General features: G+C 34.8%; 3 protein-coding genes across 3 annotated transcripts; 1 reads left to right on the top strand and 2 right to left on the bottom strand.

The window, feature by feature from the left end:
* Positions 1 to 21943: 21943 nt before the first annotated feature.
* Positions 21944 to 23630, bottom strand: LOC140860669 (equilibrative nucleotide transporter 3-like). The gene is made up of 6 exons (XM_073263675.1): positions 23613 to 23630; positions 23283 to 23388; positions 23017 to 23189; positions 22793 to 22947; positions 22152 to 22410; positions 21944 to 22042 (listed from the first exon to the last, which is right to left on the bottom strand). The coding sequence occupies exons 1-6, from the start codon at positions 23628 to 23630 to the stop codon at positions 21944 to 21946; spliced, it is 810 nt and encodes a 269-aa protein (XP_073119776.1).
* A 26548-nt stretch (positions 23631 to 50178) lies between these two features.
* LOC140860668 (F-box protein At1g80960-like) lies at positions 50179 to 51589 on the bottom strand. The gene is made up of 3 exons (XM_073263674.1): positions 51501 to 51589; positions 50446 to 51381; positions 50179 to 50334 (listed from the first exon to the last, which is right to left on the bottom strand). The coding sequence occupies exons 1-3, from the start codon at positions 51555 to 51557 to the stop codon at positions 50179 to 50181; spliced, it is 1149 nt and encodes a 382-aa protein (XP_073119775.1). The 5' UTR covers positions 51558 to 51589.
* A 15284-nt stretch (positions 51590 to 66873) lies between these two features.
* Positions 66874 to 68031, top strand: LOC140860667 (uncharacterized). Its single transcript, XM_073263673.1, has one exon. It carries the CDS (start codon positions 66874 to 66876, stop codon positions 68029 to 68031), a length of 1158 nt encoding a protein of 385 aa, XP_073119774.1.
* Positions 68032 to 72089: the final 4058 nt, after the last annotated feature.

Here is a 72089-nt window from a genome sequence, read left to right as displayed (position 1 = left end):
CTTGTAATTTGTTACTTGCTCCTTCATTTGATACAAGCTGATTCTCTTTTACTTTATAGGCCATCTTGTCTTCATCAAATGTTATATCTCTTGTCACAAAGCATCTTGGCCCTGAGGTTTCCAGGTTCCAGACTTTATAGCCCTTTTGTCCATCAGGATAGCCTATAAATATACACCTTAATGCCCTTGGATCCAGCTTTCCTTGTTTGACATGAGCATAAGCCAAGCAGCCAAACACTCTTAGTTGTTTGTAATCAGCAGGAGTCCCTCTCCACCTTTCTATAGGAGTTTTGAAATTTAAAGCAGTTGAAGGGCACTGATTGATCAGATAACAAGCAGTGGAGAGTGCTTCACCCCAAAATGACTTTGGAAGTCCAGCACTAAGTAGCAGACACCTTACTCTTTCTAATAAGGTTCGATTCATGCGCTCGGCTATTCCATTTTGCTGAGGATTCCCAGGTACAGTCCTATGTCTTGTTATCCCTTTATCCTTACAAAATCTGTTAAATTTCTCAGAAACAAACTCCAAACCATTGTCTGTTCTAAGATGTTTAATTTTCATGTTTGCCTTGTTTTCCATTGTAACTAACCAATCTCTGAATTTAAGGAGTGCCTCATCCTTTGTCTTAAGTATGTAAACCCAAGTTCTTCTTGAATAATCATCAATTATTGACATGAAGTATCTTCCACCTCCATGAGTAGGAGTTGAGGATGGCCCCCAAAGATCCGAGTGAACATAATCCAAAGGTCCTTCTGTTGTGTGCTTTGCTGTATGAAACTGAACCTTTTTAGCTTTGCCTAAGATACAATATTCACAAGATTCTAGCTCTTGAATCTTATCACCACACAATAGATTTTGTTTAGCTAATTCAACTATTCCTTTTTCACTGACATGGCCCAATCTTCTGTGCCATAGCCGAGTCAAATCAATTCCACTTTGTAATGTTGCAGATCCTCCAATTACAGTGTTTCCCATAAGGATATATAATGAATTTATCCTTTTGGCTTTCATGATTACAAGAGATCCCTTTAGTATTATCAGATTTCCATTTTCTGATTTGAATGAATAGCCCTTCGATTCCAGGGTACCAAGAGAGATTAGATTCCTTTTAAGCTCAGGCACATATTTAACTTCTTGGAGAACCTTGTCTTTACCATCATGCATTCTCAGCCTTACTGATCCAACTCCTTTAACTCTGCATGATTTGTTGTTTCCTAGAATGACTAAGCCTTGATCTGATTTGATTAAATCCTCAAACCAAGACATGTTAGGAGTCATGTGAAACGAACACCCTGATTCAAGAATCCATTCATTTGATGAGCTATGTTCAGTTACTGCTAAGGCTTCGGCAGATTCATATCCACCAAATATCATAGAAGCTTCTCCATCACTTTCATTTTTGTCATGAGGCTTCTTCTTCCTATCTGGACAATTCCTTTTATAATGACCCTCCTTATGGAAGTGAAAACATTTAAACTTTGATTGACTCTTGGACCTTGATCTTGGTTTAAAGGTTTTTTGATACCTCTTCTCAGTTCTTCCACGTATTACCAGACTTTCACCTTGTGGTTGATTATCAAGATGCAACTTTCTTTGGAGTTCCTTTGCTCGTATAGCTGATTGTACTTCATCAAGAGATATAATCTATTCTCTGCCATACAACATGACATCTCTCAGATTTTCAAAGGATTTTGGAAGAGCATTTAGCAGAATCAATGCCTTGTCCTCATCTTCCAATTTCACTTCGATGTTTTCCAAATCATCCATAATTTTTATAAAATCCTCTATTTGTTCTGATAATGACTTGTCTTCTCCAATCTTGAAAGAGTACAATCTCTGTTTCATATATAAAGATTTGCCAGTGATTTGGTCATATAGAGACTTTCGAGTTTAGACCACATAGAAGCTGGGAGACGTCTCTCTTGCTACTTCTCTCAGTGGCCTGTCTCCTAAGCACAATACGATGGCACTTAATGCCTTCTGTAGAGTCTGCGCCTTCTCTTTAGAATCTCCAGTTATCGATTCTTCTCCCAGAAGAGCATCAGCGAGCCCTTGTTGGATCAAGATAGCCCTCATCTTGACTCTCCAAAGTCCAAAGTCGTTTACCCCAGTGAATTTCTCGATGTCGAATTTCATTCCTACCATTTCCGATCACGAATTCAAAGAAGTTGTTCGATTCACACGGACGGCGCCAATTGTTGAGATTAATCACCAATGCCAATTCTTTGAATCTCAGAAACACACCCTCAAGAAATCTCACAATGGACAGAAAAATATATGAACAAGAAAGAACACTCAAAAGCAATTTACGTAGTTCGACTCACTTCGAGTCTACATCCACGGGAGAAATGATAATCACTTTATTGATCAAGACAAGTATTCAAATACAAAGCTTGCGATCCCAAAATCAATCACAGAATAAAACCAGAAGAGAACTCAGAGAGATTCCCAGCCTTTGTGATTTCTTCTTTTGGATTTCCTTTGTATTCTTGCTATTGATTGCTATCCGATGCCCCCTCAATGAACCCTTCTTATGAGTATTTATACCAGCTCTTTTACAGCTATACTTCCAAGATTAAAGTCCTCCCACTCAAGATAAGATCCAGCTGACTTTCAAGCTCAATAATAAATAACCAACTATAACTGTTAAAACTATTATCGGTTATTATTTCTCTTAGTGCTTCCAGCTAAGCCTTCTTGATTAGTCATTATCTAACTTTGAGAGACACACCCAACAGCGAGCTTGTGTGGCACAACTTGTGAGAGTTGCTTGTAAGGTCCATTGAGATTATTGTCAAGTCTGATGTTGATGTCATGATTATTGATAGAGCATTAATCGTCTCCTCACCTTGTGAACTGATGCAAGTAATTTCCTCTTGCTTTTCCATTTCTTTATTGGAGTAGTCTCGTAAATATCATTTGCTTAAGACCCCGTTTAGTTTTAAAAGTCAGACCAAACAAATACTTTTTAAAGTGCTTTTCAGTTAACAAGGTGTTTGGTTGACCAAAAAAGTGCTTAAACAAGCACTTTTTAAAGTCAAAATTAGAGATTTTTTAAAAGCCAAAAATTGTAGCTTTTAAAAGCACTTATTTAAAAAAATCACTACAAAATCCAAACGAGCTCTATATTGGATTAGGGTATATATAGATGCTAACCACTTATCATCAGCATTTTCTTCTTCTACTAAATACATTTTTACATGGTTGGGTATGCTATAAACTTGATCTCTGTGCAAGTTTGTGTTTTTTACTCTTTCTTTCTTTCTTTCTTTCTTTCTTTCTTTCTTTCTTTTTTTTTCTTCTTTTTTCTTTTTTTTAATAGGAAATGATGCGAGAAGCCATCTGCTGAAGATGAATACAAAATTTCCTAGAGCCTTCTTTTGGTATATATATATATACTACGTGGTTGACTTGGCATTCGAAAATAGCCAGGATTTGCGGCTCCAATATCTTATGGTGTTCGTTATTACATGCAAGAAGTCGAGATCATGCTCCAAAAACTCGATAAGAATATTATGTAGCTAGTAATATTTGAAACGTCATTTTGTAGTAATTATTTTGGAATAAATGGAGATCACGATAATAAAATTTTATTATTATAAATTACGTCCTTCCACTTTCAAAATTTTAAATATTTTGTATATTTTAAATTTTATACACGAAGGATATTTTTATGCACCGATTTGTTAAATGAGAAAAATGAGGGACAAATAAAAATAAAATCAGTAACAAACAAATATAAAAGGAAAAAGGGAAAAAGACCATCAACGGCAAACAAGAAAAAAAATGAAGAAAAAAAATGTGTTATAAGAATTTTAAAAAGCTATATAGTAAAAGGGTTTTATAAAATAATTATTTAAATATCTTTTTAAATGTTTTTAATTACAAAAATGGTTTTCTAAAATAGTTGTCCAAAGACATTTCAAACTACAAAAATATTTTTATAGAATACTTGTCAAAACACATATTTATTCTTAAAATAAATTATAAAACATAATCTGAAATGCTTGTAATGTATATTTAAATATACACTTTTATTATATTAATAATATACTAAACTTCGTGAGCGGTTCATACACGACTATCGAATTAAATAATTTTGACTCAAGTTTGACTCAAAAAACATTCAAATATGTTCAAGTTCGGCTCGAATTCGATACTTCAAATGCACATCAAATATTTATCGTGTCAGCGTCTGAACTGGATCTATTCGTCTACAACCCTATTCATACGTGAAGAAGATGAATAATTGAATAGGAAAAATAATTATTTGAATGAATTTTAGGCAGATATAAAAAATATCCTTCCCCGACTGCTCCTCCTTGAACATAGCTGTCAACGACTCCGAACGCAGTGACCATAATACAAATCCCTGTGTAATTCTCAATGTCACCTTTTCATGATGTACCTAAATACACCTACAAGAAATTCGATCTTCGCCGTAGTTTCCATGGGCTGATATAATTCTAATAAGATAAATGAAAATTTCACATCTTACCAAGAGTACTTGTGCATGAAAATTTGTTTTATTTTTAATAAAGACTTTGAAGTCTTAGACTTTGTTTTCTCTTTTTGAGTGCGTAAGAAGTTGGTTGAGGATCAAAGGAAGAACAATTATTCCTCTTTTTTCTATTCAATTTTGTCGATTACCATATCTCTTTTGCCTTTTGAAGTTGCTATTGCATACTTGTTTGATGAATAAAATACTATCGCTTTAATATTGGAGTACTTGGGAGGGGATCAGTCTCCAAATATTGTCTCATGAGGAAGTCCTAAACCCACTTGGTATATGGTGAGGTATCCCGAAACTTGTAATATTATTATTTCGTCCTGACCTCTTACAACGTCATAAGTTCAAATGTCCCATGGGGCTAGCCAAGCCTCTTATTGTTGAAATTTTTTTTATGATTGCTAGGGTCTATGACGTTTATGTCATAAGTAAACGTTAGTATAGGAGATGAGATATGATATGATTTCGATAAAGTAATCTGCTTGTATAACAAAATAATCAAATTAGTTGAAAACTGCATCACAAAATTGTAATATACAAATATAAAGAAAATATGTTAATAACAAAAAAAGTAAATTTAGCCTATTATTGGCGAGAGTTGCAGTTTATGCATAAAACTTCTTCAGGTTGGCCACGTTCCAAGGTCTGGGAAGTACTCTTCCACCTAAATGTTGGAGGCGATATGTTCCCATCTTCACAATCTCAATTACTTTGTACGGGTCTTTCCATTTTGGGTCCCATTTACCCACAGACTTCAAGATGTCAGATTTTCTCAAAACCAGGTCTCCTATCTATATTGTGTAAAGGGCAATTTTGAAACAAAAGTTGGTGTCTTCACTTTAAAGTGCTCAACTATTATATATATTATAGATATACAAATAGTATATTTTGTTCGTTTCTAAAATAATATAAAAGTAACTTTAAAAGTTACTATCATTTATCCTATCTATAATGATTAGTTGAAAAAAAATATGGAAATATACATAAATAAAATCAAATTTACTTATTTATATTGTGTAAGTGTAAATTTGGAACAAAAGTTGATATCTTCGCTCTAAGGTATATACACTCAACTATTATATGTATTATAGATATTATATTAATAACGTTGTGTATAGATCGGGGAAAATGAATGATCCATTGAATTGGGATACGACGCCAAAGTCACTGAAGGGGTAGCCACCTTGGTGATTAATATTTAGTTGCACATACTAATTTATTAAAATTAAATATGATTAATTTTTCTGCACCTTCTTTCGTTTCAACCTCAATCATCTTACATTTGCATGCAAATATTTTTTTTAAATTTTTTTGGCGTATAATTTTACACAAACAAACAAAAATAATAATTGGTTGTGTGGATTAACAATATACTCACCATCTATGTTTTGAAGTAGAATAAATCAACTAATTTTTTACTTTTGGGTTTTGGTCGTTGGGGAATTTTTTTCCATTTACATGGTCAGACGCGTGTACAAATATTTTAGGGTGTTTTGAACCAAAAATTTAAAATTTAGAGGGTTTATTAGCCTATTGGTCCATTCAAAGGTTTATATGTCACTTTCACCTATTATAGGGGAGTTCCGTGCAAATCTCTCTGCTCTTTCCTCCAACACATAAGAAATTTCCATTTTTCCAAAATATGCACTACACGCATAAGCTCTGATCTCCAAAAATGGTGATTTTCATCATTTATCTTTCACCTCTCCACCATCACCAACAACTAGCATCTTCATCATGTTTGTCTTCTTACTCATACTGTTTTCTTTTCAAAAGCTTTCTCTCGTTCCCGTCTGTGCAGAATGGTGCATTTTAGCACCATCTGCCCAGATTTCAGAGGCCGAAGCTTTGATGAACCAAGTTTGTAACGCCCAGACATCTTCCTCGTGTGAAGACCTCCGTTCAGGAGGATCTTGCGGATCTTTAGACTTCAGTCTCACGATGCAAGCTTCGTACTTGCTCAACGCTCTTTTTCAGAAAGAATATGGTTTATCCTGTACAACCGTTAGCCAAGGACTTGGAGTTAGAGTTGATGAGGACCCGAGTATAATTTTTAAACCTTTTCAAGGTTTATTTATTTATTTTTATGAATTTTGTATTTTTTTTAAAAAAAAAATTAGAGGCGTTTGAAGCTGCGTTTTCCCCAACTCTATGTTGCATCCTCCTCCTCCTCCGGCTCCAGCGGCCACCACTCATTTTCCCAGTTGGGCAATTGTTGTGATTATCGTAATGGGAAGCCTGTTGGCAGCGGGTGGAGTGAAATTTTGCAACCATGCCAACTTCAACCTGAACCTATTTGCAAGAGGCACTGGAGATGGTGGTGAGAGAAAATTGAAAATTATGCCTACTGGAGATGGAGATGGAACGTAGTCATGATATTTTGTGTCTGTTTGTTGGTATTAGAATTTAAAAGTCAAAATTTGTATACATGTTTCTATCATTTTTATTAGTTAGTATGATCAGATAGATTAAAGGCAATTAACTCTCAAATGCTTTGTAAATATTCGATGTTCATCAATGGAATTTTTTCTTCCAAACTCAATTTTGTATCAATTCTAATATGGTATCAGATAAATTGAATTCAACTATGAATTTATCCATGGTGAAACCAAAATGCACCGAACAATTCTCAAAATGGGAAAGATGTTCTCGAAGATTCGAGCAGTTCATATTTTCTGCAAAATGTAGCAGTGGATCTTGTCATGCAATTTTTAATGGGACTAAATGAGTCATATGTTTGGATTCAAGCTCAATTTCTGATGTTGATTCCAACTCCAACCATATCGAAGATATTTTCATTAGTAGTTCAACAAAAACAACAACTATCCATACATTTCACTTCTTCTTTTGACATACTGAGTTGAAATGGAAATTCTTATACGAGAACCCCAAAAGTGAAGTATATTTCTCATTGAAGCCAAATAGTGGTTCTAGAGGCACTTCTATTTCTTGGCATGGGTAGTGGAGGAACAAGAAATTGGAGATGACATTGCCGAAGTAGATTTAGAGAACTCTACTGATATTTTGGAAGAAGACACATCACAATTTACGCCTGAGAAATCAGAGGATGGGAACTCGCCTTCTTGTGTTGATATTGGTGGTCACAAAAAGAATGATGATTGTTGATCTGAGCATATGACTCATTCAGTTCCATTAAAAATTGCATGACACAATCCTGATTTTTGTATTTCATCCATTCTTTCATCGATCCACAACTACATTTTGCAGAAAATATGGACTGCTTGAATTTTTGGGAACAACTTTCCCATTCTGAGAATTGTTCGATGCATTAGGTTTCACCATGGATAAATTCAGAGCTACATTAAATTTCTCTGATACCATATTAGAATTGATAAAAAAATAATGAGTCCGGAAAAAGAAATTTCATCGTTGAACATTGAATATTTACAGAGGGTTTGAGAGCTAATTGCCCATAATCTATCTGTTCATATTATATTAACTAATAAAATCGATAGAAACGTGTATACATATTTTGACTTCTAAATTCTTATACCAACAAACTAACAGACACGAACTATCATCACTACGCTCCATCTCCATCTCCAGTAGGCACCATTTCCAATTTCCTCTCACCATCTCTAGTGCCTCTTGCAAATAGGTTCAAGTTGAAGTTGACATGGTTGAAAAATTTCACTACACCAGCTGCCAACAGGCTCACCACTATGATAATCACAACAGTTGCCCAAGTGGGCAAATGAGTGGTGGCCGCTGGAGCCGGAGGAGGAGGCAGCAAAAATTTGGGAAAAACGTAGCTTCCAACGCCAATAATTTTTTTAAAAAACACAAAAATTCAAAAAAATAAATAAATAAACATTGAAAGGGTTAAAAAATTATACTCGGGTTCTTATCAACTCCAACTCCAAGTCCTTGACTAACGATTGTACAGGATAAACCATTTTTTTTCTAAAAAAGAGCGTTGAGCAAGTACGAAGCTTGCATCATGAGACTGAAATATGGAGATCCGCAAGATCCTCCTGGACGGAGGTCTTCACACGAAGAAGATGTTTGGGCATTGCAAACTTGGTTGATCAAAGCTTCGACCTCTGAAATCTGGCCAAATGGTGCTAAAACGCACCATTCTGCGCTGACGGGAATGGGAGAAAGCTTTTGAAAGGAAAACAGTATGAGTAAGATGACAAACATGATGAAGATGCAATTGGTGGTGGTGGTGGTGGTGGTGGAAAGGTGAAAGATAAATGATGAAAATCATCATTTTTTGGAGATAAGAGCTTATTCGCGTAGTGCAAATTTTGAGAAGATGGAAATATCTTAAGTGTTGGAGAAAAAAACAGGGAGATTTGCACGGAACTCCCCTGTAATAGATGAAAGTGACATATAAATCTCCGGATGGACCAAATTGGCTAATAAACCCTCTAAATTTTAAATTTGTGGTTCAAAACACCCTGAAATATTTGTACACGCGTCTCACCATGTAAATGGACAGAAATTCCCCAACGACCAAACCCCAAAGTTAATACAAATTAGTTGATTTATTCTACTTCAACCCTAATGATGGTGAGTATATTGTTAATCCACACAACCAATTATTATTTTTGTTTGTTTGTTTAAAATTATACGCCAAAAAAATTAAAAAGGAAAGAAATTTTTTTGTTTAAAAAAGATTATTATCACGATAATATTTTAATTATTCTTAATTCTTAGGATCAATGTTGTAAATGGCGGGAGGCGGTGGCGGGGCGGTTTGTGAACGCCTAGCGCCTCGGCTAGGCGGTGCCTAGGCGGTTGAATTTTTTTAGTATTTTTTTATATGTGATCACATAAATTAGTCATCTTTATTATAATAAAACCCCATAATTTCAAACAATATCATTAAAATTTGGCTTAAATTATGTAAAATATATTAAATATACAAAACCTAACCTGAAGGCTTGTTGGCGGCGCGTGGGCAGCGGGCCTAGTGGTTGATTGTGAGAAGACTTGAAGCAAAAATGGAAAACAAAAGAAAGTGGGTAGGGTGGTTGATGTTTACCGCCTTGGCCGCCTCATCCACCGGAGCGCCCGCCACTGCCGCCTCGCCTTCCTTGCCCGCCGAACAGCTCGGAGCCGCTGAAGGGGCCGCCTAATGCCAAGGAGGGGCGGTCGAGGGCCGCCTACCGCCTAGGCTGCCGCCTCGACCGCTATTTAGAACGCTGCTTAGGATGCAATATCAACTATCCATGATCGCACTGCTTTTTGGTTTTTTATTTAGAAATATATAATTCGATCTACAAACTGTTTTTCTTTGGTTCAGTTTCCTACCAAACTGTTCTATTGATTCGATTTTGACAACTATTTAATTTTTAATTATAATATATTTAAAAATATATAATATTATTTTTTAGATAATTTTTTAGTACGATCTTCAAAATATAAAATCTAAATGAATTAAATAAATAAATAACCCTTGCATAACTATCATCATCTAATTTCATATCAAGATCAATTCAACCATCATATCCATCGCCTGGTCTTTGCGTGTCATGAGGATGTCATGGGCTTTAAATATGTGCGAGGGTGGAAGATCGCTTGGATTTCAAGTAAGTGTCATGGTGGTAGATCTCCTGGACTTCAAGTATGTGACAGGGTGGTAGGTCGCATGAACTTCAAGTAGATGTTAGATCGCATGGACTTCAAATAGGTGTCAGACTGGTAGATCGCCTGGACTTCAAATAGGTGTCAGGCTGGTAGATCGCCTGGACTTCAACTAGGTGTCAGGATGGTAGATCGCCTGGACTTAAAATAAGTGTCAGGGTGGTAGATCTCCTGGACTTCAAATAAGTGCCAGGGTGGTAGACTACAAATAGGTAGGGGTGAGCATTCGGTCGGTTAGGTTACCGATCGAACCGAATTTCAAATAACCGAACCGAACTGAATCGAATTTTTTTTGCATAACCAAACCGACCAAATTATTTATACTAACCGATCAAAACCGAATCGAATTAAAATCGGTTAATTCGGTCACGAACCGATTTAACCAATTTTTTTTAAAAAACACCTTGGTTCCCAAAAAAAATATGTGCATCTTTTTCCACACGGTTAAAACAAAAAACCCTTTCGAATCTCAAGAATCAAAATTTAAATTTCGATTAATAAATTCTAATCAGACCTAAATTAGTTTTTTAAGAGCCGACGATGGAAGAGAGAAGACCTATGCGTCGATGACGGCAAAGAGCGATGACGAGAGATGACGACGAAGAGCGAAAAGCGATGACAAGAGATGAAAGATGAACAAAAAAAATGAAGATAGATGAACGAGAGTCGAGAGGTGAAAGATAGAGAACAGAGATCTGTGGGTGACGAGAGTCTGAGATGCGAGAGGAAGAGATGGGCGGCTGTGGCAGCTCTAATTTGTTTAGGGTTGAATGACATATTAATTTACCTTACAAATATTATATATATATATATTAATTATTTAAAATATCGGTTAATTCGGTTAACCGATTTAAAAAATTACAAAACCAAAACCGAATCGATTTAACCTATTTGATCGAATTTTTTGAAAATCAAAACTGAATTTTCGAAATAACCGAACCAAATTTCTTAATTGGTTCGGTTTGGTCGGTTAAATCGGTTTAACCGAAGTTTTGCTCACCCCTACAAATAGGTTCCAGGATGGTAGATCTCCTGGACTTCAAATAGGTGTCAGGGTGGTAGATCGTCTGGACTTCAAGTAGGTGTCATGATGGTAGATCGCCTGGGCTTCAAATAGATGCCAGTGTTGTAGATCTTCTGGTCTTAGATGGGTGTCAGGGTGGTAGATGTCAGGGTGGTAGATCGTCTGGGCTTAGGTGTCGTGAATTACCATGGGCTTTTAATAGGTGTCAGGGTGGTAGATCGTCTGGTCTTAGATTGGTGCCAGGGTGGTAGATCATCGAGGCTTAGGTGCCGTGAATTAGAACAAGATTTTAATAGGTGCCTGCTCGTCTGGTCTTGGAAGACTAGAAGAGTTCCAGTGTGGTAGATCATCTGGGCTTAGGTGCCATGAATTACCACATGCTTTTAATAGGTGTCAGGGTGGTAGATCGCCTGGTCTTAGATGGGTGTCAGGGTGGTAGATCGCCCGGGCTTAGGTATCGTGAATTACCACGGGCTTTTAATTAGTGACAAGGTGGTAGATCGCTTGGGCTTAGGTGCCGTGAATTACCATGAGCGTTTAATAGGTTCCAGGGTGGTAGATCGTCTCGGCTTAGTTGTCGTGAATTACCACGGGCTTTTAATAGGTGCTAGGATGGTAGATCGTCTGGTCTTAAATGGGTGTTAGGGTGGTAGATCGTCTGGACTTAAGTGGGGCCACGGGTTTACCGTGGAAATGCCATGGGGTTTTCATGGGTTTTTCTGATGTGCAATGGCGGAGATATTGCCATGGGCTTTGATAGGTGCTAGGGACTCGTATCTCCCGAGATTTATAATAAAGATATCAGGGCTTTACTGCTAGATTGCATGACCGAGAAATAAATCGTGTTGGGGCTTACTGCTAGATCGCATGCCCGATAAATAAATTCTGGTGAGACTTACTGCTAAATTGCAGGCCCGAGTAATAAATCCTGATGGGGCTTATTGCTAGATCGCATGAAAATGGTGCCTGATTGGAAATGGTCTTATTCCATTTGAAGATAAAGGCCCCAGCATGCAATGGTTGTGCCAGACTCCAACTAGAGCTTGAAGAACTATGGAAACTAGCGACTGATCTACAACAACTAAAAACACCAATATATTATACTTCGGACGATAACAGTTTTTAAGTAATCAAAGTCGGATTTCGCGTAAGAGCATTTGAATATGGAGTTACCATAATTCACCTGTTTCAGCATAGAAATTTTCTGCGTCAACGAATACTTTTCCATTGTGAAATATATGTTTCAAGGTCACGATTGCGAAATAGAAGATAAAAAATTTCCAATACTCAGAGAAGGTCGTATCTATGCTATCAAAAATATGATAGTTGCGCAAAATAAAATGAAAATCAAAACAACATCTAACATTTACAAAATTAATCTAATTTATAAGACAAATGTTTGCGAAATAGAAGATAAAAATTTCAATCCAAGATGTTTGAATTCAAAAAGTTCAAAGATTTGACAACAGCAGCAGTCATCGATGAATTTGAAATTTTTGGTACGTTTAATCTTGAAATGTATTTCAATTATCTTAAAATTTCTTATTAGATTTAATGTGTTAATTTATCTTCTTTTTTTTCTAGATGTGATTGGGACTAGAGCCGTCAATTTGGGTTAGACCCGCCGGATCGGCCCGACCCGCCACACAATTTAAGTGGGTTGGGTTGAAATTTTTTCAACACAACAAAAGGTGGGCCTAGATGGGCCAACCCGCCTAGGCCCGCGACCCGCGCGGGTTGGCCCGCGGGCCTGGAGAATTAATAATTTTTTTTATTTTTATTGTGATATATATATTTTTTAATTAAATTTGTGAATTTTTTTTGTATTAATTACTTTATATAAAATTCACACACATAAAATCAATAATTAAAATTTTTATTAATATGTTTCTATTAATATTTATTTATGAAATGATATTTATAATTAATTATAATATTATTTATTTATTTTTATTTGTCGTGAGCCAACTCGCGGGCCGGCCCACCTAACCCGCAACCCACCTTGGGTTGAGTTGGGTTGAAGATTTACAGCCCGCCAAAATGATGGGTCGGGGGTTGGCCCGTTTGACAACTCTAATTGGGACAATGATTTCAAGAGACATCCTGAAAACTAAACAAATCCATGGTCGTCCTACAAAGCTAATTGATTTTACCATTGAAGATTTAGAGTAAAAAATTGTTATTTCAATATTTATTTTTGTGGTGATTATAAAGTTTAATTATGATATCTTCCATGTCTATTAATAAATTTTTAGGCACAACAAATTGACATGCACTTTGTGGGGTAATTTGTGGACGAAATGATCATGTCATTTTATGAACTTTTCGTTACAAAATTTTGAAAAGAAAAAAAGGCATAATCAATGTTAATGCCTATACTGTGGTGAAAGGGAAATTTTGGTGTGGGAATATTTTGAATGTGACTAATTAATGGGATTTTGATTATAATTAATAAAGAAAAATGATTGTGTTTAAGGAAGACTATGTATGCTGATGCCAATTAACTCTGAGAAAATTAAAGGACTCACCATGCACGCTCATTAATTTAGTGAATTATATATATCGATCGATCACCATATATAATATGACCTTTGCCATATATATTCTGAGAAAAGAACTCACCGGTCACCACACAGCACACACACACGCTCTCAAAAGTCCAAAAATGAAATAATAATTAAATGCGTGTACTTTAATACAGAACATCTTAATTAATATGCTCTACATTTCCCCCAAATATATGATTTTGAAGTGATCTTGCGATTTATTATAAGATAATTTGTTTTTGGTTGTGAGTTTTAAAAATATCACATGAAAATAAAATAAATATTATAACTAGCTTAATTGTACTAATTACAAGTCGTTGCTCATTAATTTTATTATATATATATATATATCAAGATGTATTTTAAATAAAATAAAATAAAATTATGCATTGGCAAAGCGAAAGGAGTTTGGATCCAATAAATTTACACTGAAAAGTCCATAATTTTATATTTACAAACACTACCCAACTAATTATTTCGACTACTATATATTACGTACCATATATATAATTATTTTTTATGGGTTCTGTACGTATTATTATTTGTTAAAAACTCAGCATCCTAAGTCAAAGGCTCATGCATGATTTACTGTTTGTATTGAAGTTGGTTTTTAGGAAATAAGCTTAAAAGAGTATCAAGAACCGAAAAATAAGATGGAAAAAATACTCACATTCAAACCGGACGAATCGAGTCGAATAAGGTAATCCAGAGCTCTGGATCGTTGAATGGCTTGCCCGGAACTTCATGATTTTCTCCCTCCGATCCGAAGCTGCCTAAAGAATCCATATATCAATATTATATTACTGGGACTAGTTTTGTAGTAGATAAATAAATGGGGCGTTGGTGTTCTAATTACTATTATATAATTTCCTTTGTTGTTAAAGTTATTGTAGTGATAATGGCGATGTCACTGTTTATTTCCATCTTTGTGTCCTGGGATTATTTCCAAACTCCAACCAAAATAGATCATTAGATAGGGAAGTTCACAATCACGGGTGTAGGTTTGCATTATTAATTGTCACGTTCATGTACAGAGTTTACGGGTGGAGACATTAGCTGTAAAGTTAGGATACTTAAATAATAGAGCTAGATAGACACATATACCCACCTTTTTATTCTTTCCAAAACTAAATTAATGCATACTTAAAATAAATAAAATTTATTTTTTTAATATATATATATATATATATATATATATATATATACAAAAAAACACAAATTCTCGAATTTTGCCTACGAAAATTAAAGAATTTTTCATATTTATTATTATTAGTATTTTATTAATTTAGTGGCTTTTGAGGAAAAATGACCAAAACAAAAAAAAAATCCAAATGACTGGATTAAGACTAAATTTTAAAAAGTTATATGCTTAAAACCAAAAATAGGTCAACTTACAAGATTAAAATTACAATTTTTCCTTTTATTAATTTGGATTTCAAGTCTTTATACTAATTCTATTAAATATACTGATAAATTATTAGAGTCACATCCTTAATTAGAATATTGAATTTCATGCATGTCTCATTTCGTGTGAAGTCAAAACATTTTCAATTAATGCAACTTGTGTATTGGTAAACAGATGAAACTTTTGCCAAAATAAATATAAATCATACTAAAATTAAAATTCTGTTTACAATAAAAATTTTAAGTGCAGGATATCTGTTCTAACAATAAGAACATTTATAGTTAAATAAATCCTTGAAATTTTTAAACAATAAAAAGCAACTAATCAAATAATTCGCGAATGGAGCTTCGTGGGTGATGTGGACATTACAGATTTACAGTATATATAGTTGAGTGATCACGCAATATTAATATTTTGTTTGTAATATCTAAAAATAAGATCTTATGAATTTTTTAAACAAATTTTTAAAAGGAAAAAAATATAATTAATCACTAATTTTTAAAGTTTATAAACATTACTATGATCATCTATCAATGAAATTTTTGCTGCACGGGTTTGGTTACGGTTCACATCACGAGTCTTCTCTCTCCGGGATTCTGGTAGACAATTTATTCAAAATCTATACTCAAAAGTATTAAATTTTACTATTTTATTGGTATTCAATTTTGTATTTCAGCACTTTTTATTGTTTGTCCTAATAGTAGATTTTTTACTCCTCCTAAAGAAATATATACAATACGTATCCTGTAGTAACCCAGATTCTATTTTATTATAATAATATGTTAAACATGATTAAATGTTATTAATTAAGTCAAGATAAAAAACACATGGTATGAGAATGAGCTAGGGTTTGATGGATTTGACCATGGGCTCGGGTCGGACATGGTTGAGCATCAAGGGCTTGGCCATGTGTGTGTGGCGTTGGCTAGGGCTCGGGCATGACACTAGGGCTCGGGCATGGAGCTTGGATTGAGCTCGGGTCTTTCTTTGGGGGCTCAGGTCGGTCATGATGGTAACCAAAGGAGGGTTCGGCCATAAGGGGCTCAGCCAAGGAAGGACATGGCTCGGGTCGGGACTTGGGTGCTCAAGAAAATGGTGGAGGGCTTGGACTTAAAGGCTCGGCCAAGGGAGTGTGTAACTTAGGTCGAGTCTAGGAGTTCAAGAAAGTGTTGTGCAAGGCCAATATAGTGTTCGGCCATGGGAAGAGCACATTGTGTTCAGGTCGGGAATGAACACTTAACCAAAATCAGAACATGAATAAGCCTGAACCCTCAACGACAGGCAGGCAGGTGTGTGGACGCTTGCATGAGTGACAGCTGGCGCCTAAGCATGAGCTGTCAAAAATGGTTGTGACTCAGCTCAAGTACTTGATACGTGGCGTGCATACAGGAGCTCGGACGTCTCTACATCAGCTCGAGCATCCCGAACACCCCAGATATTTGTCTATAAATAGGAGCTGGGGGTTCAGTTATTTTTACACCACTTCCATCTCACTTCATATCTCTGCCCGGAAAAGATTCGCTCGGGAGCTCGGGAAGGAGTAGCTCGGGAGCTCAAGAAGAAAGAGCTCGGGTCGGACCAAGATACCAGGTCGGGTCGGGCTTGAGACCAGGTCGGGTCGGGAGTTGACCTAGGACAGCTAGGGGTTGTCTTTTTCCAGCTTAGTCAGACTTCGGTGTTATGTACGTACATATTGACTGAGATTGTCAGCGAGTATACATGTTTATATGTTGCATTTATTTGACATTATTATATGGCATGATATATGATTTACCGTTTTCCATATTCATATGTCATGTGCATATACACGTTGAGCCTATACCTTGTTATACCTGACTATAGAGCCGCTCAGCTCTATACTCGATAGTCTATCACTGAGGGTACCGCGATGGCGGGGGCATTTATGTCTGTCTACTCTGGTGTACTAGACGAGTGTGGTTACACCCAGAGGTTGATCCGTGCGGTAGCAGCACTCATGTGGCGCCGGTACTGAGCATGACTTTTCGGATGACCATTTACCAGTCATCATGTTGCATGCATTATATACATATGTTTACTCATGTCTATATACTGGGCATTAACGCTCACGTCCTAATTGTTATCTTGGACACCCTATTCCCTGGGGCAGGTCGCAGGATGGACGGAGCTGGTAGTTCAAGGCAGGATTAGGGAGTAGGAGCCTTGAGGAGTTTTTTTATGCAGCAGGATTCGATATAGCTGTATAATGTTTACTTTTACGAATTTCGATATGGTTGTATCACTACAGATTTAAGCCTGGATTTTATTACTAAGCTGAAATGTAAATTATGGTTATGTTTCCGCACGTTTTACTCTGTTAAGTTATTTTGTTGTATTAAGTTTAATGCATGCTAGGTTCACTACATATCCACTGTCCAAAATTAAAGCACCTATCATCAGCACATGGCTCCAAAACTTTGTGCAATATTATAAAGATCGAATTCTTTGTGTGGTACATTAAAATAAAGTCTGAAGCGGAAACTCACATAATTAAACTGATCAGTGAAGGTCTCGGGATGGAGACAACCGAGCGTTATCTCTTGATAACGTTGTCCCCAAAATATTTTTTTGTTTGGTGGATCGACCCAAGACTATAAATTTTGGTGTGGGAATATTTTGAATGTGACTAATTAATGGGATTTTGATTATAATTAATAAAGAAAAATGATTGTGTTTAAGGAAGACTATGTATGCTGATGCCAACTCTGAGAAAATTAAAGGACTCACCACGCTCATTAATTTGGTGAATTATATATATCGATCAATCACTATATATAATATGACCTTTGCCATATATATTCTGAGAAAAGAACACACCAGTAACCACACAAGCGCACACACACACACTCTCTCAAAAGTCCAAAAATAAAATAATAATTAAATTCGTGTACTTTAATACAGAACATCTTAATTAATATGCTCTACATTTTCACCAAATATATGATTTTGAAGTGATCTTGCGATTTATTATAAGATAATTTGTTTTTGGTCGTGAGTTTTAAAAAATATCACATAAAAAGAAAATAAATATTATAACTAGCTAATTGTACTAATTACAAGTCGTTGCTCATTAGTTTTATTATATATCAAGAATCAAGATGTATTATTTTTTTAAAAAAATGTATGCATTGGCAATGCGAAAGGAGTTTGGATCCAATAAATTAACACTGAAAAAAAAGTCCATAATCGTATATTTACAAATACTACCCAACTAATTATTTCGACTAGTACTATATATATTACGTACCATATATATAATTATTTTTTATGGGTTCTGTATTATTATTTGTTAAAAACTCGGCATCCTAAGTCAAAGCTAGGCTCATGCATGACTTACTGTGTATTGAAGTTGGTTTTTAGGAAATTAATAAGCTTAAAAGCTAGAGTATTCAAGAACCATAAAATAAGATGGAAAAAATACTCACATTCAAACAGGACGAATCTAGTCGAATAAGGTATCCGGAGCACTGCATCGTTGTGTGGCTTGCCCGGAACTGATTTTCTCCCTCCGATCCGAAGCTGCCTAAAGAATCCATATATCATTATATTACTGGGACGTCGCGGTGATTTTTTTTTTTTTTTTTTACTGTTATATAATTTCCTTTGTTGTTAAGTTATTGTAGTGATAATGGTGATGTCGCTGTTTATTTCCATCTTTGTGTCCTGGAATTTTTCTTCCGCGTATGTCCAAAATCAACCCAAAATAGATCATTAGATAGGGAAGTTCACAATCACGGGTGTAGGTTTGCATTAATTGTCACGTTCATGTATAGAGTTAACAGGTGGAGGGTATAATAATAATAGAGCTTGAGTGCTTCACAGACACAAATTCCCACCATTTCATTCTTTCGAAAACTAAATTATGGCATACTTAAATAAATAAAATATATTTTTAAAAATATACAAAAAACACAAATTCTCGAACGAAAATAAAAGAATTTTTCATATTTCTTATTATTAATTTATTGATTTAGTGGCTTTGAAGAAAAATGACCAAAAACAAAAAAAAAAATCCACATTACTGGATTGATAGTAGTAAATATTAATGAAATTTAATTAAATTAGATGTATTAAACATGATTAATAAGCCCATACACTTGAGTCCATAAAGAAGATCCATAATCTAGAAGTCCCATGAACCATGTGAGAAAAGTCTGTAAATAGAACATTCTCTCATAATTCCAAGGTATTATCTCACTTTTTCCCCATTTTTATGCTCTAAAAAGCTCTCTAATTTTGTGATTATACATTTGGGGGTAGATCGCTGATTTGAACGTCGGAAGATTTTTCGTCGTTGGGGGATCTAATCTCGTTTCGTGATGCAGGTGACAATCCTAGCACGCAAGGAGCGCTTGACTTCTTGAAAGCTTTGGTTCACATTAACTGACTGCATCATGGATTAAGACTAAACTTTAAAAAGTTATATGACTAAAACCAAAAATAGGTCAACTTACACGATTAAAATTACAGTTTTTCCTTTTATTAATTTGGATTTCATGTCTTAATACTAACTCTATTAAATATACTGCTAAATTATTAGAGTCACATCCTTTGAATATTGAATTTCATGTCTCATTTCGTGTCAAGTCAAAACATTTTCAATGCAACTTGTATTGGTAAACAGATAAAACTTTTACCAAAATAAATATAAATTATCTTAATTAAAATAAAAATTATGTTTACAATAAAATTTTAAGTGCAGGATATCTGTTTTAACAATAAGAACATTTATAATTAAATAAATCTTTGAAATTTTTAAACAATAAAATGCAACTAATCAAATAATTCGCGCATGGAGCTTCGTGGGTGATGTGGAAATTACAAATGTACAGTAATCCTTTAGTTGAGTGACGCAATATTAATGTTGTGTTTGCAATATTTAAAAATAAAATATTATGATATTTTTTAATCAATTTTTAAAAGGAAAAAAATTTATAATTAATCACTAATTTTTCGAATTTATAAACTCTGCCATGATCATCGATGAATGAAATTTTTGCCGCCCGGGTTTGGTTACGGTTCACATAACGAGTCTTCTGTCTCCGGGATTGTGGTAGACAATTTATTCAAAAGACAATTTATTCAAAATCAAAAGTAAGTAATATTAAATTTTAAATTTGTATATCAGCATTTTTTATTGTGTCTCTTAATAGTAGATTTTTACTCCTCCTAAAGAAATACAATATTACGTATCCGCTGTCCAAAATTAAAGCACCTATCATCAGCACATGGCTCCAAAACTTTGTGCAATATTATAAAGATCGAATTCTTTGTGGTACATAAAAATAAAGTCTGAAGCGGAAACTCACATAATTAAACTGATCAGTGAAGGTCTCGGGGTGGAGACAACTGATACCATCTCCAGCACACTAAAACAGCACACTATTTTAGTGTGCTGCTGGAAATTAGTGCAAAGAATTGCTCTAACAACCAACGCCAAACAGACGTTTTTTTTAAGTTGTGAACAGTGCAACTTCAAATTTTTTTTTTTTTTGGGAGTTGCACTGTTCACAACGGCATACTTTATTTTTTTTTTTAATTTGCTTTTTGTTTTGTTATTTTAGTGTATATTTGTTGATATTATAATTATTTTTGTTTTTTTTTTTGCATTTTTTTAAATCTTTATATTATTTGTTTTTCAATAACATTAATAATATTTTACATATGATTTTTAAAATAATTCGTGAGATACATGATAAAAAAAATTAACATAGGATAATTAAAATTTTAATACAAAATTACATATTAAAACGAAATTATAAATTTAAAATACTGTGTGTTAATTGAATAAATATTATTATGCAATATTTTATTTTGTTGTTATTAATTTCACTCAACTTAAAAAATCTTAATTAATAAATAATATACGAATTCATATAATTTTTAATTAAATTTACCACATTAATTTATATATTAAAAATAAATTATAAAATATATGTAAAAGTAAAGAATATTATGGAATATTCCTTTGTGTAGAAATTTGGTGAAAACTGCTGGAGATGAAGTATGAATTGCATTATAATAGTGTAAAATGTGGCATTATTTTAATGTCAGCTGCTGGAGATGGTCTGAGCGTTATCTCTTCATGAACGTTGTCCCCAAAATATTTTTTCACAAGGTGGATCGACTCAAAACCATAAATAATATTTTTGGTATAAAAAATAATTATTATTCACGGTTCAAATTGGAGAAGAAACTCATCTTACAAAATTGACTCTAAAACAATCTCATAAAAAAATTTCTTATATCTAAATAATTATTTAACTTCTTTAAGCTGGCTGCATTTTGTATCCAAGGATTTGAAGTGAAAGATTTCGAATCAATGTCTCAGGTCATCGACACTCCGAAAATAATAATAATAATAATAATAATAATAATAATAATAATAATAAAAAACAATTAAGACATAAAAATCTAATCTATCGATCAACATAATCTTCGTTGCGGCAAATCAACATACATAAGATAATAAAACTTGAATAATGTTAGAGGTACCATAAATATTGTGTATAACGATTACAACAAATAAATCATGAGATTTTGCTATTATATCGCGATATTTTGCATTCAATTTATCATGAGATTTTGATAAATGAAATTTTTGTATTGAATTTTTGTGTTGTACAAATTGATGTACAAATTTCGTTGTATATGTAGCATTACTCTAATAACTTAGGTCATAAAAACATCAATGTATAAGCATAAAAGAAAAAAAAAAAAAAAAAGAAGTCAAACATACAAAAGAAACCAATTTATTAACTTAAGTAGATGATGAAAATCTAAGAGGCAACGAGACCAAATTAAATATAATTAAGCGTCCTATATATTACGTTATAGTCCACAGCCAGTCCAATGCAACACCAGACAATATTCCACTTAGAATGAACAACACCAACAAATTCCCCAATGCATTCTGCTCCGGTGCCTGCAAATTCATTCAAAGTTCCATCCATGTTATATATATATATATATATATATACATGGCTATAAATTTATTGATACCATGCATGCATCGATCAAGTTCTTCGACTTACTCGGAATCCTTTCGGAGCCATCGATAGTATACAAATAGTCAAATATCCATTTGTCAATCCAAGGAATGAAACTAGAAATATCATCCATCCCTGCCCTCCATACTTGGCAGTGAAGTAGAACGCAGGAATAAGGGCGAAGCGCGACAAGGTGGCCGCCATAATGCCGATTCGCGATTCTAGTTTCAGCCATCGGATGAGAGGAATATATCTCGATATGAGATTCCAAATGTTATATACTGCTACAAGAACGATTGCATACCTACACGTACCTCAAATTAGGGTTAATATTATTTGTTTACTTACATATCTCGAGGGTATGAATATATATCATGGGCCCGGGTCAGATGTTTATATGAACATCTTTAGATAATTAATGCACCAACTTTTTCGAGACACTGGAAATCATGTCACTTCACACACGATTATGTGTCTCAAAAAAGCCTTCGTGCAATGTATTAGAATTATATATATATATATATATATATATATATATATATATATATATGTGATCAACAGCTGACGTGACAATCACTCATTGGATGTATAAGGTGTCACGTCAGTTGTTGCTCGCGTAGTTGTCCATGGTGGTTGCATGCAGATACATGCATGTATGTATTAATATAATTATTATAATGACTAACCAAGATCCCAACTTGTGTGTACTACCGGTGTTCTCATACAAGAATCCAGGGAAAATAGACAGCGTGAGGGCATTTGTTAGGAAGAGTCCAACCGCGTAATCGACGTTCCTAATCAACAACTGCTTGTTGCTTAGTCGATCTTCTCTAGAATAATCCTGCGCACAAACGATACAAATTAATAGGATTCTTAAGATATATGTCCTAATTAAAGGCATGTCATGCACCTGGCTGGTAGGGGTGCTGATGCCTGCAGCAGCAAGATCAGCAAAGACAGTGCTGCATCCCTCCGATGCCGCCTTTCGCCGGAAGTATTGCACGATAGGTAGTTTCCCAAAGAGAAAAGAGTATACAATAACACATAGAAACTCTATGCATATTGAGATTGAAAGAAATAACACTACAGCAATGGTAATAATAATTAAATGAATTTGGGATTATGAAAAAGTAATAGACGAGAAAATATTGAGTTATAGATATATAAAGAACTTACTCACACCCTTGCGAAGCCCGTGATTTGTTCTATCAAAAGCAGCCTTTGTAACTAGCCGCAAACCAGAAGTTAGGACTCCTGATGCAGCCAAACCAGCAAAGAACGACTGCGATTTGCCCGAAAAATGATCTTAAGTGTAATTTGTTTTCTGGAGCATATAATTTGGTTACTTGTCAGTCTTATGTTTATTGTTTTTTTTTTGTTTTTTGAGTCCAAACTTAGCAATTTTGTGTCAAATATGCTATAAGTTATGGGCATTATGTTTAGTTTTTAATTTTAGCAATTAAATAATATATCTATGACATTAAGTAGAAATATAATTAATATTACCCCACTCTTCTTCTCCATGTCGATCGATTAATGCTCTACAAGAAGTCAACAACAGTAACAAATAACAATCCTAAAATTGATAGTGAATATTTTATATTAATATTGAGTTTTATTTATACTAGCGTCTTTGCCCACATATTAGGTGTATATATATTGTTTTTATTTTAAAATATTATATTTTGTGATATGAAAAATTAATTGTAAAAACGTGATTTTTATTTTAAAATAAAAAAAAATCGACCAAGTTATGAGAAAATTAATTAATAATATATAAAATTAATGATATTTAATAAGGATAGATTTGGATTAATAGTAGTTAATAAGTATAAATATGAAAATTCATATAAATATACCAAAATTAGTAGCAAGTGTTTTTCCCTGCTGAGATTAAAGAACAAAATCATAGAAAAAACAAAATCTATACAATTTCGATTAATCCAAAAAAAAAAAAAGAATGAAACAGAAAACCTTTGAATCATTCAGTTGATTGATGCTTTCCATGGCCAAAATATTCCTCTCCCAAATAAGAAGCCGAGTATGTTAATGTAAATGTAATTAACAACACCTAGACTATATACATACAAGAAAAGAGCAAGAGTTTTTCATGGACATAAAGAAAGCCATAAATGATTAATGACCACTGATCTATAAAAATATTTCCTCATAGTACAAAATAATAATATCTTGCAAAAATGCACAGTTTTTCGATGGATTAAAAACACAAAACCAATAATAAAAATAAAAAAAAAGAAGAAGAAGGAAAAAACGATGCAAAACAATCCATCATAAAAGTAAAAAAAAATAAAATTAATTTATCAATACCTATACCATATTATATAAATTATAAAAGGAAATTATATGATTATATCTTGTACTTATTGTACGAAATCATCCTAAACATCGGGTAAGACTATGCTGCACTTGGAGTTCTTCTTCAAGTGCAGCATAGCCCTTGAATCAATAGGGCCCACATGAAAACATGTGGGACCCATATGTTATCATGTGGGCCCTCCCTTGATCCAAGGGCTTAGCTCCACCCCTAATCATTCGATACGCACTTCTGAATGGATGGATTTTAAAAAAATCAATACAATTCTTAATTTATATTTATATAGAAATAAATATACGTAGTTAAATAGAAATTTAATTCTTTCCAAATTAAACGTGGATCCGAAGTCAATACTTGTTGACCAGGCCATCCAATTTCAGATATTAACCAGCTAGCCATTTAATCTCGCCCTCAAACTCCGCATGCAATGTATCACTTATCTTGGATTTATTTAAGTAATTAACCTCCAGTTGAGTGTCACTTAGAAAAATAACCTCTCATTTTTTATTACTTTATTTTTACTATTTCGCCCTTTTTAAACATGACTCTCGTTACTATGTATTAGATTTTTGAACTTCTCATGACAATTTAAAATATTAGATTTAATTACTTAAATCATTCTACCCAAAATTTGAAAAATATTTTATTTTAGTAACCTTCTTAATTTAATGACATATTACCTTATACTAGGGGTGTTCATTCGGGCGATTTGGACCGAACCGAACCGAAATTTCGGTTCTCCGAAAAGCCAAACCAAAAACCGAACCGAATTGGGCGGTTCGGTTCGGTTTTTAACCGAAATTATTTCGGTTTTTCGGTTTTTTTTTTGATAAAATTTTTTTTTCTCTAAAAATCGGTTTTTTGAAAAAAAAAATTAAAATAAATTTTTTTAAAAAAAAACTAAATTTTTTTAGTTATTCGAATAATTTTTTGGAAAAAATTAATGGTTAAATCAAATATTTTTGATTTAATACTTCGAAAAATATATTTGAAAATAACTACACTTAGAACAAAAAAATTGCTAACGTTTTTAATTTCAATAATAATAATTTATGAATTTATAAAAATAATGTAATATATAATGAAAATATGTGTATATATAATAAAATAACTTCATTAATTTTTAATTATTTCTATTTCAAAAATCAATATTTTTTAAAATATATAAATCAATATATTTTTCAAGTTGAATCCACAATTCAAGTATGTTTGAATAATTAGATAAGTAATTAAACCAATTATGTTTTTTTAAAAGAACGAATGATGACTTTTGTTCTTTCAGTTTTTCAATAAAATTAATTTTATGGGCACACAATATTGATGTACATATTAATTAATTGGTAAAAAAATTCAAAATCAAAAACAAAAAAAACAAAAAAAAAAAGCAAAAAAAAAAACGGTTTTTCGGTTCGGTTCGGTTAACCGCGAAAAAAAATCGAACCGAACCGAAAATCCGATCCGAAAACCAAAAATCGAACCGAATTTTCGGTTCGAATCGGGCGGTTATCCGAACCGTGAACACCTCTACCTTATACCGATTTGCCAAACACTTCACTTTTTTTCACAATTTCTTTGCATCATTAATTCCTTATTTTATTATGCTGTCGGTATTCACAAAATTATAAAAAAATTAGCCACCAAAATTAACGATTAACAAACAAAAACAAAGGAATAAAAATTAAATAAATAGAAAAAATAACAAAAATATAAAAAAACATACGTAAAATGGTTGCACCGAGTTGATGATTTGGAATGTTGTTTTTTTGTCCTGGGTGTAGAGAAGTGGAAGGTAGCAAAATTTTGAGAGTAGAAAATTAATTAAAAATAAAAAAGAAAGAAAGAAGGTCAGGAAGAAGACGATGAATAGCACGACAGCAAACAAATCTGAGGAGGGAAAATTAGGGATTTTGGGTGATTAATCTAATTAAAATTAAATAGCATAAAAGGTAGTTTGGATATATATTAAATTAAAACTCATTTAGAAGGTTACTTTACAAAATAAAATATTAAGAATGTCAAAAATCTAAATAAATAGTAACAGAGGGTTATATTTCAAATTGTCCCCACTTATCTTCTCTGCTTTATTTATTTTCCTTTTCAAATGTGTATTTTGAAATGACCTTCTAGACTACAAATCAATTTATGCATATCCCTTATCTTATACAAGATCCTCAATTCATCTGCAACTTTTCAAATTCGAAAATTGGTATTTTATATTTTCTATTACTCAAATTAATAATTCCAATATATATCTTTCGCTTCTTGTCTTTATTATAAGACAATAATGGTAAGTATTTATGGAAACATTGACATATAATAAAAATTGTTGCTTTAAATAAAATTTTTTTTGAAGTTATAAATTTTATTTTTATTAAAACCTATTTACACTAATAGTAATGTATATGATTTTAAATACATATGTTTATAACTATATAAATTCATAATAGAAAATTAAAAAGATTATTTAAAATTTAAGATATCAAAAACTAATTTAATACCTAAACTTGGAAAATAATTATAATATAATAAAATATTATAATACTATTTAATTATGGATACCAATATTTCTACTTCTTAATTTAAACGTAAAAAAATTATTTTCCATCAAATTTCAATGTCTTGTGATATCAGTGATCATGGTGCGGTTTTGCGATTTTTTCGAAGAAATTCAAACCGAATTGCCACTTGCGGTTCGAATATACTTTATTTTTTTAATTGCGATTTTGCATGTAAAATCGGTTTTGCGGTTTTGGGCGGTTTTAAGCGGTGGCGGTCGGATCGCAGTTTTTTTGGATGATAAGCAAAATGAAAAAATTGAACTAATTTTGAACAATGAATTAAAACTATAATAAACAAAATAAAACTATATAAAAAAACAATCAAGCGACAAAATAACAAGAGAGAAAAAGGGGGAAAAATGAAGGAGAGTTGAGAGAGTGGAGGTGGCATAAGTAAGAAATCTTTTGTGTATGTAATACTAGTTAATAAATATAACCCTAGCTAAATAAAATTGTACATGTCGGTGTGGGGCGGTGCGATTTTGGCCAAATATTATAACCGCACCGTGGGGGCGGGGCGGTTTTCTTTTCTTTCTAAACGCGGTTATTGTTTTTAAAAAATGAGATACAACGGTGCGATACGGTGTGGTGCGGTCAGTTCGGGTGGTTTTTTAAAAATTTTGATCACCCCTACTGATATATATGTATACATGTAGCGACAGAATTAGGATTTTTTTATATGAACGTTTCAGTAACGGAAGATCAAGAAGAATATACTAAAACAAACATATAGACCAACACTCCCCTAAAAAATAAAAGATTTTGTGTTTCATTTAAAATAATTTAATTGGTGTTGATATGCATAAAATGGGCGGTGATAATATAGAAGAAATCTGATATTACAATACTTCAAAAAGAAATTGAAATTTTATGTATGAAGATTTTTTTTTCCCCAAAACTTTTAATTGATTGAAATTTTAATAAAAAAATTGAAAAATTCAATTTCCACAATCACATGGTTCGTTTAATTTTTTTTTAATCTTTTAACCTTTTTATTATGAATGTATATACGTATAATATAATATTTATTTAAAATCATATATATTGTTATAGAATAAATATTTTTTAAGAAAATAAAATTATTTAAAGAAACCATTTTTATTATATCTCAATATTTCCACAGACCATAAATACTAGGTATTATTAATTATAATAAAGGCAAGAAGATAAAACGATATATTAGTTAATTGGAGTAGTAGAAAATACAAAATATTAATTTACTAAATTTAAATGTGCAGGAAAAAATATAGAAGAAAGTGTAGGAGATGATATAGAAGAAAGTGTAGTAGAAAATACACAGCATCGCATGTTGTACATAGCCCAACAAAAGAAGATCCAAATTGGTTTGCTAACATGGGCTAGTGCTTTTGTTTTAGCAATTTGTGGCTTGGGAAACGACTGTAACTGAATCGGTATTGATTATATGACTCCGTTTATGATATAAGATTGAACAAAGTTGTATGTGTCGAATATCAACTGGCGGCAATGTGTGCCTCGACTCCTCTAAGAATTGACAAATTTACGATCTTATATTATAAAATCGAGAGATTCTACATTGTTAAATTTGGATTGACGGATTTTATATTTTTTTTATTTGTTTGGATGAATGGATAAAATTTTAATAAATTTCAAATGCAATCTACACCGAGTTAAGCAATTTCTATATAATAGTAGTGGTTTAAAAATACAACAAAGACAAGTGTTATTAAATTCATTAATTCCTCAATTCATTTCCGCAAATAAAAAAATCTAAAATTTGTCAATCCAAATTTAACAATGTAGAATTTCCCGATTTTATACTATAAGATCGTAAATTTATAATTCATTAATTCCTCAATTCATTACCGCAAATTAAATCCATATTCCAAGCACGAATGAAAAAATTTGAATTCAAGGATTTCAAATTCATTTGGTTTTTTGGATGAATTTTTTTTTGGGTGATCATCATCTTGCTAATCCATGTAAGTCAATATAATGTTAATTATGATGAATTTGAAATACATACAAGATGGCTGGAAGTCATTTCATATTCATCCTTCTTATCTCTTTCAAAATGAAATTTTCTCTTCCAAATCAATTCACCCATCTAAACGTAACCCAAGGAACAATAGTAACATTAGTCATGTAAGTTGATCACTTTGATTCTGGTCCTTATATATATCATGTTTTTATTATGTTTGGATAGGCTTTTTATGAAACATTTTATATATCATTGGATTCGCATTTTGAAAACGATCATACCTTGAAAATTTCAAGGGAATCGGAGTTGTTTTGGGTACGGGTGTGCACGAATTCCCCGCACCCTTTTTCAACTTGGTTTTAACGAGGAAAAACTGAAATATGAAATCATAGTGGAGCAAAATCGCAAATAGACAAACATAAAGGACAAAAATTGCAGTTTTTTCTCGTTAAAACCATTTCCCTTATTTGTTAAAAAAATAAAAATCTATTTCAGCAGGAAAATATCATTGGTATGATATCAAGTGTTTGATATATGTGTGGAATCAAGTTATTTTAACAAAAAAAACATATATTCATTGTAGTCTTAATATTATTTATATTATATGTGTGAATAACAATTATTGCATGTATCAATATCATAAACAGTGAGTGCATGAAAATAGTTCTCAAAGGACCTACAAACTCTTGTAAATTCTTTTTGTATTCTTGCTGGTTCAATATAGTAAAAATTTGAATCGGTGGCAAGTGGACGACGTAACTCTAATACTGAGGGTAAACCACTATAAATCTTGTGTATTATTGTGTTAGTTAATTTTTTATATGGCCAATTTCTATTTGTTTAGATAATTAAAATTGAGACTTTATTCTAACAACTGGTATGAGAGAGTTAGGTTGCATTTGAAGTGATGATTAGAAAATAAGTTTTGACACATGAAATTGGAAAATTTGATGGAAACAATTTTTCTTTCTAGAGAATATAGATCTGTACCATAAATTTTGCATATGTGACTTGAGGGGAAGAAACCACAGGATATGTCAGATGTCGATGAAAATCTCTTACACAAGCAATTGTATTAGGGGTTATTAGAGTGACAATGCTGAAGAATGTGACCTACTCATGGACTCAAGGGTCGGGTCCAACTCTAAGTGGTAAGAATCATCCCACAAGGGTAGGTGGTGGAAGTTAGAGAGGTTGGTTAAGCAAGTGTGCGACATGGCAGAGGAGCTAGACTCTAAGGTGCTAAGAGGTGTGTCAAGAGTGAGACTGTGGATGGTGGGTGAAATAGTTGAAGTTGGAATCAGAAGCACCGAGGGATGCACTATTTTCTCGAACAATAACAGAGTCAAGATTTTAGCTCCACCCGAGCTAAAATTTTTTAGAGAAAAATTCAAAAATCATGGAAGTTGAAAACACCGATTTTTCATTTCTATGAATATTTTGAACTTTGTTTAAATCTATCACGCAGATGAACTTAGTAATATGGTAGATAGAGAAAACGTTAAGTAAGTTCTTACTGATAATAATAACTAATTTTTTCATATTTTGGTGAAATAAAAAATCGTATAGGTGACTAAAATACCTTGAATTACCGTATAAAGAAAGTTTTAAATCAGCTCAACATGGATGCACGTGAGAGGCAACATCCAAGATATTATATATAAACAACATGAAACTTACAAGTTTTTTTGGCTCCAAAAATTAAAATTGGATTTGATTCGGTATATTATTTACATCTTTATCTATCGTACATAAAAGTATATATATAACAAGTTATTGTTTACTTTCTTGCAATATAAGTTTGTGGTGACGAATAGTTATTTTGAACTATTTTTTTCTTTATTGATTTAGGATTTCATATTTAATTGTTTTTGTTAAAACCATGTAGGTTTAGATTTTTGTACTTTTAAGTATTTTCATAATTAAGTTGGTAGCAATTCCTCGGCTACTCGATCGTATTTGATGGTAGAATTTATGAGTTTGGTTAACTTTATTAAGAGGTTTAGATAATTATAGCTTTACACATGTAAGAAAAAACATGTATATTTGCATTTGGTTACATTTTTGGCATTTGGTAGACGGTCTCTCGAAATGTTAAGTGGGAAATTATATTGTGAATTTGGTGGTACATTTTTTTTCTTTTTACTCTTTTTTTGAAAGAAGTATATGTTTTCATGGCCTTCAAATTTTTTATGAAATGAAATAAAATTAATGATAATCATTTTTCAAGTCGTAGATTCTTCATTTGTCCATCAAAGAAGATTAGCTATTTAATTTTCACTTGAATTGTGCCTGAAAGTTAGAATGATTTTCTTGTTGAAGGCCATGAAAAACAAGATGAATTTTTTTCTCTCTTTATTTAGCCCGGAACAACGATTTTTCGTCTTCATTTAGCTTATAGATACAATGGTGGTTTGTTTCCCATTTGATATTGTATTCAATATATCATTTGACCCATCTATTATTTACTTTGAATATTTTTTTTATTTTACTTATGTAAATATAGGGCTGGGTACGGTACGGTATACCGTATCAAACTCTCATACCGTATACTGTACCGTACCATACCGGTATGAAGAATTTCATATCGGTACCATACCGAAAATTCGATATGGAGAATTTTTATACCGAATATCGTACCGAAAATAAAAATAAAAATTCGGTATACCGAAAAAAAACTCGGTATACCGAAATTTTTTCGGTATACTGAGTTTTTTTTGGGTATACCGTGAAAAATTTAAAAAAATAAATAAATAAATTTGGTATATTCGTACCGTACCGAAATTTTTGGTATATCGATTTTTCGGTATATTCGGTAAATTTTTCGGTATGGTATGACGGTATTTTCGACATTTCGATATTTTTTCCCAACCCTATGTAAATATGTAAATTTTATTTTTAGGTCACGAGAAATAAACATTGGATTTTTACGATAATATATGTATTGGTTGAAGATTCCCTACGATCCGTTTGTTGTATTTTGCTCTATAACACTTTGTTGTTAGTACTAAAACTAAATATTTTTTTGTGTATTTTGTTGGTGGATAGACTTAGAAGTAACGAGTTTGTAAGTTGAAAAGACCAACATGACAATCATGTATCGGTATTTTGGATTTTATGAAGATTTTTATTTATGTTTATGTTGATTTGCTATCTACGGAAATTGTTGTGCGAAAACAGTTTATTATGTTGTGATATGACATTTTTCTGGGTCTTGATATAACATTAAAACTAATATGTAACAACTACATATGTAATTGTAAAACTAATAAAATATCATTTCAAATGTTTATATATGTCACAATAGTAATTAACATGACATTTTAAACTGACATTATAAATTACGTATAGTGACACTTTTTATTGTTGTTATAAATAAATGGGATAAAACCCAAATACGTCCTCAAAGTTTTCTAACTTTTCCAAAAATATACTGACACTTTATTCGTTCCTAATTATGTTCCTTATTTAAAAAATAGTTTTCTTAATATGTACCTCAAACTAAAAATTGTCAATAATACCCTTATTATAACAATTATAATTAATATTTCCTTGGGGCTCAAAAAATGGTATCATAGCCTAGGTAATTTTATTCAGACTTTATATTATTCGTTAAATCATACCTTTCTTTGTTGAGGAGAAGAATTTTTATAAAATATGACTTCAAACGAAGGTTTGAATCAAGAAGATTTTATTTATAAAAAATCTTATAAACAAGTTAATATATTCACAATAGATTACTTACAACAGGTGGTGATTATTGTTCTCAATTCTGAAGAGATAAAGAAAGTTGATTTCTAACTCTCAATTTTTAGAAATTACCCCAGATTTCTCTAAACTCTCCGAAGATCTTAGAGAAATTCAAAAGACGGTACAATATTACAGCAATCATCTGTATGAAATACCTCGGCATATTGGAGAAATCCTTAAGAAACAAGAAGAAATTCTTGTAACTCTAAAGGATCTTCAAACCAAAATCATAAATCTAGAACACATTTCTAGTTCTAGAAAGGGAAATACGGGAGGAAGGTTACCACTCCAGTTTGAGTACCGAACCTCTGTTACATCAGAAAGGTAAAACCAAAATGGTTCAAAAACCTTTAACTGATGATGAAATGATGATTAATCTAATAAAATCAGTATCAGAGGGAAACACTATCTGATGACTACTTTAAAAAGATTAAATCTCGAGGATATACAAGATCTTGCGGATTCTTTTGCGAATCTCAAAGTAGTAGATCTAAAAATGAATTTTCCTTAGGGTGAGCAACCCATAGGGAATCCCCCTAGATGTGGTGAAAACATAAGAACCACATAGTGAGTTTCATGTTGGAGAAAATTCACATCCAGCAGGAACCAGATCTAGAAGGAGTAATATACCAATACATCAAACTCCTTATGAAAAAACTGTTTTAGACCCGATACATCCTTATGGGGTTATGTTAAACCTGGATGTTCTAGACTTCAAAAACAGAGAAGATTTCATAGATGATTGGACATCAGCTATGAGAATAGCAGCAGGAACTTTAGATCTCAATAAAGAAGGATTTATCAAACTTCTGGAAATGAGTCTAATGGGATCTGTTAAGATAGCTTGGAAAATGACCATGCCAGAAACCAAGGAATCAATATTAGCAGGAGAATCACTTAGCGAGATTGGAGGAAGAATGACCACCCTTTTTAAAGCACAATTCATAGGGGTAGACTATTTCAATAATCAAGATACAGAGAAAAATAGAAGATATACTCAAGCTCTGTATAGCCTCGAGTTACATGATATATGTTTAGTTGATGAATATATTATGTTATTCACCAAATACAGATGGAATTCGTGAGTTGAAGAAAATGTAGCCATTCAGCTATTTTTCGCAAAAATGTCAAGCCCCTGGAGAGAAATGCTGATAAAAGAATACGTTCCAGGTAATATTGATACATTGGCAAGACGCGCCTCCTTTTTTATAGGAAAATTGGCGGAATGGTGCCATATAGCAGCATTACAAAAGAATTACAAGAAAATAAGGGGTATTAATAAGCATATTTCTCTATGTTGCAGAGAAAATGATCTCCCTACAGTTATAGGGAATAAATCACAGGGATTTAAGAGGAAGAAATTTAAAAATAATCCCTACAATAAAAGAATGAAAAGTTCTTGAAAACCAAGAACATTTTGGTCTAAACAAAAGGCCAGATCCTATAGATCAGGCAGAATAAGTGGACCTACAAGAGCATCCCCAGCAACTAACTCATCACAAAGCAGGGAAAGAACACCATCTAAAAGAACTTTCAGAAGAACTCATACGAGAGCAAGTGAAAGTTTCAACGATTGCAATTGCTGGACATGTTGAGCTAGAGGACATATATCTACTGTAGTGACCCGCAATTAATCAAGGTAATTAAGGAAACTAATTACTAAATTTTGCCTAAAATTATCCGAAGTGGATCGGAAGCTCCGAAGCACAGATCGGAAGCTCCGATCGGGATCGGACGTTCCGTTGGAGGATCGGACGTTCCGATCTGGATAGGTCTGGCATCATCACCGACGTCAGCAAGATGACGTCACTGCTTACGCACGTGAGGTGACATCGGACGTTCCGATGTCACGATCGGACGCTTCGTTCTCGATCGGACGTTCTGATCGCCGTCTATAAATAAGGGGTCCGAGCCCTCATTCTGTGCACCAATTTCCCTCCTCTCCTCTGGTTTTCGAACCTTCTTACTTAGATCTACGGATTTCTAGGCATCCTATTGGGAATCCGGAAGTTGCCTAGCGATCCCGGCGTCGTAGCGGAGGTGTGCCTAAGTTTTGAGCCGATTCTACACCAGCGGGCTGACGACGGACGAAGGTATAATTTGGCTTCCTAAAAATATTTAGGAGTATAAAATAGCTTAGTTAAGGCTTTTAGAGCGTTTATAGTGATGCATGGACTTTTGCATGTGTAGACGCAGTAGAGCAGACTTGTAGGATTTGGGCCGAGACGGGTGTGCTAGGAGTTGACCTGCAGTGTTAGAGGTACGTAAGTACTGACCGAGATAGCCGGCATGATATTTATACATATGTGTGTGATGCATGATGTATGTGCTGTATTGGCTATGTTTTACTGTTTTTAGCACATGCATATGTTTTTACGGAGACTGCATCGGGTATGATGTGAGTCATGACAGTTTTCATCAGTCGAGGCGATTTTTCCTGAGGATTCGTGTCTTGGGAATATACGAGTACCACGCGGAGTCGCTCTCTTGCCCGGTACTGTGTATTTTAGGCACCATGAGAAAGTGATTTAACCCTGATTTTTAAAGTCATGTGCATGCTCATATTTGTATTTATATCATTGCTTCTGTATTGAGCGTAGTCGCTCACTCCCTTTATGTTTCGTATTTTGGGACACCTTGTGGCGAGTCAGGTCTGAGGCTGGATGGTCCCGGTGGTTCCCAGCAGGGTTGAGGTTGCTACCGTGCAGAGGTAGTTTGTTAGGGATTCTGATACCTTAATTTTGATTTGGTTGTATAAAGAATTATACACTGTTTCTATCGTCGGTTGTATTCTGTCGATTGGATTTGTTACTTTGGAATTATCCGCTATTTAACTATTTAATTATTGTTGCTTGCGCTAATCACTCTGATTAGGTAGTGGATCCGGGTAGGGTCGCTACATTTATTGGTATCAGAAAGCATTGCAACTGGGAATTAGTAAAGCGGATTTTAAGAGTTGTCTGTTGTTATTGACAGATGACAGATGATGATTACGAGAGTCAGGCTAGTGGTGGTCGTTGGGGTGATCCACCAAGGAGACATCACCATAGACATCATCATGAAGATCATAGGCGTTTTAGTATGAACCTTTTTCTTCAGATGACTCCTAAGCCATTGGTAGGTGGCGAGGCTCCTGCAGTTGCTGAGGACTGGTTGGAGCGTATGGAGAGTTGTTTTTGGGAGTATCAGTGTACTGAAGCCCAGAAGATGGAGACTTTAGCTTTTGTTCTAGAGGGAAATGCGAAGAGGTGGTGGAGAGCTACTTCTACTCCGTTTATTGCCGCCAGGGGTACCGCTACTTGGGCTGAGTTTAAGTCTTCCTTCGAGAAGCATTACTTTCCTCCAGCTTTGCGTCAGACGAAGGCGAGCGAGTTGCTGAGTTTGTGACAGGGTACTATGACCATTGATGAGTACCAGCAGAAATTCTTTGAGCTTCTTTCTTTCAATCCCCATATTGCGAGTAGCTCAGAGACGATGCACGATCTATTTCTTCAGGGCCTTAACCCTGACATTCATCAGTTGGTTGTCGTGGGCAGAGAGAGGAACTTCGAGAATTTGGTGAACAATTGTCACCAGGCAGAGGACAGTCTACAGAGGAACAGGACTTTCGGATCTTCTGCATCCAGATCATCTAGCTCTTTGGGTCCAAGGGCCCAGTCTTTTAAGAGACAGGGTGGTACTTCTTCTTCTTCTTCTTCTTCCGGATCTGGCGGTGTTCATCGTTTTGGTGATTCCCGACGTTGTCATCAGTGCAAACGGAAGCATCACCCAGGACCGTGTCCTCATATCACTGGTGTTTGTTTTCAGTGCGGCCAGGAGGGTCACATGAAGAGAGATTGTCCCACTTTGGCCGGTACAGTGAGTGGTTCGGGGAGTGTTGGTGGTTCTCAGACCACTATCTATCAGCCACCGCGGTATCAGCAGCAGCCTTCGCCGCAGCAGCGTCAGCAGTCACAGCCATCGCAGCGACATCATTCTCAGTCTTCTTCGAGAGGACAGTCATCGCGCCCGCGTGCTCAGGGGCAGGTGTTTGCGCTGAACCAGGAGCAGGCTCAGGCAGACAGTGAGAACATGATTGCAGGTACTTTTAGTTTGTGCGGTTTTCCTGCTTATCTTTTGATCGATACCGGTGCTTCGCATTCATTCATATCAGCCCGGTTTGTTAAGAGGCATAAATTACCTTTTGTTTCCTTTGACATCTTGTTAGCGGTTTCGACTCCGATGGGTCAAGAAGTCTTAGCTAAGCGTCTTGTTTTAGGTTGTATTTTGGGATTTGAGGGACATCTGTTGAGCGCTAACCTGATGGTTTTAGCGATGGATGACTTTGATGGTATCATCGGGATTGATCTTCTGACTTCGTATCGAGCGGTAGTGGATTGCTACCAGAGATTTGTCCAGTTTCGCCCCGAGGCTAAGGATGCTTGGTATTTCTATGGTGAGGGAGCGCGACTCCCGATGCCAGTGGTTTCTGCTCTGAAAGCCCGACGTGCTTTAGAGTCTGGCGGGGAAGGCTACCTGATCTATGTGATTGATGCATCCTTAGAGGGTCCGGACATGGAGGAGATACCAGTAGTCAGTGAGTTCCCGGATGTGTTTCCCGACGAGATTCCAGGGTTACCACCTGTGCGAGAGATCGAGTTTGGCATTGATTTGTTGCCAGGGACAGCGCCGATTTCCCGAGCACCGTACCGATTAGCTCCATCTGAGATGCGAGAGTTGCAGCAGCAGTTGCAGGACCTTTTTGATAAGGGCTACATTCGACCCAGTGTTTCACCTTGGGGAGCCCCGGTTCTATTCGTCAAGAAGAAGGATGGTTCGATGCGTTTTTGCATTGACTATCGTCAGTTGAACAAAGTGACAATAAAGAACAAGTATCCTCTCCCGCGGATTGACGATCTGTTTGATCAATTGCAGGGTATTTCTGTCTATTCCAAGATCGACTTGCGTTCTGGGTATCATCAGTTGCGAGTTAGAGACGAGGATGTTTCGAAGACAGCATTTCGTACTCGATATGGGCACTATGAGTTCTTAGTGATGCCATTTGGTCTGACGAATGCTCCAGCTGTTTTCATGGATTTGATGAACAGGGTTTTCCGAGAGCTCTTGGATAAGTTCGTTGTAGTGTTCATCGATGACATCCTTGGGTATTCTCGTAGCATGGATGAGCATGCCTTTCATCTTCGTACTATTTTACAGACCTTGCGAGAGCATCAGTTGTATGCTAAGCTCAGCAAGTGTGACTTCTGGATTGACCGAGTTGTGTTCCTTGGTCATGTCATTTCTAGAGATGGAGTATCAGTGGATCCTAGTAAGACAGAGGCTATTCTTAATTGGTCGCGCCCGACGACAGCATCTGAGATTCGTATTTTCTTGGGTTTGGCGATACTACCGTCGATTCGTGGAGAATTTCTCTCAGATAGCCAGGCCTTTGACACAGTTGACGCAAAAGGATGCTTCTTTTGAGTGGTCTTCCGCGTGCGAAGATAGTTTTCGTGAGTTGAGACGTCGATTGACGACTGCTCCAGTACTATCCTTGCCGACTGGATCTGGTGGTTTCGTAGTCCACACCGATGCTTCTCTTCAGGGTTTGGGGTGTGTGTTGACTCAAAATGGGCATGTGATTGCCTATGCCTCTAGGCAACTAAAGACTCACGAGGAGAATTATCCCGTACATGATCTATAGCTTGCAGCCATTGTCTTTGCTCTGAAGATATGACGTCATTATTTGTACGGTGAAAGATTCCAGATTTTTACTGATCATAAGAGTTTGAAGTACCTATTCACTCAGGCAGAGTTGAACATGCGACAACGTCGTTGGATGGACTTGCTGAAGGACTATGATTGCGAAATCAATTACCATCCAGGATCTTCTAATCCGATTGCTGATGCGCTTAGTCGCAAGATTTATTTGAGTTCCCTTCGTACCAGTGCAGTGTCATGAATGGTCGAAGAGTGTTGTTCCTCGGGTTTCACTTTTCGTCATAAGAAGGAACAACAGGGAGTTCGTGTTGCGTCTGTGCTTGCCGAGCCAGCCTTGTATAGACGTATTTGTGAGGCACAGGGTGTTGATCCCAAGATGCAGAGATTAGCCCGATTCACTGAGGGTGAGAATTCAGCTGGTTTCCATTTTCAGGCGGATGGTTTGTTGTGTCTTTCTGGCCGTGTGGTTGTGCCTGATGATTCCACACTTAGAGACGAGATCTTATCGCAATCTCATCATAGTAGGTTCTCAGTACATCCTGGCAGCATGAAGATGTACAAGGATCTACGTACTCGATTTTGGTGGAAAGGAATGAAGCGCAGCGTTTATCAGTTCGTGTCCCGATGCCTTGTGTGTCAGCAGGTCAAGGCAGAGTATCGTCGACCCGGAGGTCTACTTTACAATCTCGATATTCCTGAGTGGAAGTGGGAGCATGTGACTATGGACTTTGTCACCCACTTGCCTATGTCTTCCAGGAATTGCAACGCGATTTGGGTTGTTGTTGACCGATTGTCGAAATTCGCGCATTTCTTACCATATAATCGGGATTTCACCTTCGACAGGATGGCACGGTTGTATGTGCAAGAAATTGTTCGTTTGCATGGTATTCCACTGAGTATTGTGAGTGACAGAGATCCTCGTTTCACCTCAAGATTTTGGGGGAGTTTTCAGCGTGCTCTTGGTACCACTTTGAGTTTGAGAACAGCGTATCATCCAGAGACTGATGGACAATTGGAGAGGACTATCCGTACTCTCGAGGACATGCTTCCAGCATGGCACGATCATTTGCCATTGGTGGAGTTTGCTTATAACAATAGCTACCATAGCAACATTGGCATGGCACCATTTGAGGCTCTTTATGGACGTCGTTGTCGTACACCTTTGTTTTGGGACGAGGTTGGTGAGCGGCAGGTGGAGGGTCCTCAGATGATTCAGCAGATGACTGATGCAGTAGAATTGATCCGACGCAGGATTAAGGCATCCCAGGATCGACAGGCTAGCTATGCGAACACTCACCGCAGGCCACTTCATTTTGAAGAAGGAGAGTATGTATTCTTGCGTGTATCACCTTTCCGGAAGGTGATGAGGTTCGGTCTCAAGGGTAAGTTGTCACCAAGATTTATTGGTCCTTTCGAGATTCTCGAGAAAGTTGGAGACGTGGCTTATCATCTAGCCTTGCCACCAAATCTTTCGGAGATCCACGATGTGTTCCACGTGTCCTTGTTGAGGCAGTATGTGGCGGACGAGTCACATATTTTGCATCCGACCGAGGTAAAGGTAGATCGGGATCTATCGTATGTGGAGAAACCCCTGCGGATTCTTGACAGGAAGGACAAGGTACTTCGTAACAAGCGAATATCATTGGTTATGATACAGTGGCAACGCAGAGGTACAGAGGAAGCTACTTGGCAGTTGGAGAGTCGGATGTTAGCCGAGCACCCCGAGTTGTTTTAAAATTTTGTACTCTGTTGTATCGAATGTATATTGTTCAGTTGTAATAAGAGCATAGATTTTGCGTACTATGTTTTCTTTAAGATGTAATTTCGAGGACGAAATTTCTTAAGTGGGGGAGAATGTAGTGACCCGCAATTAATCAAGGTAATTAAGGAAATTAATTACTAAATTTTGCCTAAAATTATCCGAAGTGGATCGGAAGCTCCGAAACACAGATCGGAAGCTCCGATCGGGATCGGACGTTCCATTGGAGGATCGGACGTTCCGATCTGGATAGGGTTGGCGTCATCACCGACGTCAGCAAGATGACGTCACTGCTTACGCACGTGAGGTGACATCGGACGTTCCGATGTCACGATCGGACGCTCCGTTCGCGATCGGACGTTCCGATCGCCGTCTATAAATAAGGGGTCCGAGCCCTCATTCTGTGCACCAATTTCCCTCCTCTCCTCTGGTTTTCGAACTTTCTTACTTAGATTTACGGAGTTCTAGGCATCCTATTGGGAATCCGGAAGTTGCCTAGCGATCCCGGCGTCGTAGCGGAGGTGTGCCTAAGTTTTGAGCCGATTCTACACCAGCGGGCTGACGACGGACGAAGGTATAATTTGGCTTCCTAAAAATATTTAGGAGTATGAAATAGCTTAGTTAAGGCTTTTAGAGCGTTTATAGTGATGCATGGACTTTTGCATGTGTAGATGCAGTAGAGCAGACTTGTAGGCTTTGGACCTAGACGGGTGTGCTAGGAGTTGACCTGCAGTGTTAGAGGTACGTAAGTACTGACCAAGATAGCCGGCATGATATTTATACATATGTGTGTGATGCATGATGTATGTGCTGTATTGGCTATGTTTTACTGTTTTTAGCACATGCATATGTTTTTACGGAGACTGCATCGGGTATGATGTGAGTCATGACAGTTTCCATCAGTCGAGGCGATTCTTCCTGAGGATTCGTGTCTTGGGAATATATGAGTACCACGCGGAGTCGCTCTCTTGTCCGGTACTGTGTATTCCAAGCGCCATGAGAAAGTGATTTAACCCTGATTTTTAAAGTCATGTGCATGCTCATATTTGTATTTATATCATTGCTTCCGTATTGAGCGTAGTCGCTCATGCCCTTTATGTTTCGTGTTTTGGGACACCTTGTGGCAAGTCAGGTCTGAGGCTGGACGGTCCCGGTGGTTCCCAGCAGAGTTGAGGTTGCTACCGTGCAGAGGTAGTTTGTTAGGGATTCTGATACCTTAATTTCGATTTGGTTGTATAAAGAATTATACACTGTTTCTATCGTCGGTTGTATTCTGCCGATTGGATTTGTTGTACTTTGGAATTATCCGCTATTTAACGCTTTAATTATTGTTGCTTGCGCTAATCACTCTGATTAGGTAGTGGATCCGGGTAGGGTCGCTACATCTACAAACTGTCCAGAAAACGAGAAAAAATGAGTTAAGCTCTTTGAAGCAACACCGGATATGAATGATGCGATCTTCTTGCAAGATCTAGTCCAAGTATATCAATTTGAGGATATCCCCTCAAATGAAAGTATATACGAAGAAGAGATATTGTTTAGCCAAGAAGGATCTGAGGATGAATCAGAATCAGAATCAGAATCAAAATAAAGAAGAAGTGTTTCGACACGAAACACATGAGAGTTTGGCTAGGTTTTTTAGTCAAACCACGATATCTCATAATATGGTCCAAAGGACTATGAGAGAAAATCCAACGTTACAGAAGTACCAAAGATTTTTGGCAGGACAATTAGAAAGAGTCTTAGGCAACCTAGGGCTTAGACAAATAAGACATCATTTGATTTACAAAGTATCCAGAAGGGAAATGGCAATCCCTATGGAGCTAACAAGTAATCAAATAGAGATGCAGTTAATTTCTTTTGAAGAAGTAAGAGAGAAATTACAAAAGCTGAAAAGTGAAGTAGCAAGAACGATGTCTTGGATTCATATATTATCGATCCAAATAATGATCAAGGCAACTTTTAAAGAAGGAATAGATTCACTCATAGATATCGTAGTATGTGATAAGAGAATGGGAAATATCCAAGATGTTGTTCTGGGTACGATCTCAGGAAATCTATGTGCAGGAAAAATTGTAGAAGTTATTTATCAAAGAATAGCCTACAATTTAGCTGACATAGACTTTAGTCAAGCCTTGACGTTGCATCAAAACTTCAAGGAAAAAAGATAAATGAAGAAAGATAATAGACCATATTCTATTACTTATCAAATTTCATATGCTCTTTCTAATACTCACTATTCTGAATTATTTATTAGAAATGAGTTTATTGAAATTCCAAAAATCTTTGGAAAAGTTGCTCAAGCAATATACCCAGAAGAATCGAGTTTCCTTTAATTCAAAAATAGACATTCAAATACAAGATAAACCAGTTCTATACAGAGATCTTAAAATAGAACCCCGAAGGTTATCTTTCCAAGGTGACCGAATGACAAGTCGAAGATGGGAAAAACTCCAATTCGGGAAATTTCATCATAAGAAAAGGAGTTTTCAATAATAGAAAAACTTAGATCTCCAGAAGGATGAAAAGAAGTCAAAATAGTATTCGAAATTACAAGTCACATGAACCAATTTCCTTGTAACTCGATTTACTATTTAGAGCAGCAGGTAAAAGGAACTTACCAAGGATTAATAAATGTTGGTGAATTTGAATTTCAAATTTCGGGGATCCCGGGAAAATAAATAGATCAACTAATTCTTGGCTTAGAATTCCTGAAGATCATAAACCATGAAAATGCCTTGAAAAAGGAATAGAGTTCATGGCAAAAGAAAAGACTTGAAGGATTCAATAAGAATTCTTTTCGAGATGGAAAAACAAGATAATTGGATAAGGGAAAATCCCTTAAAAAGATTCGTAAACTCCGTTCACAAACAGAGGAAGAAGCAATTCTTTAAATTAGTAAATCATGAGCATGATTTACTAGAACGCATTGAAGAAGTAAAAAGGAGTAATCATACTCAGCCTTCTGAGACCTTAGGAAAGCTAAGGGTGAATAGTCTTAATTGGATTATTGAGTTACAACACAGTCTGTTAAAAATGGCGGGGCAATTTAGTAATTCCTTTAAAAAATGACAACAAGTCCTTTCTCCATATACATTCCCATAGGAATGTTGTATGAACAATAAGGCTGAATACTTTGCAGCCTATATTGATTCAGGAGCATGAATTTGTACAACAAAAAGAGGAGTCTTCCCTGAATAATGTGAAGAAGAATTGCCAAAAATTACTGGACGAGATTTCTCTCGAAGAATTTTAATTTTTTGTCAATGAATAAAACAAGCAGAAATCCTTGTGGGAAGAGCAGGTCAAACACCTTGGTACAAGGTAAAGACACCACCAATCTATTTCTGTAGTAGCCCGTACCCAGTTTTAGTGAGTTATTGCTAATAAATCCAATAAACATGATTAAGGAGATGTCAATTGGATTAGCAGAGTCTGGTAATAGACCCAGAATGATCAGAAATGGCCCGGAGGATCGGGCAGAATGGAAGCAACGTTCTGCAGCTGATGTTATCCGTGACGTCAATAATATTACGTCATTGCTTACGCACTTGATGGGACATCGGAAGCAACGATGGGGAACGGAATCAACGTTCGTCAGGCAGAATGGACGCAACGTTTGTTGTCTATAAATAGGGGTGCCGAGTCTCACATTTGAGCACACCATTCACCTCTCTCCTCTCGATTCCTTAGCCTTCTAACTCAGATCTAGGGAATTATAGGCGTCCTGTCGGGAATCCGGAAGTAACGTAGCGATCCAGGCGTCGTAGCAGAGCTGTGGCCTAGTTTTGAGGCAATCGACAACAAAGGGCTGACGACGGACGCAGGCATAGCTTTTGCTTCCTAAAAATATTTAGGAGTATGCAATAGCTTAGTTAAGGCTTTTGGAGCACTATAATGATATTAGTATCATTTGGCAGTGTAGTGAAGATTTTAGGCGTGGACTAAAGCCGGTTAGAGCTTGCCTAGTATTTGAGGTACGAAAGTACTAATCGAGATATCCTGACTGATTATGCATGTATTATGTGACTGCATGATTTATATGACATGATTTTATAATGCATACATTTGCATCTTGAGCTATCTTTTTTGAGATGTCTGTTAGTAGGGTTTCACCCTATCCTGTTAGTGGATGGACTTCCATCGATTCGGGTCCGGAGTATCCATTGGTATTTCGGTATGGGAGCCACCTCCTGAAGCGACGGCACAGCATGCTACATAACAGGGCCCGGTCTGTCTTTGTTATCTGATCCTTGACCTCGAGTTTGTAGGGAGTTCACTTTTCATGCAAGTATACTCATACTCTCGTGCTGAGCGTTTTATGCTCACGTCTCGTACTCTGTATTTTCTGAACACCCTATTCCATGGGGCAGGTTTGCGATTGGATAAGGCGGGTGGATCCAAGAGGGGCTAGGCAGTGGTTGGCCAGCTGGAGCTTCGCTTAGGGTTTATCTTTCTGTTGTATTGGGTTGATACAACTGTTCGATTTGGTTGTATAACTATTTGGGTATTTACAGATTTCTTTCCTTGGGATTGTATCTTTGTTTATTGTTTCCGCAGCTTAATTCTGGTTTACTGTTTGATTAAGTTAATTGCATGCCTAAGTTCTGTTTAGTAGGTGATCTCGGTAAGGGTCACTACAATTTCCATGATACAGGAGCTGATATCCTGTTAGGAAATAACTTCTTAAAAATGTTTAAGAAATGCACACAAGACAATGAGTCAAGACGACTTATGTTCACTACAATTTGTGATCATAAAATTATCATTCAAAGACTCAAGGTTGCTTTTTATCGAAAATTGCCGATAATATTTTGCAGCCAGCGTGGTGATAAAGGACAACTCTTTCACCCAAAAATGAAAGATCCAAGAACGTTTGGAGAAACCATGTTGAAAATAACAACAGAACAAGAACTCCAAACAGAAGACATGGAGCTTCTCAAGGTAACTCTGAATCACCGAGATATAGAGATAGAAAATAAGGTATCCCTTGAAGACGTCAAAAAGAGGCTCAAAGAAAGTTATAACAAGCATCATTTGGCATTATAGGATAAAAATTAACTCAAAGTCAGTCTCAATCTAAAGGAAGACAAAGAGTATGAATTCGTCAAATATAAGTCTATCCCAATGAACATAACAGATCAAAGGGATATGAGAATGATTAAAAAAACATTTGAACATTGGTCTAATCAAAGAAGGAGTTTCACCATATAGCAGCCCAGGTTTTTTGGTCAGAAATCATGGTGAAACAAAAAGAGGGAAACCCAGGTTAGTTATTAACTACCAATGTATTAATAAAATCCTGGAGTTTGACGGATACTTCATACCCAGTAGAGAACACCTAATTAGATATGTACGAAATGTTAGAGTGTTCTCAAAATTTGATTGTAAGTCTGGATTTTACCAGATCCGAATGAAAGAAGGAAGTAAGAAATTCACAGTCTTCTTTACTCCACAAGAACACTATATTTGGGAAGTTATGCCTATGGGATTGGCTAATGCACCCCAAATATTTCAAAGAAAGATGGATAATCTTTTTAAAGATTATTTCAACTTCATGTTTGTTTATATTGATGATATTCTTATAGCATCAAAAAACATAGATGAACATATTAAACATTTAGAGATTTTCTCTAAAATTTGTAAACAAGAAGGACTGGTTTTATCTGAAAAGAAAGCAGTCATAGCAACAAGGAAAATTGAATTCCTTGGAATCGAGATTGATGAAATTGGAATAATTCTACAACCCCATATTGTGGAAAAGGTAAAGAATTTTCCAAATAAACTCAAAGATATAAAACAACTCCAAAGTTTTCTAGGAGTAGTTAATTTTGCGGGGATGTTCATAAACAATCTGGCAATGTATAGAAAGGTGTTTAGTCCTTTGTTAAAAAAGGATGCAAGGTTTTTATGGACCGATGAACATACTAAAGGGGTAAACCCATTAAAAGAGATATGTAAGAATCTCCCAAAAATGGCTATACCCGTGGATGAAGATGATTTGGTGTTATTTACGGATGCCAGTGACGAATGGTGGACAACAGTTCTTACTAAGATCACTCCGGATCGAGAAATACCATGCAGATACTGTAGCGGTCTTTTTTCAGAATCTGAGGCTATCAGATGGCATATCAATGAGAAGGAATTTTATGCAGTTAAAAGGGCTTTCGAAAAATGGTCATTATTTTTACTTGCTAAAAAATTCACTTTGAAGGTTGATAACACTCAGATAAAAGCTTTCCTAAGGAATAAGATTGAATCTAAACCTAAGAAAGCTAGGTTATTAAGATGGAAAGATTTATATCCAAATTATATTTTTGATATTGTTATTATTAAATATCATGAAAATATTCTTGCAGATTTCTTAACAAGAGATGGAAGGCAGTGACGTAGATTTCATCATGAAAATGCAGAGGCATCTCAGGGAACACCTTGGGTTGCTTCAAACCGAGTTCAACCAGCTTGTCATAAGTGCTGATATGGCGGGCAGGTTACAACAAGCTGATCAAATCAAAGTATCCAATCGAATCACAGGATGTATGCAAGCTCAAACTCAACTATGAGCTGCTATTTAAGGGCCAATTATGCGTGCCATAGAAAAACCACTGGTTTCTCAAAAACAAAAAAATGTTAAAACTATTGGTTTTACAAGAACAAAAAATACAGTCACCGGTTGTAAAACAATATGTTGAGGATTCTAATACTCAAGAAACTAGCGCTAATCTATCATCAGCTTTTGACGATCTAGATAAAGCAAAAATTGATGAGGATAACTCATCAAGTCAACCCTCCGCCTCTGGGGTAAAAGAGAAAGAGATCAATCTTAGACCCCACACTGATAAGGGCAAATCTAAGATTGATACTAACCCAGCTATCATTTCTCCATTTCAGGTTTATCAACAAAGATGGGAAAAATTAAGTACAAGAAGTGAAATCAACCCGATCACTTGCAGGGTTGATGTTGCAGGAATATATCCAAGGATTTGGCTAAAAAACAATGTAAATCCTAAGGATGTAAAACTTGGTATGAATTTGGGGCTCTAGCCTCAATTTATACAACTTCATCAGGCTTCCAGAAAATATCACAACTACCAAAATGGATTCAGGAAGCAGTCCAAGAAACATGAGAAAATAATGATCATTTGTCCAAATGAGATGTGCTCGAGTTATACTTCTTTAGTGCAGCTCCAAAACCAACATGGAAAGGATCACACGAGCCCTTTCATTTCATCAAGCTAAGGAGACCTGACATGAATAATCAAAGATTTATCAAGGATCCTATATTTGAAGAAATACCATTGGTTTCCACCTTTGGAGAAAATGAAATTTCAACAAGAAGGGCATGGGGTATTTGGGTTTGTCTCACCGAGATGGATAAGGTCAAGTTTCCGTTCAAATTTTATCAAAATTATGTGAACGGATCATTCCTGTTAAACACAATGACAGGAAAAACTATGGCTTTTGCGGAAGAACTCTTCGAAAAGAAGAGGAATTTTTTGTGGAACAACAAACTACCAGGGAGTAAAGAAACTCGCCAAAAATTTTGTAACATGGCTCATATCGGAAGATGGTCAGAGAATATCTACCCAGAATGTCCAAACCAAAAGGAGCAAGAATTCGGAAAAACCTTCAAACCCCGAACGGATCGAAAAGATTTTTCGGAAACAAGCAAAGGTGGACAGGGACCACCAAAACCGCGTTTTCCCAAGGGCCCACTGCAAAAGCAAAAGATGCCCCGACAACAATAAAGAAGGCATGTGAGGAGAATAAATCCAAAAAAAAAAGTCAAGCATGTGACTCCTCCACTAGTAAAAGATGTCATCGGGCATGTGACTCCCACTAGCAAAAGATGTCATCAATTATGGCATAAAGAATTCAAGACAGCTGTAAGATTCCCTGAAATTTCTCGGTGAAACGAGTGGAACTTCGGCTATAAATACAGGATTTGAGGAAGCTGAAGATATCGATCATTGCCTTCAGTTTTCTTACAAATAAATCATTGTAATATTTCTCTTTCTAGAATTGTATTAAGTTTCTATAATTTCATGTATTCCATGAACAAGGCTACTATGAGTAGCTAAACTAGTTATCTCCTCCTCTTCAAAGGAGGTTGATTTATGTAATAATATGTTGTCTGAATAAATTTACGAAGTTCTTCCCTATCATGTTATTTTATTTAAAAATTAAGCTTTTACCATACGCCCTAAGGTATGAAACGAAATAGGGTTGTGCTAGCTGCTGCTGAAAGAGTCTGTGTCAAGAACCATCGGTTGTGATCGCGTGGTTTTGTTGTGAGGAGCAACTTGTAAAATCCGGTGGACATAACCCGGCAACAGTTTGGTCAAAGATGTATTCTTTTTTATTTTACTGACGAAAGCATGATATGATTAAGCCTTTGAATATTAAATAGGAAAATAAAGGATAGAATGGGCATTATTTAGTTTTAAGGACAAATTCAAGAAACTATTTAATGAATTAGGGATATATTTGGAACATGAAAAGTGAAAGGGATATAATACGGAAAATAAAAAAGTTGCAATGATATATTAAGGAATTATCCCTAAATAAATATATAAGACAAACATATGTGTCACTATAAAGAATCTTTATTGACATTTTATGTTGTCTCAAAATCCCTAATTCGTGGCACTTTTAAAGTCAATATTAATATGTTATCCTGACATTACAAAATGTCACAAAGGCTAAGACGACATTATAAAAGAGAAAATTTACGGATTGCATGCAATCACTAAAAAATAAAGTGATTGTTAGATTTTGGCTTTAAAAAATCACTTTTGTGTGTTTCTTAAACCCAAGTTATGTGTTAGCTTATGATTAACTTAATTGAAATACAAAAGCTAGTCATATGGTGATTATGATTCTCCAAAAATGATTCTAATAAGAAGGTAAATGTTAAAATTACTCTAATCACTTATTTATCAAACAATACTCAACTTTGATTTTTAGATTTTCACATTTATTTCCAAACACTGCCAACTTTTGATTTTCTTAACTTTTTTATAATCAATAAATTTAATCACTTCTACCAAAGCAAAATTTTTTGCAAACACTCCTTTATTATACGTGTCACCAAAACTTTAATGTCACCAAAAGTTTCATATAAAGGCATTTATGTGTTCCACTAAAGACTAGTATTCTTGTAGTGTATTAACATCCCTATTTCATCTCCGTTTCGATCTGTTTGGTCTAAAATTTAATCAGCGGCTCATCTCATCTCAATTTCTTACGACATAAATCTTTCTTCCCCAATCAAGCAGCATTGGTGAATTTTCTGCCATTTTAGATGGTTTTTTGACAATTTTTTTTTGTTATTTTCGTTTAATCCCCTGTTTTTTATGTTAAATTTTTTTTGTGATTTAATCTCATTATGTGGTTGTATTTGTTGTTTATAGTTTTGCAATATTTGTGGAGGAGACTTGAAGCTTTCCAAGAAACTGGGAAATTTATTGTCGTTAGGAGAATACTATATAACTATTAACATGTAATAAACAGTATTATGTTCCAACTAAAAAATTCCTTTGATTAATAGTTGTCCTTGACAGTTAAGTATATAATGCAAACAAAAATGGATCTATTAATGTGAATAACGAAACAAGCTATTCTCTCATTACACTCGAAACTAACAAATATTCAATATCAGATAAGTCCGGTGTTCTTGTTTGGGAAAGATGTGGTATTATTGTGCATCGTCGCTGGACTCGAAGCTTGTGAGTATTGGCCTGAGGCTCAACAATCAATTCTTGAATTTCCACAGCTTTCTTGATGACATTCGAGAACAATTCAGTCTCATAGCAAGACCCTAAATATCCCGAAATTTTGACTCTCTTGATATGATGGTTTGGATATGCATTAAGATACTTAGGTTTCCTATCTTCAAATAATATTGTACTACCTCTCCACAAAAACTGCATGAATAGAGCCTTGATTAGAAGGACATGCACAAATATGGTTAAATTTTTAGCAGATATGACATGGAATGAACATGATCACTAGTCACTTACTTTTATCTCAATAGTCTCCAATAGAGGACATGCGGAGATCATAGGAATGAGTCGACGGACGGAATATTTGTTGCATTGCATGAAAATGTCTAGCTCAAGATGTTTCAGATTTTCAAATCTGTGGAACTTGTAGTTCTCCAGGCTCTGAAAAATACCAGCAGACAAGTTAGTAAATTAATAAAGGTACGGCATAGCATATATGTGTGTGTAATTGTATGTATGTATGTATACTAAAAGTGTGGGATGTTCTCTTACAGTTAGTCGTATAAAACTTGGGTCCGTTGTGAGCTTTAGATGCAAGAGCTGGTTGCGAATACAAGATGGGATTGTAGGCAAGATATCTATCAGTGACTGATCCCGTCGATCAGATATTTCAAAGTGGATAAGGTTTGGGAGATTGTTGAGCTTCAGCTGAGGCATGAGTACTTGGTATCTCAACTGGTCAAACCGTCCCAAATCAGGACAGATTAAGGACGCTAGGTTGTTCATGTCACTAACCTCAATAGATTCAACATTTTTACATGAAGAGATGTACAATATCTTCAACTTGGAATGCCCCAAGGCCCTTACTTTTCTCAACTTTTCAGAAAATGAGATGGAAAGGCTTTCGAGTCCAGTTAAGGATAACAGAAAAAGGCTCACATCTCTCTCTTGGACATGAACTCCTCGCAAAGACAGTTGTTTGAGAGATTCTAGGCCAGGTACTACTGCATTGTTCCTCAAGGCGGAACGAGGAAAATGGTAATATCCCCCATATCGCATTAAAGCATGAGGATCCCTAGTAGTTAATTTGTTGTTACTCATAATGTGTATGCCAATGCTTTCAACTTTTCTTTCCAAAGCGAATTGGAGCCACTTGTTCATATTTGCTCCCAGCAAACAAGGTAAATCCACTCTGAATTCTTCCAAAATCCCAACGTACGAGTCCAAGACGCCATCTATAACTTTCATGTATTCTGTGAATTCCTTGATCTGAGCAAGTAATTTTTTAGGATGTTTTTTCCTGATTCTCGAGATTTGTTGTTGAGATGGGCAGAAAACGAGACGATGGATGAGGGTGTGAAGGTGCCGCCAGCGAGTCGAAAGGATGCTGGTGGACGTAGCCTCTGCCACTGTCAACCTAGAGATCACGGAGACAAGAATATCATCCGGCAATTTGCTGATCCTGTCCACCCTTTCGCACTTACTGGCCTGTATGTTATTTAGTTTAAATTATGAGTTCATATCATATCATAACATATATTTATTAATTATTTAATTTGAAACAAATTATATATGCATAGAATAATTAATTTAATAAAATTACGTACCATCTTTCTCGATGGTACTGCACCTTTCCGCCGCACTCTCCTACTTTGATTTGTCATTGTTTCCAATTTATCTAAACGAAACAAAAGAGGATCCGTCTTCGGAAACGACGGAACTCAGACTAAAATATTATTGGCGAAATTCAAATCGTGGAAGAAGAACTTGGGATATGATGATACGTGGAAGAGAAGAATTATATATATATATATATAGCTTGATACCCACGACACCCTCCGAGTTTTCGTGTTTCTTTAATTACATTAACCTAATGGCTTGGCTATGTATATTTAAGGTATGAAATTCTAACATAATTCCCAATTCAACTCAAATTATAACTTAACTAGTCTGTAGAATCATTATATTAAAATATATATGTTTTAAGACAAAATTAAATAGGGTCGGAAAGATTTGCAATCCTAATTATTTCTTCATTAGTTACACTTTAGCAATATATAACACTCGCATGCTAGAATATGATCGGCAAGTTTATTTTTTTAGGGGAAAACCACTGAATTTTATACATGTATGAAAGGAAAATTGCGATATTGTGATTTTAATTAATTATTTTATGATTTTTTTAAAAAAAATTAAGATAGGTATTAGGGACACGTGACCAAAAAAAATAAATCGTGTGTACCTTTTTAGCAAAAAATAAGACAAACGGTTGTTGGATCTCTAACTCAATCTACAAGCAAGTTCCTCGAACGAATCCCACGAACATTCTTTTGTTCCTTTTGCGATCATCGAAATATTACTAATGTGCACACTTTAAACGCTTGCCAAAATATTATGTTATTGTGTGTCGTGAATTCGTTCAATTTCGTGTGTCTATCAATTGAAGGTTACCTATATTTATAGGGTTACAGTCTGGCCTAACTAGAATTCTAATTCACCTCATTCTGTGAATGCACTGTGATATATAAAATATTCTATATTAAATAATATGTTATGGGATATTATTATTGATATATCTAATCTTTTAAATATGGTATATTTAAAATATCAAATACATAAAAGATCACAATAATATATCCAATAGGGTCTGAAAGATTTACAATCCAAATTATTTCTTCATTAGTTACAGTACTTAGCAATATATAACACTCGCATGCTAGAATATGATCAGCTATGTTATTTTTTTAGGGGAAAAACCACTGAATGTTATACTTGTATTAAAGAAAACTTGCGACCACGCAATTGTGTTTTTTTAATTACATTAACCTAGCTAATGGGTTGGCTATGTATTTAATGTAGGAAATTCTTGAATTACTCTTAGACACATATATATTTCCCAATTCAACTCAAATTCTAACTTAATTAGTCTGTAAAATCATTATATTAAAATATATATGTTTTAACACAAAATTAAATAGGGTCGGAAAGATTTGCAATCCTAATTATTTCTTCACTCGCATGCCAGAATATGATCAGCAAGTTTATTTTTTCAGGGGAAAAAACCACTAAATATTATACCTGTATGAAACGAAAATTGCGATATATTTTAATTAGTTTTAGGGACACGTGACCACACAATCCTGCCCCCGCCTCATCTATTCAATATTTCAATTTGACCACATAAGTCTAATTATGTGATTTAATTTAAATAATTAAAATATAAAAATCACGATAGTTTGTATATAGGAAAAACTGGTAAATTCAAAACTTCTAAAACAGATGAGCACACCTTTTAAAAAAATATTTGTATTCATATTTTAAAAATATATAACTCATCGTTTAAATACTTTGCATAATTGCATTGAAGTTTGTCTATTTTCAATATTATATTATTATTTACCAATTATTTTTATTAATCTTAAATGATTGACCTATTAGTTTCCAAATAAAGAAGATGACTAACTATTTAATTTTACTCATTATGAACCGAAATATCCTTTACCTACTCTAATACTTTAATATTTGTAGTGGTAATAAACTAATATAATAGATCATAGATGTAATAGGAATATAGGATAAAGTACAAGGAAATCGATGGATATTCATAGAATTATAAGCTGAAAAGTCCGCCGTCGAATCAAGTGTCCGAAATGTAGAAGACAAACTCAAAAGGTGTATCGAGACACTGGCAAATAAAGTCGTGATCAAGGTCAGCCAAGGTGATGAAGTGGATGCCGTGGGAATACTTTTGGAGAACAATCCGAACTGGAGATGCACTGTCAAAATTCTCGGTACCTACAATCAAAAGCTACAATTTGAAAGACAAGTGAAAAGTGTTTTGAAAGACTTGGACAAAGAAGACAATGTTACTATTAAATTCTCGAAAAAATAATATTGGTCACATATTAGGATTTTAAGCTTATTTATAATTCTATGAATACAAGGAAATAAATGCGACATTCATAAAATTATAAATTAAACTTAAAATCCTAACATGTGAACAATATTATTTTTTCGAGAATTTAATAGTAACCTTGTCTTCTTTGTTCAAGTCTTTCAAAACACTTTTCAGTTGTCTTTCAAATTGTAATTGTTGATCTTAGGTACCGAGACAGTTCGGATTGTTCTCCAAAAGTATTCCCACGGCATCCACTTAATCACCGTGGCCGACCTTGATCATGGTTTTATTTGTTAGTGTCTAGATATACCTGTTGAGTTCGTCTTCTATATTTCGAACACTTGATTCGACGATGGACTTTTCAGCTTGTAGCTCAGCGAGACGTGCCAATCCAACCATGATGGGCAATCTTCACCTCCCTTACTATCGGTGTGTTGTATATCAAAACAATTTGATCGGTCAATAACTTTAATTATTTTAACTTACGAGCAATTGATTCATAATGATAATTAGTTAATAAAATAGGTTAAATGAACCGCTTCATCTCCATTCATCCTTAGAGTTCTGTGCGAAGGAACTTGGAAAGAGAGCTCTTTGTATTTGCTTAATAAATTTTAAAAATCATTTCGGATGACCCACAAATATATAGGTGAGCGATTTGTTCTAAAACATCCGAGAAAGGATGGTCAAAGATTGTCTCAAATCTCTTTATACAACTTTCTAATGGAATTAATTGACTAAGAAATATTTCCGAGTAAATTTGTACAAAGGCATGTAACTTCAATGCTCTGAAATGTTGTAACAAACTCTGCATGAAGAATTAGCTAGAGAATATTATGTGATCATGTGAAGTCTTTGTTAGAACATTTCATAATACTTTGGAACATACTTGCACATATATATGTTATAAATCTTTGTTTTATGTTTTGTCGAAAATTATATAAATTTGTATATAGGTTTACTTGACAAATGTTTCGGTAATTTAATATTTTTGGATAGTGTATGTAAGGATTGTGTGGCTGCTTTCACATGTTAATAGCCAGACGAGAGTTTCTAATAACTGGGAATCAAAATCATAACGTCTAAAAAATAAGAATCGAAACCATGGAATTGAAGTTACGATTCCTATATATTCCAAACAATGAGGAAACAAAACGTTTTTAGGTTTTTGGAACTATGTGGGCCTACTTGCAAAAGTTTGAGTGAGAAAATCCAATGGGCGAAGACATAGAAGACCAAAATCTCAAAGTGACAAATATACAAAACCAAATTTGCAATTTTATCAAAAATTAAATTTTATTTAAATCGAATTTGAAAAATTAATTTCTGGTTTCGGTTTTTGGAACTATGTGGGCCTACTTGCAAAAGTTTGAGTGAGAAAATCCAATAGGCGAAGTTAATTTCTTTTTTCGAAGCATAATAGGCGAAGTTAATTGAGGGTAAAAATTGATTGATTTTTCTAAGAAACTATGAATATACTTGTACAATATTGAGAGAATATATGTAATAATTGGCGTCAAAAACTAGAATTATACGCAGGACAAGATTTCTATCTGGGGTTGAATTCATTATCAAAATATTAATGCGCCAAAATATATAATAATTAAGGATAAGAATTCAACGAATATACAAAAATATTGTGTAATAGTAATAAAATTAATTCGTGAAAAGACTATACAAAATTTTTTGTGAAATAACAAAACCGTGAGCTGTCAAATATTTTGATAATAAAAATCATATACACAAAACAATATTTTCACATATTATTTTCTTTATAAATAGTACCTAATTAACTTAGTTCAATACAAGATATATATCATTTTTAACAAAATCCATATTAGCAAACATCATGTCATTTCCATAACACAAAAAATACAGAAGTAATAAAAATATTTAAACAAAAGTGAAAAAAAACAACAAAAACATAGCATGAAAGGTAACACAAATTATTAAACCATAATCTCAAATTATACGAATAAATTAAAAAAAAATTGGTGCAATAAAGCAGTGGCTAGTCGTGACTAGCTAGTGTCATTCAACGACTCAAGTTGTGCACCAATAATAATAAGAGATGAACAATTAAAGGTTTAAGAAATTAAATAAGTAGTGGGCTGGGTTTAAAATGATAAATCGTCACTGGCTGAAGTGTGTAAAACATTACAAATTGAGAATATATATATATATATATATAGCCAATATCCAATAAAGGAAGGGGCTGGGTTGGGCTGAAGCTCAGTCTAGACCCTTCTTGTCTTTCGTCCTTAATTATCTTAATAGATTGACACAATTCCGTAGTATATCGCACGATAGTACGCACACTAATTTGCAACAAACCAATGTAGTATCGATGAGATATATAAATATGACATGCATAGTGTACACACAGTGCTACATTTGAGATTTCGAGAGGCTGAGTTGAACTTAAAAATTGAGCGAGCCCTTAGATGATATATAACCATTTTTTCATTGATACGGTTTTTAAAACATAACCACACATTATCTCTATTTAGACCATTTTCAACTAAGTCTCAAATATTTTTCACTTTTATATCAACTTCCTATCAAGGGAAACAAAACTCCTGATTGCTATTTTTTAAGTTTATAATTTTTAATAGTATTAACAGTATCTTCATCATTTTTAATTTAGTTGCAGTCGAAGCACGGACAACATTTTTATTATCATTATCATATCCATCGTACAAGGCCATAAGTATGATTTTATACCTACCGTACAGGACCATAACATTACATATTTTTCCACTTCAAAATAAAATCATAACAGTGTCGTTTAAAAATCTTGGAGCATAACGAATAACCGAAAGGAATGAATGAAACACGTAAAATTCAGGGGACACGAAACAGTTGGTTTACGATCAAATCTTTCAACGCAAACATAATCACAAGAAAGAATCATATGGAATAGAATAAATCTTATACATAGAAAAACATGAATCACATGGTGTACGATCGAATTTTAAAGAAAATACAATAATCTTTTAAAGCATATACATAAGCCTACTTACCGTTATTTGGTACGAAAACGAGAGAGGATCCTAGATGGTCGAAATTTCTTTGCTTCACGTGCGCTCCTCGTTGAAGAACGGTATCTCAAACTTGGGATAATACTATGGGTAGCAATCTTTCTTGAGAATGGACAACTCTAGGCCCAAAAGTCTAGAAAATTATGAAGTGTGTTCCTAGTTGATATGACGCAGGTCACTAAAAAGAATACGTACAATAAGGAGAGTGGGAGAAATTTTCGGATTTGCATAGGTCCCAAAATCCGTTACTCTGTAGAAGCGTCAGAGACCGTTTGAATCGTCATATCGATATGAAATTTGATCAACACATTCAAGAAAGGGTGAAATCTGTTGTGAATGGTGTAGGTTGGGTTTTGATGTAATTTGAAGCACATAAACAATGACAAACATAAGCTGCTGGTTTTCTCAAGTGGAATTTGTACAATCCAATTGGGAAGGTGTTTTCGAGAAATCTAACCATTGGATTTCGTTGAAATTTGTACAAGATATTTAAAACATAGTGTGAAATATTTGGAATGTTGGTGATTGAATTTTAATGTTAGTAAAAGTGACGAACTAAAGTTCTGTTATGTGGTTTTTTAGGTGTGTTTCTTCTGCATGCATCTTTTGAACGTGTAAGTATAGGGTTAGAGGGAGTGAATTTGCAGATTTTACGAGGCATAAATCATCCTTAATTTTGGCTAATAAGGGCTACAGTTATTCTGCAAGATCTGTCCCAAAACTTAGTTGATTCTATTCTCTAGAATTCGACTATCACGAGGCCAAAATATGGAAGAAAAAATTATTGTAATCCTTGGTTGATTGTCATTTCAAATTCTAATTTCTTAACTGCCAAGTTTTGAAATTTGGACCGCAACAATTAAGTTTTCATGGGTCGAATTTGTTAAATTCTTGGGTTGTATTACCCCGATTTGAATGGGCTTTTCTTATTTAAAAATCGGGTTCTCACAAAAACACCATAAAGTGCGGCATATTTTGTTAATTATATTTCAGGATTATATGAAAATGAAACTATACAACTTCGTATGGAAGAATATTATGGTTATTGATGTCGGACCAATTTTTTAAAGCTCTGAAGTTTGTGGCAATCTATTTGTGCGACTTAATTAAATTCAAATTATTTATTGTAATGAAAAATTTAAAAAAAAATTTATGAAATATTTTAAGGAATAAAATGGCATAACTAATCGATTTTATTATGGAAAGTAAATGATATATTGTTTTGGAAATTTATTCATATTATAAGATTAATTCTTTAGTTTACAGGTATCATTTGATTTTAAAAATACAACAGGAAAAAGGCAAAATAATATAATACTTCGTAGTTATCTCATTTCATAATTAAAATATATAATATTATATCAAATTAATTAAATTATCATAGGGGTATTTGTTCATCACAACATAATAAAAAAAAAATCAATCAATAGTATTAAAATCACACCAAACACCATATATTTAATCAAATTTTACTATATATATATATATATATACTTATCTAATTCAATTTTTTTTTATCATCAATAATTCAATTATCATATCCTTTCATCGTTGTTTTTACATGAAGAGATGTTCAATATCTTCAACTTGGAATGCCCGAAGGCCCTTACTTTTCTCAATTTCTCAGAAAATGAGATGGAAAGGCATTCGAGGCCAGCTAAGGATAACAGAAAAAGACTCACATCTCTCTCTTCCACATGAACTCCTCGCAAACACAGTTTTTTGAGAGATTCTAGGCCAGGTACTACTGCATTGTTTTCAACTTTTCTTTCCAAAGCGAATTCGAGCCACTTCTTCATATTGGCTCCCCGCAAACAAGGTAAATCCACTCTGAATTCTTCCAAAATCCCAACGTCCCTGTGCGAGTCCAAGACGCCATTTATAGCTTAATTCCTTGATCTGATGAAGATTTGTTGTTGAGATGGGCAGAAAACGAGACGATGGATGGTATTACCCCATGGGGTGGGTTAGGGTCGAATTTTTCATGGATGAGGATGTGAAGGTGCCGCCAGCGAGTCGAAAGGACGCCGGTGGCCGTAGCCTCTGCCACCGTCAACCTAGAGATCACGGAGACAAGAATATCATCCGGCAGATCGATCACTGATTCTGTCCACCCCTTGGCAGTAATTAATGCTTGCCTGCTGCTGCTATTTAGTTTAAAGTTTATATCATGCATAACATCTTCGATCTACATATATATATTTATTAATTTGAAACAAATTATGCATAGAATAATTAATTTAATAAAATTACCTTGTTGATCTCCATCTTTCTTGATGATGCACCTTTCCAATTCCGCGGCACTCTGCCCTTGGCTATCCTACTTTGATTTTCATTGTTTCCAATTTATCTACAATCACTTAACAACATTATTATTGAGTCCATAAACAAAAAAAGACACTCGAATTACAAGTGAAATAGACTGCGATAATCTGTAGGGGAGATTTAGTTGCATTCATGGTGACAAATCAATTTGTTAGATAAACGAAACAAAAGAGCTAGGGGAGAAGAAAATTGTCGCCAGATTGCGATTTTACGCGCAGGAGAAAGCTATATATAAAAATAGATAGACGAATTGTAAGGTCATCTCCAACCCAAAACTTCATTTTAAAGCAGCTCTACTCTAAAATAGTGCAATTTTTGCACCAAATATAACATTCATCTCCAACCCACTTACTTCAAATCTTACTCTAAAAAGAATATTCTGAACAGATTATTCCTTTTACTTTACTTTTTTAGAAGGCAACTCATTTGGCCAATATTTTGGTGATATTGGAGGATCTGGTTCTGGATCAGATTTTCCAAATTATTGATGATTTAGTTTGTTTCTGGTTTATCATCTTTGCATTTATTCAGTATTTGATTCTGTATTTTAATTTCAGTTGTGTGTTTCAATGCTTAGTTATGTATTTGAATTTGTATTTTTATTATAAATTTATGTTGAATGTTTAATTCAATCATATAATTCGTATTATTTATTTACATTGTCTAATATTCTCCAAAATTATTAAATATTTTAATTATTATAACACAAAATATTTATTCCATAAATAATACCATAACTACAAATCATTATTAATATTTAAATTTTTTTAAAATTATTATTAATTTATATAAATTTAATAAAATTATTTATTATATAAATAAAAAATAACAAAAAAAAGAATTAAAACAAAAGTAAAAGAGCCCTCGAATTACAAATCATTATTAATATTTAAAATTTTATTTTTAAATTATTATTATTTTATATTAATTTAATATAAATAATAAATAACAATAAAAAATTTAAAAAAAAAAAGTAAAAGACCCCTGCGCCAAATGTGGCGCAAACGCAGGGTTAAAAACCATTGGACGCTACTTTAAAGTAGCGTTCAGGGTTGGAGAGAAACCCTGCTTGGAGATGCCCTAAGGGAAGTAGGATATCCATATTCTCCGGCTTTTTTATTAAAATAATATAGAATTATTAAAAAATTTATAAAAATAAACCATTTTTTAAATCTTTATAAAACAATTACAATCCGGGACACTAAGTCCCGGATTTGGCAGGCCTCTGCCATGGTGGCAGAACCATGGCAGGGCTCCTGCCATACCGGGACAAAGTGTCCTGAATTCCTTTTTTTTTTTATCTATTTGAAATTTGTAAAAATAATAAATAAAATATAGTTAATAATATTTAATTAATAAATCAAAGATTTTAAAGATTTTTTTATTAAAATAAGTACCATAAAATAAAAGTCATTTCATTTAATTAATTTCTTTAATGTTTCATAAATTAATTAATTGACTAAAATTTTAAAATAATTATAATTAGTTTTATTAAATACACTATTAATATGAATATTAAGTACTTAAGTTAGAAACAAATTTCTTGTGCTACGTCAGCACACAACTTTCCGGTTATTTTAATTAAAAAATTAATATAAAAATAATTTTTTAATAAAATAAACTAATTTTAAAAACTTCATAAAACTAGTACAATCCGAAACAATTTATCCCGAATTCAACCGATGTTCTACCATGAGTTCTACCATAGTGGCACAACACCTGTTGAATCTGGGACAGAGTCTCTCGGATTCAAAAAGTTTCATCACTTTTTTTGTCAATAAATAGTTTCGGATAAAATAAGAAAATGAAAAAAAAAAAAACTTATTCTTTAATTGGGTTAATCCACTACATAAAAGAATATTTAATTAAAGGTTATTATAATAAAAAAAAGTAAATATTGTCTGTGATGCCCCGGCAAGACCGGGGAGCAGGGCCGCATATGCCCTGGGAAACAGGGGCATAAACAGTCAGGGATTACAGAGTTGTATTAAAGCAAGGGTGGCGGAACCGTAAGTCGGGACAACGAGTAAGACTCTAGCCCGACTATTTTTGGGCTGAGTAGTGATGCCCCGGCAAGACCGGGGAGCAGGGCCGCATATGCCCTGGGAAACAGGGGCATAAACAGTCAGGGATTACAGGGTTGTATTAAAGCAAGGGTGGCGGAACCGTAAGTCGAGACAGTGATTAAGACTCTAGCCCGACTATTTTTGGGATGAGTAGTGATGTCCCGGTAAGCCAGGGGGCTCGGGACACGAATGACCCAGACTGGTAGGGCTGTATTAAGGTAGCCCAGTAGCCTCAGGAGCCCGGAAAACCAGGTCTGCAGGACTTATTTAAGGCCCGTGTTTTAGGGGCATGATCCCCACGATTATCACCAACCCTAGCTTTCCGGGTTCATCGTACGTGACAGGCAAACATGGGCAACTACCACACCCACGATCCAGATCGTGGCCACTACCCTGGAATTGCGGAGTGACACTCTCACTCCAAGGCCTTTAAATATCTGGTCACAGATATTGGTAGAGGTATGTTCACTTAAAGTTCAAAAGCACTATATTCATTTTTCTCTAAAAAGCCCACTCTATTTCTAAGTCTAACTTAAGCATCGAAGTGGCCCCGCCGGAACTTCCTCCGGCGTCCCACTAACGTGCTTTTTATCCCCTTTTTTGGTGTGCAGTTCATCTCGATTAAGGAAGGGCAGTTCATATATCACTTTCATTAGCCCGGTCACCACATCAGGCCCACAACACTACCCTGATAGCCCAGGCCCTGGTTTTACCACCATCATCAGTCTGTATTTAAAAATAATATTTAAATTTTAATATTAATATTAATATATCATAATATTTTATTATTTTTAAATGTATCATTTTGTTAAATGATAAATACTATTAATATTTAATACTAATGTTAATATTAATCTTAAAGTAATTTTATGTTTTTTAAATATTTATTATTATAATATTTTTTAAATATATTTAGATTATTATCATATTTGTTGAATTTGTTTCTAATTTCATTCGAGTGATTTGTTAAAAATTAATATGTAATAATTAATTATTTTATTAATTGTATATTTCTTGATAATAATGTGTTTAATTTTTTTGTACAATTTTTACTTGTAATATGAATTAATGTTTTTTTAAAAATCGTAACTTACTTTTCATTTGTTTTTGTGTCGTAATTTCTCTATTTTTTATAGAAAATATTTGTAAATTAAATTAATTATTATGTTTTATGAAAAATTAATTTATAAATTCTAATATTTTAATACAAAATATTATCAAATAAAACCATAATAATAATATTATACTAATTAAACTTATAACTGTAATTTTTTTTACTTTATATACTCATATTAGCAATATTAATACACTACTTAATATTTATATTAATAGTGTAATTAATAAAACTAAATCTAATTATTTTATAAATTTAGTCAATTAGTTATTTTTATGAAAGATTAAAATTATTTTGGTACATGAACTATTGATAAAATGTCAAATTGATACATGAACTATTGAAAATGGTTTAATTGGTATATGATCAAACTTAAAAGGCAATTTCGCCCTTGAACTAAATTGCCTTTAAGTTGAATATTGTTATTAAATTGATTAATTGAACTACATACATATTTTTGTCTTTTAAATAATTATATTAATTACAATTTTAAATATAAATTCATATTTACTAATTACTATACTATAAAAAAAAGATTATATATTATGTATAAGAAAAAAATTTCAACAAATGTTTAGATCATAAATGAAAATATACACACACATATATTATTTTTAATTTGATTAATATAAATAATAAATTTATAACATAGATGAACAGAAAAATATCTTTTATTATATATTTTTAATATATATTATTTTTGAATATATAATCTATTAATTGTTATATATACATGTGTGTGTGTGTATATGCATGTTTGTATTAATTAATATTTAAAATATTTCGTACAATCAGTACGATCTTTTTTTATAATATAAAATTTAAATAAATATAAATTTATGCTTATAATTGTATTAATAAAATAATTTTGAAAAATAAAATAAGTATCTATTTTAATTTTAAAAAAATATTAGGCTTTAAAATAATGTAGGTAAATGGTAAAATTGACTTTATAAGTTGATTATGTACAAATTAAACCATTTTCAACGTGCCCACAATATTTAATTTTTTATTATAATTCCATTTAATTAAATATTTTTTATTTAGTAAATCAAATCAATTAATTTTCTTTCGTTTTTTCATTCTATCCGAAACTATTTATCGACAAAAAAATAATAAAACCTTTTGAATCCAAGAGAATCTATCCCGGATTCAATAGGTGTTGTGTCATTATGACAGAACTCATAGCATAATACCTGTTGAATCCAAAACATATATTGTTTTGGATTGTATCAGTTTAATTAAATTTTTAAAATCGATATATTTTATAAAAAAATAATTTTTATATTAATTTTTTAAAAAAATTCGGAAAGTTGTGCGCTGTCGTGACAAGGAATTTGTTTCTGACTTAACTACTTAATATTTATATTAATAATGTAGTTAATAAAACTAATTTTAATTTATAAATTTAGTCAATTAATTAATTTATTAAAGAAAAATTAATTAAATGGAATTACTTTCATTTTATGATAATTATTTTAGTGCATAAATATTTAAATCTTTGATTTATTAATTAAATATTGTTGACTGGATTTTATTTATTATTTTTACTAATTTCAATTTTTAAAAAAAAAGAAAAAAAAAGAATTCGAGACGCTTTGTCCCGATTTGGCACGAGCCTGCCATGGTTCTGCCACACATGGCAGAATTCCTGCCAAATCCGGGACTCTAAGTTCCGGATTATAATAGTTTTATAAATTTTACTAAATGATATATTTTTATAATTTATAATTAATTTTATATTATTTTTTTAAAAAAGCCCATATTCTCCTCGGGTGACAAGGCAAACAAATTCCTTGGGATAATTATATATTTATGGAAACGATTTCTCGAATTATGATTAGGAACAAATCAATTACTCGGTTCAAGTCGACCCATGACACCGTCCGAGTTTTTGTGTTTCTTTAATTACATTAACCTAAATCCATGGCTAGCTTGGCTATGTATTTAAGGTAGGAAATTCTTGAATTACTCTGACACATATATATTTCCCAATTCAACTCAAATTCTAACTTAATTAGTCTGTAGAATCATTATATTAAAAATAGACATTGTTTGGTTTGATGTATTATTAATCTATGTATAACTTATCCAAATTAATTTCGCCTTATTTTCGTCATATTATTTATTTATTTATTAATTAATAATTTTACATCAATTAAATCAAATAAATTATAATCTATCAATCAAATCAAATAATGTATTAACACAAAATTAAATAGGGTCGGAAAGATTTGCAATCCTAATTATTTCTTCATTAGTTACTCTCGCATGCCAGAATATGATCAGCAAGTTTATTTTTTCAGGAGAAAAAACCACTTAATTTTATACATGTATGAAACGAAAATTTTTAATTATTTTTAGGGACACTGACCACAAATTAAAATCCTGCCCCCGCCTCATCTATTCAATTTGACCACATAACTTAAGTCAAATTATGTGATTTAATTTAATTAATTTAAATATAAAATCACGATAGTTTGTATAGAGGAAAAACTGGTAAATTCAAAACTTCTAAAACAGATTAGCACACCTTTTAAAAAAATATTTGTATTCATATTTTAAAAATATATAACTCATCGTTTAAATACTTTGCATAATTGCATTGAAGTTTATCTATTTTCAATATTATATTATTACTTACCAATTATTTTTATTAATCTTAAATGATTGACCTATTAGTTTCCAAATAAAGAAGATGACTAACTATTTAATTTTACTCAATATGAACCGAAATATCCTTTACCTACTCTAATACTTTAATAATAATATTTTTATATTTAATAGTATATCTGTAGTTTTATATATATATCAACATTGTAGTGGTAATAAACTAATATAATAGATCATAGATGTAATAGGAATATAGGATAAAGTACAAGGAAATCGATGGATATTCATAGAATTATAAGCCGAAAAGTCCGCCGTCGAATCAAGTATCCGAAATGTAGAAAACAAACTCAACAGGTGTATCGAGACACTGGCAAATAAAACCATGATCAAGGTCGGCCAAGGTGATGAAGTGGATGTTGTGGGAATACTTTTGGAGAACAATCCGAACTGGAGATGCACTGTCAAAATTTTCGATACCTACAATCAAAAGCTACAATTTGAAAGACAACTGAAAAGTGTTTTGAAAGACTTGGACAAAGAAGACAATGTTACTATTAAATTCTCGAAAAAATAATATTAGTCACATGTTAGGATTTTAAGTTTAATTTAACATTCATAAAATTATAAATTAAACTTAAAATCCTAACATGTGATCAATATTATTTTTTAGAGAGTTTAATAGTGACATTGTCTTCTTTGTCCAAGTCTTTCAAAATAGTTTTCAGTTGTATTTCAAATTGTAGTTGTTGATTGTAGGTATCTAGAATTTTGAAGTGCCTCTCCAGTTCGGATTGTTCTTCAAAAGTATTCTCACGGCCTTCCCTTCTTCACCTTGGCCGACCTTGATCACGGTTTTATTTGTAGTGTCTCGATATACCTATTGAGTTTGTCTTCTACATTTCGAACACTTGATTCGACGGCGGACTTTTTAGCTTGTAGCTCAGCGAGGTGTGCCAATTCCAACCATGATGGGCAATCTTCACCGCCATTGTTCTCGGTCTGCTGCATATCATAACAATTTGATCAATAACATTAATTATTTTAACTTACGAGCAATTGATTCATAATGATAATTAGTTAATAAAATAGGTTAAATGAGCCGCTTCATCTCCATTCATCCTTAGAGTTCCGTGCGAAGGAACTTTGATACCCCGTGAAATTATTTAACCCGAATCCGTTCGTTATGGGTTTATGAGGGTTGGCCCAATTATTGAATTATAATCATTAGGTAAGGTCCAGCCCAGTTTTACACCTGTTAGGGCTTTACTTAAACTGGGCTGTTATTTATGGGCCGACCAGAGCTGGCCCCTAATGTGCTGGATGGACTTCTCTTACATGCATTGTGGATAAGTTTGACCATCTCGAGATATTTATGAGATGGGGATAAACTTGAAGGCGGTCCAATGGATGAAGAGTCCCAGTACAGGACATGTTATAATTCGACTAGGTAACTTACTCTATTTTTCCTATAAATACAGGTATTGTTATGGTTGTATTATTCATTACTCACTTTTATATTCACGCACTCATATCTCTCAGTTTTCGCATTAATCATACCCTCTGCCTTCAAGACACTGACTTAGGCATCGGAAGGGTCACACCGAAAACACTTTCGGCGTCCCTTTGACCTAGCTGTTGCTTGTGCAGTTCTGCCATACCCGACCTGACCTACTTTCTAAAGGATTTGGAGGATCCATTCTACCAGACCGAACCCGAGGTAAAATTTCGACATCATCAATTGGCGCCGTCTGTGGGAATTTGAAGAAAAAGAGTTTCGATGGCTAATCAGAATGGAAATCACCCAAATTTAGAGGAGTTAGTAACTCAGACTGTTCAGAGGGCTTTGGCGGAAAGGGATGAGGCCAATCCTCCGCACCTCGATCATAATGCCCACCTCGAGGAGATCACAAAGTGAAGGAGGAGATGGAGCAGTTAAGGAAGAAGCAGGTCGGGTACCTAGCTACCACAACCAGAAACATTCCTTTTACTCAGGAGATATTGGACGCCGACCTCCCCAAGCAGTTCAAATTGCCTCATGTTGGAGAATATGATGGCAAGGGAGATCCTGAAGACCATTTAGCGCGCTTCGAGAATGCAGCTCTGTTGCATAAATATTCTGATCAGATTAAGTGTCGGGCTTTTCTTACTACTCTCATAGGACCAGCCCAGCAATGGTTCAATATGTTACGCTCCGGAGAGATCAAGGAATTCAAGGATTTTAGCAAATCCTTCGTGCACCACTTCGCCAGTAGCAAAAAACATCCTACTACTACTTTCAGTCTCTTCGCAATCAAGCAAAGGGAGCATGAAAATTTGAGAGTATATATCCGCAGGTTTAGTGCCTTGGCTCTTGAGGTACCCGCTGCGACACCAGATCTGCTTATCAGTGCCTTCATGCAAGGGCTGGATACAAAAGATTTTCTCAAATCCCTAATAAAAAGACCAGCGGAAACATACGAGGAACTACTCGCCCGAGCGGAGAAATATGTCAACATGGAAGAAATACAGGTTTCTAGAGCTGCTATGAAGAGGGAACGACCAAAAAGTCCAAAGGGTAATAGGGTTCCTAACAATAACTCGGGAATGGGACAGCCATTCCGGCCCGTTTTGTTGGGAGAGTTCACTTCTCTCACCCCTTTACGCATGAACAAAGTACGAGCTTTACAAATTTGTGACGATCGTAAACTCACGCAGAGGCCTCCCTGGGCTGAGAAGGGACCTCGTAATAGGGAATCAGATAAATATTGTCACTTTCACAATGAGTATGGGCATACGACAGAGGACTGTCGTCAATTAGATCAAGAAATTGAAAGAATAATACAGCAACACTCTGAATTAAAAAACATATTGACTCGGCAGGAAAGGTATCGCCCGAACAGGGGACAGGGAGGAAAGTCAAGACAAAGAGCTCGGACTGCTCCTCCCCATGAAGATTTCAACCAACCCAATCAAGAACAGCCCAGGGATGACCGATCTCATCAGAGACCAGCCCCGCCCGCTCGAGGAACTATCAACATGATTTCTGGAGGTCCTACTGATGGTGTTCCAACCGAGCCAGGAAGACTAGCAGCAGAAAGTTAATGAATATGGAGATCGACAATCAGATTGTCCATACTGGCCCGACACTCTCTTTTGGACCGGAAGATATGAAAGGGGTGGCTAGCAACCATAATGACGCACTAGTAATAAGAGCTATGATCGCAAATTATGATGTAGCCCGGATATTTGTGGATTCAGGCAGCTCTGTCAACGTTCTATTTCAGGAAGCAATAAGTAAAATGGATTTGGGGCAGTATAAGATAGAACCAGTCGTAACATCACTCTTTGGTTTCACAGGTCATGCCATCCGACCTGTGGGGTTAGTGCATTTACCCTTAACTCTGGGTAAAAGCAGCATCCGCAAAACCAGGATTGTGAGTTTCATTATTGTTGACGCTCCGTCTGCCTACAATGCCATACTAGGCAGACCTGCTATGACCACTTTCATGGCCGTGGCATCAGCCCTGCATCAGAAAATAAAATTCCCGGTGGGAAATGAGGTTGGTGAGGTAGAAGGGGACCAAATCATAGCTCGCAAATGTTATGTAGAGGAGGTCAGAATAGAGCAAAAGGTTGCCAGGACTGATAATGTTGGCAGACCTGGACTTTCTGTGATGGAAAAAGTCAACTTGATAGAGGATACATCTGTCACCACTGAAGAAGAAATTGAGGAAATCATGATATCACCTCCCTCTGGGGTGGTGAAAATTGCTCACACCCTTGAAACACGGTTGAAGCAACCGCTACTGGAATGCTTGGAAAAAAATAAGGATGTTTTTGCATGGTCGGTTTCCGACCTGACAGGGGTACACCGGGAAGTGGCAGAGCACAAACTCAATATAATAAAGAGTTGTCGCCCTATTATCCAAAAGAAGAGGCACTTCGGTCCCGAAAAGGATGCGGTTATAAAGGAACAAGTGGACGAATTACTCAGAGCGGGACACATTGAGGAAATCTACTTCCCGACCTGGCTGTCTAATATAGTGCTGGTACCAAAGTCCTCAGGCAAATGGCGCATGTGCGTGGATTTTCGGGATTTAAACAAGGCTTGTCCAAAGGACTGTTATCCGTTACCCAGAATTGATCAACTTGTCGATTCGACGGCAGGACACAAGCTGCTCTGTTTCTTGGACGCCTATCAAGGATATCATCAAATCCCATTAGCCAGAGAGGACAAGGATAAAGTAAGTTTTGTGACGTCAATAGGAACATATTGTTACGTAGTTATGCCATTTGGGCTCAAAAATGCTGGGGCTACATATCAAAGGCTGATGGATAAAGTATTCGAGCAGCAAATTGGGAAAAATATCGAAGTCTATGTAGATGATATTCTGGTCAAGACCCGAACTACGGACCAGTTTATTACTGACTTAACTCAAACCTTTCAGACCCTGAAGCGTTACAAGATTAAGCTAAACCCTAACAAGTGTACTTTCGGAGTCCGAGCTGGAAAGTTTTTGGGTTATATGGTCACGCAAAGGGGAATAGAAGCTAATCCTGAAAAAGTTCAAGCTATCATTTCTATGAGCTCCCCTAAGAATATACAGGAGGTACAGAGATTAACGGGAAGAATTACAGCACTGGCCCGATTTATAAGCAGATCGGCAGATAAAAGCCTCCCTTTCTTTAAAGCATTAAGGAAAACGAAGAATTTTGAATGGAATGAAGAAAGTGAGAAAGCATTCCAAGACTTGAAGGCTTACTTAAAACAATTACCTGTATTAAATAAACCTACCCAAGGAGAAGAATTGTTCTTATATTTGGCAGTTACACACCGAGCAGTCAGTTCGGTCCTTGTCAAAAAGGACGGAATAAATCATCGGCCCGTATATTTCGTCAGTCACGCCCTGAGGGGACCCGAGCTCAATTACCTGACTCGGGAAAAGCTTGCTCTAGCTTTGATCATCACAGCAAGAAAATTAAGGCCTTATTTTCTCTCACATCCTATCACTGTACTCACCAATAGTGCTTTGGGAAAGATCGCGGCTAACCCGGATGTATCGGATAGACTGGTCAGATGGATCACAGAATTGAGTGAGTACGATATCAAATATGAAGCTCGAACAGCTATAAAAGCCCAAGCCCTAGCTGATTTCTTGGCAGAAACAATTCAGCTCGAACAAGAGGAACTATGGAAGATCTTTGTAGATGGGTCATCATGCAAGTCCGGGAGCGGAGCAGGAATTGTAATAATCTCACCTTGGGGTGAAGAGACTAAAATTTCAATCAGACTAGACTTCAGAGCCTCCAATAATGAATCAGAATACAAGGCCTTGTTACTCGGCCTTAAGGCAGCGCGGAATTTGGGGGTTTCCCGAGCTATCCTATATTCCGATTCCCAATTAGCTATTCAACAGGGCAATGGAAAGTTTGAAGTCAAAGACGATAAAATGAGAAAATATGCCAATGCATTGGACAAGGCCAAAGAAGGATTCACAGATCTGAAATTAGAGCTAATTCCCCGAACAGAGAACATCAAGGCTGACCACTTGGCCCGTTTAGCCAGCACTTTGAGTGACCGACCGGATCCCATTGTCACGGGTCGGGAGCTCGTTTCCCAGCTGGAAACTTTGGATGACATGCTAGCCCAAGTACCAGAAGGGGATTGGAGGTATGATATACACAAATATCTAACTACAAAAGAACTGCCAAGCGATAATAAAAAAAGCAAGGGAAGTAAAAAGAAGGGCCCTCCGCTTTGTCATGATCAATCAGATTCTGTTCAAGCGATCCTTCTCTCAGCCTTTGTTAAAATGCTTGGGCCCGGATGAGGCCAATTATGTGTTGCAAGAAATTCATGAGGGATCTTGTGGCAGTCACCTGGGCAGTCTTGCCCTAGCTCGAAAAGCACTTTTGGCAGGATTCTTCTGGCCTACCATGCGAAAAGACTCATCAGCTCTGGTTAGTTCATGTTATAATTGTCAGAGACATGCTAACTTACAGTGGAGACCGGCAGAATACATGAAGGCAGTAGTAGCTGCTTGTCCTTTTGATCAGTGGGGAATGGATATTGTAGGACCATTCCCTGTTAGCACGGGGCAAAGAAAGTTTTTATTGGTCGCGATCGACTATTTCTCTAAATGGGTGGAGGCCGAGCCCCTAGCTAAAATTACAGAAAATGAAGTGCTCAATTTTTTGTGGAAAAATATAGTATGCCGTTTTGGAATCCCTCGCAGGTTGGCCTCGGACAATGGGAGGCAGTTCTGTGGCTCCAAAGTTCGAGCATGGTGTCAAGAGATGAAGATTGAACAAGTTTTCACCTCTGTTGCATACCCTCAAGGGAATGGACAGGTTGAGGTTACCAACAGGATGATTGTCCAAGCTCTCAAAACACGGCTAGATGTAGCTAAGGGAAAATTGGCAGACGAACTCCCTTCTGTATTATGGTCCTATCGAACTACAACTCGATCTGGTACAGGTGAAACTCCTTTCAGTATGGTGTATGGGACGGAAGCAGTTCTCCCGGCAGAAATTGGACAAGAGAGTGCGAGGATAATGGAGTATGGGGCAAACAATCCAGCACTACGAGCAATGGATTTGGACTTACTCGAAGAACATAGGTCCCGAGCAGCACTTAGGCTCGCAGCCTATCGTAAACGAATGACCCAGGCTTACAACAAAAGAGTATACCCTAAAGTTTTTCAGGAGGGAGATCTGGTTATGCGCAAGATACAACATCCAGGGGAAAGAGGAAAGCTGGAGGCCAAGTATGAAGGCCCATTCAAAGTAATAGGAAAAGCTGGAATTGCGGCATATTATCTGGAAGATGCCCAAGGCAAGAAGGGTAAAAGGCCCTGGAATGCTCAGCACTTGAAAAAATACTATCCATAAGCAGGCCAGCCCGGGTTTCACCACAGTATCTATAACTCATCAAGTTGGTCCTTAACCAGTGGGTTTTTTTACGTTATGAAAGTCAGTCCTGTTTTTATTTATCTCAGGGTCAGTCCTGTTTTATGTCAATTTTGTTTTTAAGAAAAAAAAAAAACAATCGCGCAGTAGGAGCCAATTTTTCTTATAATGCATTAGTACTTTTAGACATTCCTTACAAAGCCCAGGCAGGTCTGGCACTCAAAGTCCACTTCAGTGGCACGCAAAGACCA

Source organism: Henckelia pumila, chromosome 4, assembly GCF_033568475.1.
Source record: "Henckelia pumila isolate YLH828 chromosome 4, ASM3356847v2, whole genome shotgun sequence".
NCBI classification, from domain to species: Eukaryota; Viridiplantae; Streptophyta; class Magnoliopsida; order Lamiales; family Gesneriaceae; genus Henckelia; species Henckelia pumila.
The sequence above is the reverse complement of the archived record's forward strand: the minus strand, read 5'-3'. Positions and strand labels throughout refer to the sequence as shown.

Coding starts and splice junctions, on each gene's coding strand:
- LOC140860667 (XM_073263673.1), top strand. CDS start 66,874: ATGGAGCAGTTAAGGAAGAAGCAGGTCGGGTACCTAGCTACCACAACC.
- LOC140860669 (XM_073263675.1), bottom strand. Junction 23,190..23,282: donor CGGGCTTCGCAAGGGTGTGA/GTAAGTTCTTTA, acceptor CCATTGCTGTAG/TGTTATTTCTTTCAATCTCA. Junction 22,043..22,151: donor TGGCTCCGAAAGGATTCCGA/GTAAGTCGAAGA, acceptor ATGAATTTGCAG/GCACCGGAGCAGAATGCATT.
- LOC140860668 (XM_073263674.1), bottom strand. CDS start 51,557: ATGACAAATCAAAGTAGGAGAGTGCGGCGGAAAGGTGCAGTACCATCG. Junction 51,382..51,500: donor CAGTACCATCGAGAAAGATG/GTACGTAATTTT, acceptor AATAACATACAG/GCCAGTAAGTGCGAAAGGGT. Junction 50,335..50,445: donor CAAGTTTTATACGACTAACT/GTAAGAGAACAT, acceptor GGTATTTTTCAG/AGCCTGGAGAACTACAAGTT.